Source organism: Euphorbia lathyris, chromosome 9 (assembly GCF_963576675.1).
Source record: "Euphorbia lathyris chromosome 9, ddEupLath1.1, whole genome shotgun sequence".
In the NCBI taxonomy this organism is placed as follows: Eukaryota; Viridiplantae; Streptophyta; class Magnoliopsida; order Malpighiales; family Euphorbiaceae; genus Euphorbia; species Euphorbia lathyris.
Genome location: NC_088918.1, coordinates 61,612,947 through 61,685,035, shown reverse-complemented (window position 1 = coordinate 61,685,035; position 72,089 = coordinate 61,612,947). Strand labels below are relative to the sequence as shown.

At 36.7% G+C, this 72,089-nt stretch overlaps 5 protein-coding genes and 1 non-coding gene across 9 annotated transcripts; 4 read left to right on the top strand and 2 right to left on the bottom strand.

Annotated features, from left to right (window-relative positions):
* Positions 1-2,871: 2,871 nt before the first annotated feature.
* On the bottom strand, positions 2,872-2,978 carry LOC136207656 (small nucleolar RNA R71). Its single transcript, XR_010676786.1, has one exon. It is a non-coding gene; the product is annotated as a small nucleolar RNA R71 (small nucleolar RNA).
* A 22,991-nt stretch (positions 2,979-25,969) lies between these two features.
* Positions 25,970-27,779, top strand: LOC136206053 (E3 ubiquitin-protein ligase RDUF2-like). The gene has a single exon (XM_065996964.1). The coding sequence runs from the start codon at positions 26,239-26,241 to the stop codon at positions 27,331-27,333; it is 1,095 nt and encodes a 364-aa protein (XP_065853036.1). The 5' UTR covers positions 25,970-26,238; the 3' UTR covers positions 27,334-27,779.
* Positions 27,780-36,127: 8,348 nt separating this feature from the next.
* LOC136205188 (uncharacterized) lies at positions 36,128-36,806 on the top strand. Its single transcript, XM_065995683.1, has 2 exons — positions 36,128-36,485; positions 36,567-36,806. The coding sequence occupies exons 1-2, from the start codon at positions 36,220-36,222 to the stop codon at positions 36,703-36,705; spliced, it is 405 nt and encodes a 134-aa protein (XP_065851755.1). The 5' UTR covers positions 36,128-36,219; the 3' UTR covers positions 36,706-36,806.
* A 4,438-nt stretch (positions 36,807-41,244) lies between these two features.
* LOC136205359 (amino acid transporter AVT1D-like) lies at positions 41,245-57,462 on the top strand. 3 transcript variants are annotated; one of them, XM_065995904.1, is made up of 12 exons: positions 41,245-41,478; positions 42,388-42,591; positions 43,513-43,787; positions 43,893-44,107; positions 44,198-44,221; positions 44,294-44,474; positions 44,550-44,769; positions 44,895-45,030; positions 45,123-45,288; positions 56,779-56,822; positions 56,908-56,970; positions 57,066-57,462. In XM_065995904.1, the coding sequence occupies exons 2-12, from the start codon at positions 42,410-42,412 to the stop codon at positions 57,159-57,161; spliced, it is 1,602 nt and encodes a 533-aa protein (XP_065851976.1). In that variant the 5' UTR covers positions 41,245-41,478; positions 42,388-42,409; the 3' UTR covers positions 57,162-57,462. The 3 variants fall into 3 exon arrangements, with proteins under 3 accessions (XP_065851976.1, XP_065851975.1, XP_065851977.1); XM_065995903.1 differs by lacking the exons at positions 56,779-56,822; positions 56,908-56,970; positions 57,066-57,462 and adding exons at positions 45,381-45,424; positions 45,510-45,572; positions 45,668-46,089; XM_065995905.1 differs by lacking the exons at positions 41,245-41,478; positions 42,388-42,591; positions 56,779-56,822; positions 56,908-56,970; positions 57,066-57,462 and adding exons at positions 42,912-43,086; positions 45,381-45,424; positions 45,510-45,572; positions 45,668-46,089.
* A 393-nt stretch (positions 57,463-57,855) lies between these two features.
* On the bottom strand, positions 57,856-66,019 carry LOC136206082 (uncharacterized). The gene is made up of 3 exons (XM_065997004.1): positions 65,723-66,019; positions 65,200-65,410; positions 57,856-59,162 (listed from the first exon to the last, which is right to left on the bottom strand). The coding sequence occupies exons 2-3, from the start codon at positions 65,404-65,406 to the stop codon at positions 58,998-59,000; spliced, it is 372 nt and encodes a 123-aa protein (XP_065853076.1). The 5' UTR covers positions 65,407-65,410; positions 65,723-66,019; the 3' UTR covers positions 57,856-58,997.
* A 118-nt stretch (positions 66,020-66,137) lies between these two features.
* On the top strand, positions 66,138-69,941 carry LOC136206081 (aspartic proteinase PCS1). Of its 2 annotated transcripts, XM_065997003.1 has the most exons (2): positions 66,138-66,418; positions 68,480-69,941. In XM_065997003.1, the coding sequence occupies exon 2, from the start codon at positions 68,588-68,590 to the stop codon at positions 69,674-69,676; it is 1,089 nt and encodes a 362-aa protein (XP_065853075.1). In that variant the 5' UTR covers positions 66,138-66,418; positions 68,480-68,587; the 3' UTR covers positions 69,677-69,941. The 2 variants fall into 2 exon arrangements, with proteins under 2 accessions (XP_065853075.1, XP_065853074.1); XM_065997002.1 differs by lacking the exon at positions 66,138-66,418 and having other exon boundaries at positions 68,151-69,941.
* The last annotated feature ends 2,148 nt before the right edge of the window (positions 69,942-72,089 follow it).

Sequence of the window (72,089 nt, the reverse complement as noted above, 5' to 3'; positions counted from 1 at the left end):
TATTTCCACAAAATGTCTTTCCTTATCAATGCCCACCAAAGTACTTCCCTTGGTACCTTATCATATGCTTTCTCCAAGTCAATGAAAACCATATGCAAGTCTTTCTTCTTATTTCGATAGTGCTCCATTAATTGTCTCATTAGATGGATGGCTTCCATAGTTGATCTTCCCGGCATAAAGCCAAATTGGTTTTCCGAGATCTTCACCGTCCTCCTTAGCCTTTGTTTGATCACTCGCTCCTAAAGTTTCATAGTGTGACTCATTAATTTGATTCCCCGATAGTTGGCACAATCTTGGACATCGCCTTTGTTCTTATATAAAGGGATTAAGATACTTTTCCTCCATTCTGATGGCATCTTATTGTTTCTCCAAATTTTGTTGAAGAACGTCGTCAACCATTCGATTCCTCTTTCTCCCAAACATCTCCAAATCTCAATAGGGATGCCATCAGGTCCTACTGCTTTCTTCAACTTCATCTTACTTAATGCCATTTTGACTTCACCCTTTTGAATTCTCCGCAGGCATTCATGATTTATCATATTGTGATGGATACTTATATCTCCAACATCTTGTCTGCGATCTCCATTAAATAAGTCATCAAAATAGGACCTCCATCGTTCCTTGATATCCTTATCTCCAACTGTTAAGCCCAAAATATACCTAAAATAGCATACATAAATACATTTAAATTTACATTGAATTCGTGCTAAATATATTCATTTGGAATACTTTTACGTCTTTATTTACTTCTTTGATGCAAGGTACTTAATTATTTGGTTAAATCCAAATAGAAGCAAAAACGGAGCTAAAATGGAGGAAAAACCTAAAAAACTTACCGAGAACGCATAACAGCCAGAAGAACGCTCAAGGAGGATGAGAAGCAGTCGAGAGACAGGGAGATAACTCTCTGTCGCGACTGAGATTTTCATAATCTCAGTCGCGACTTACGAAAGGCATCACGGAAGAAGAACAAAATCTTCAACTCGCCCCTGTACCCCCTGTTGCGACTGAGATTTTCAGAATCTCAGTCGCGACAGTGAAGTATTCTGCATATAATTCACATGTTTTAATCCGAGAAACGCGACTGTTCGTTTGGATAAAAGCGACCCTTCACCAACGGACACGGCCCATCATTTACAACCCTTCAACAACTATAAATAAGTGATCCATTTCAGAAATCAGAAGGTTGGAAAAGTTAGAGAAATTAGAGAAGAAAGTTATTATGTTGAGTTTCTGATTCAGAAAAGAATCAGAAAGTTAGATTTCATTTCTGTGTAAACAAACTTGCTATACACAAGTTGTTATTAGATTAGTTATAAACACAGTATTAGTTTAGTTTCTAAGGTTGATCAGAGACAAGTTTTCATTCTGGTAGTGGACTGACCAGTCTCTATTCCGAAGATCCAGCGAGAAGAATTGACGGCTGAAGCGCATGAGGTTTGACGCACCTACGAAGTTTGAGGGAAAGATTGACAACCCGGATCTCAAAGTTTTCGTTACAATGCTATCCAAGTTTCTACTTCTCTGTTAACTTGTGAAAATTCACATTTCATTAATGATATACTTATTTATTCAATACATTCTTACTGTTGTTATTTTGATATTGTTCTGACAAAATGATTTTCAAAATGATAAATTGGTGTTTTTATTAAACGTTCTATTCCATCTTATTCATATAAGAACTTTGTTGAACACTTGACAGATTTAGTTTTTATGGATGACATGATCGCTGATCGCGGCTTATCAGACATAAAGTACTAGTTTGATTAAGGTAGAAATCTGCTCCGATCCAGAGAGATTTCTACGGTTCGAAGCCATTTAATTGAATAAATCCTTATATTGTTACATGTCCATAATCTTTACAAAGTTAAAGTTGCTTTCTTTGCTTTATGAAAATAAGTTTTATACCTTCTATTTATTCCAATTACGGTATCTGTCTTGTAATCAAAATCTCAAAACGGAACTGTTCTCTAAACTCGATATAATACTTCTATCTAATCCTAATTTACCAAAACCAATTCCATGAACTAAACGTATTTCTTTTGTTAAACCTAAACACGTGAATAAAACTGAATTAAATAAAGTTTTAGTTAAAAAGCGTTCCCTGTGGGTTCGATATCTTTTATTACTACAAGCGTATACCGTGCACTTGTGGAAATCGCTCAACAAGTTTTTGCGCCGTTGCCGGGGAACGCCAAAATTTTTGACAAAATTTTAAATTTTTCGTGTTTTATTTCGAATCTAGGTTTAAACATAATTATTTTAACTTTTATAATTTAATAATTTTCATTTACTAATTTATTTATTTTTCAAATTCTGTTTTGTAAGTAGTTTCGGTTCGTGCAAGATTTCAGGTTCATGCGCAGTTCTCGAAGTTCAGGCATTGTACCAGACCCTATAGACCCAGAAATTGAGAAAACCATTAGGAAGAACAAGAAAAACAAGAAAAACAAAAATAAGACTCTAGTAAAAACATATACCGAGCTAGAAAAAATGGCAGACCCACCAACACTCATGGATTACGCTAGGCCAGGTGTGGCCGGTGTGACCAATAGTATCGTTAGACCCAGAATCACCGCAAACCAATTTGAAATTAAGCCAGCTTTGCTTAATATGTTGCAAAATAATGTAACATTTTACGGGTTACCTAACGAAAATCCTAACACCCATTTAACAAATTTCCTTGAAATTTGTGACACTTTTAAAATCCTAGATGTGACTGCAGAAGCAATCAAACTTCGCCTCTTTCCTTTCACTTTGAAGGATAGAGCCAAAGAATGGTTAACTTCTATGCCAGCCGCAACTTTTGCCACTTGGGAACAATTAGCCCAAGCATTTTTATCAAAATATTTTCCTTTAGCAAAACCCGCAAGAGTCATAAAAGAGTTAACATCTTTTTCTCAAAATGATAATGAGACTCTTTATGAAACTTGGGAACGTTTTAAAGAACTTCAACGTTTATGCCCACACCACCAATTACCCGCTGAACTTTTAATGCAAACATTTTACAATGGACTAAATCCTACAACTAGGGGTTCATTAGATGCTATGTCGGGAGGGCTATTTATGAAGAAAACATCAGCCCAAGCGAGAGAACTTTTGGAGGAAATGGCAATCAACAGTAGTATGTGGCCCGCGGAACGTGGACATATGCACGTAGCAAAACCATCATCCTCAACCACACCATCAGTTAAAGGTATAGTTGAACTTGATCCAGTCGCGATGCTACAAGCCCAATTTTCTGCTTTATCGCACAAAATTGACAAATTTATGGCACCACGCGATACCAATGGTAATCCAATCCAAACGGATGTGGATTACGAAAATATGAGTGAGATCGAACAGGTAAATTTTGTCCAAGGGCAAAACCAAACTAATAATCCTTATTCTAATACTTATAACTCTGGATGGAGGAATCATCCTAACTTTAACTGGAAAGATAACAATAACAATAATGCAAGTGCTAATCAAAATCGTACCACTAATTATCAAAATTAGTCAAGAGATACGATTAGCACTTTATCTTCTAAAATCGACAAGTTTATAGATGCTATCAGTGGAAAAATAAGTAATCACGACGATGGTTTTAAACGGATCGAAAATAAATTCGATCAGCTTATTAAAAACCATTCATCTAGCATCCATAATTTGGAGGTTCAAATTGGTCAACTTGCTAAATCAATTCCATCTCGAAAAGAGGGAAGTCTTCCCAGCCATACGGAAGAAAATCCGAAAGAGCAGGTAAAAGCTATCACTCTTCGTTCAGGGAAAATTATCAAGGGCCTGAAATGCCCAAAGATGCAACATTAGCAGGAACTGATTTACCAAAGTCCAAAGAAGATATCTTAAACACAAATAGTTCACCATTTGACACAAGTACCAAAACTTTTGTACCCAAGCCACCTTTTCCACACAAAGTTCGAAATAAGGACTATGATAAACAACTTTTAATGTTTTTGGATAAACTTAAAAATTTGCATATCAATTTAACATTCATGGATGCAATCACACAAATTCCTAACTATGGTAAGTTTTTAAAAGATTTAATTTCAAAGAAAATCAGTTGGGAAGGAATTTCATCCAGTTCGTTAACTGAAGACTGTAGTTCAATAGTGTCAAGTAATTTGCCCACTAAACTCAAAGATCCCGGATGTTTTACTATTCCGTGTAAGTTGGGAGATATTGAATTCCCAAGTTGTCTTTGTGATTTAGGAGCAAGTATAAACTTAATGGAGTAAATTACACCAATGGTACCTGAACTTTACCCTAATTCACACTTTGGTACCTAGATTACATTTTGTCTCAAAAATATACCCGAAGTAACAATGACCAGACAATTAAGTATATTTTACCGGTTAATGGCCGGTCAATGCGACTTTGACGAGTAAATTACACTGATGGTACCCGAACTTTACTTGAATTCACATTTTGGTACCTAGATTTCATTTTGTCCAAAAAATACACTTCAAGTAAAGATGACTCAATATTTTAGTATATTTGACTGATCGGTGATTGATCAACCCGAGTTTGACCATTTTAAATTAAAAATTGAGACCAATCATACACTCAATTAACATAAAATTATAATACTGTCATTCAGCTCATAAATGAGAATATTATAATTTTATGTTAATTGAGTGTATGGTGAGTCCCAATGTTTAGTTCATGTTACCCGGTCACTAACCAATCAAGTGAACTAAACCTTTCAGTCACCTTTACTTGTGTTATGTTTTTAGGATAAAATAAAATCCAGGTACCGAAGTGTGAATTATGGTAAAGTTCGGGTACCATTAATGTAATTAACTCATGAAACTCGCGTTGACCGGTCATAACCGGTAAAAATGTACTAAATTGTCCGGTCATCATTACTTCAGGTATATTTTTGGGACAAAATGTAATCTAGGTACCAAAGTGTAAACTATGTAAAGTTCAGGTACCATTGGTGTAGTTTACCCAAACTTAATGCCATTGTCTATTTTTAACAAGTTAGGTTTAGAAGAAGATATTAAACGTACCAATATGGTTTTGCAATTAGCGGATCAAACCACTAAGAGGCCATATAGTATAATTGAAGATGTTTTAGTCAAAGTCGATAAATTTATTTTTCCTACCGATTTTGTTATATTAGACTTTGCATATGATGTAAATTGCCCTTTAATTTTTGGTAGACCGTTTATGAACACGGGAAGCGCTCTAGTAGATGTGTCGGAAGGGAAGGTAGTTTTAAGGATAGGAGAAGATAGGATCGAGTTTAATATGAACAAAGCGATGAAATACCCTATGGAAGAATTCGCTTGTATGAAACTTGATTTAGTCGAGGAATGTGTCAATGATGTAATTCAGAGTGAAGAAATAATTGAACCTATAATAGGTGAGGAATTAGAAGATAAGGACCCAGAGCCTTTGATTCGAGAAGATGGACCAGTTCCGCCTTCAATTGTAACACCCCCTAAATTAGAACTTAAAGAATTACCCAGTCATTTGAGGTACGCTTTCTTAGGAGAAGGCGATTCTCTACCTATAATTATTTCTAACAAATTAACAAACGATCAAGAAGAAAAATTGAAAGATGTTGTTAGAAATAGGATAGGAAGCATGGGGTGGCAAATTTCAGACTTAAAAGGAATTAATCCTAGTATCGTAATGCATAGAATTCACTTAGAAGAGGATAAGCCACCTAAAGCGGATAGGCAAAGACGCTTAAATCCGAACATGAAAGAAGTAGTCAAAAATGAGATTACTAAACTTTTAGACAATGGAATCATTTATCCGATCTCGGATAGTGAATGGGTTAGTCCAATCCATTGTGTACCTAAAAAGGGATGCATAACTGTTGTAAGAAATGATGAAGGTGAACTGATACCTACACGAACCACCACCGGTTGGAGGGTTTGTATAGACTATAGGAACCTAAACAAAGCAACTAGGAAAGATCATTTTCCTCTACCTTTCATTGATCAAATGATCGAAAGGATAGCCGGTCATGCATTTTATTGTTTCCTAGACGGTTATTCCGGATTCTTTCAAATTTACATTTACCCGGATGACCAAGACAAAACAACCTTCACATGTCCTTACGGAACATTTGCATATAGGAGAATGCCTTTTTGGTCTATGTAATGCACCAGCAACGTTTCAACGATGTATGACAGCAATATTTAATGACTTCATTGAAGATATAATGGAAGTTTTCATGGATGATTTTTCAGTTTATGGAGATTCTTTCGATGCATGTTTAGAGAACTTAGATAAAGTATTGTCTAGATGTGAGGAAACGAATTTAGTATTGAATTGGGAAAAATGTCATTTCATGGTAGACGAAGGAATTGTCTTAGGTCATAAGATATCTGAAAAAGGTTTAGAAGTGGACAGAGCAAAGACTTCAGTTATAGAAAAATTATCCCCACCAACCACTGTTAAGGGAGTAAGCTCATTTTTAGGTCATGCAGGTTTTTACAGAAGGTTTATAAAGAAATTTTCTGTAATCTCCAAACCACTTACTAATTTTCTTATGAAAGATTCAACTTTTGATTTTAATAAGGATTGTTTACAAGCTTTCAATACTTTGAAAACGGCTTTAGTCAGTACACCTATAATATCGAAACCCGATTGGAATCTACCTTTCGAAATTATGTGCGATGCGAGTGACTTAGCTGTAGGATGTGTATTAGGTCAAAGGAAGGATAAGAAACTTCATGTTATATATTATGCGAGTCACACATTGTCCGGTGCACAGTTAAATTACACCACAACTGAAAAAGAAATGTTAGCAGTAGTTTTTGCATGTGATAAGTTCCGATCTTATTTGTTAGGATCTAAAGTCATCATTTATACAGATCATGCAGCTTTACGATATTTATTTGCTAAGAAAGATGCAAAACCGCATCTTATTAGATGGTTTTTACTATTGCAAGAATTTGACATTGAGATTAAAGACAAAAAGGGAGTTGAAAACCTGGTCGCCGATCATCTATCAAGACTTGAGGATGAAAACGGTCCCATCGGTGAAACATCAGGCATTCGAGATGATTTCCCCGATGAACATCTCATGCATGTACAAAGTGTCATAGCTCCATGGTATGCGGATATAGCCAATTACTTAGCTGCATATGTTGTGCCAGATGGATTGACTTCTCAGCAAAAGAAGAAATTCTTTTCAGAAGCTAAGAAATATTTTTGGGAAGATCCATTTTTGTTCAAAACATGCGGCGATGGAATACTTAGGAGATGTGTTAATGAGTTTGAATATGACTCTATAATGTTGGAATGTCATGCTAGCGCTTACGGAGGTCATAATAGCATAAGCAAAACAGCAGCTAGAATACTTGAATGCGGATTCTTTTGGCCTACTCTGTTTAAAGATGTCCGTTCATTTATAGTCCTCTGTGATAAATGTCAAAGAACAGGGAATATAGGAAGGAAAGATGAGATGCCTCTTACGAACATATTGGAAGTTGAAATCTTCGACGTATGGGGATCGATTTCATGGGTCCTTTTCCTACTTCTTTTGGCAAAAATTACATATTAGTAGCCGTAGATTATGTTTCAAAGTGGGTTGAAGCAATTGCAACCCCGACAAATGATTCTAAAGTTGTTGTTAAGTTTTTAAATTCAATATTCTGTCAATTTGGAGTTCCTAGAGTTATGGTAAGCGACGGTGGTACTCATTTCGTAAATAGAGGTTTTGAGTCGCTTATGAAAAAATACGGAGTACACCACCGTATCTCTACGCCGTACCATCCTCAAATGAATGGTCAAGCGGAAATTTCAAATAGAGAACTCAAATGGATACTTGAGAAAACAGTTTCGTCTTCTAGAAGAGATTGGGCACATAAACTTAACGATGCATTATGGGCATACCGTACTGCATTTAAAACACCTATCGGAATGACACCTTATAGATTAGTCTATGGTAAAGCTTGTCATTTGCCGGTTGAATTAGAACATAAAGCATATTGGGCTATAAGAACCCTTAATTATGATTTGCAAAGCGCAGGGAAAAAGCGTTTGTTCGACTTAAACGAGTTGGATGAATTACGCTATTTGTCCTACGAAAATGCAAGAATTTATAAGGAAAAAGTTAAAAAGTGGCATGATGCCAAAATCAAAATTAAAAACTTTAATGTTGGGGGATAAAGTCTTACTTTTTAATTCGAGATTAAAGTTATTTCCAGGTAAGCCAAAATCTAGATGGACTGGACCATTTTTGGTTGTTAAAACATTTGATTACGGAACTTTGGAGCTAGAAAAGTCTAATAGCGAACGATTTAAAGCCAATGGTAATCGTTGCAAGATTTATTTCGACGGAGCTCCAATTCAAGCAATTGAATCCGTGGATAAATTCTATGAAAATTAATTTATTTAGTTTTCATGTTTTTAATTTATAGTTTTTCTTATTTTATGTTCATCATTCTTATTCTTTTTCTTTTTAATTTATTTCTTTTTATTTTTATTTTTAATTTTATTTACTTTAATTTTTATTTTTATTTTTATTTTTATTTTTATTTTTGTGTACAAATGAGTTTTGTTAACATTAAAATTTTAATTTAGTCATGTTTTGAAAATGATTTCATTAAGTGTTAAGTGTTATTGAGAAATTAAATATGCAGAAATCTCAGTTGAGATTTTCTATGCTTCAGTATTTGAAAATCTCAGTTGAGATTCCGAAAATCTCAGTTGAGATTTTCTGTCTTTTTGCAATTGAAATAACTGTAAGTGATTACAGTCTTCTTTCTTTAAAATTTCTGTCAGTTGAATCAAAGAGGTATCACTTTGGCACCTTTTTCTTTTTAACAGACACAACCTTTCACTTATAGGTCTTATATATTCCTGTAGGATCAGACTTCTTCCATTTCATTTCATCTTTCTGAATTTCTTTCTCAAATTCTTAAATCCTACAGACTTCATTTTCTTCTCTCTCACAGACATGACTAAGTCTTTGAAAAATGTTCAAAACCACACTTCGGCTCAAAGCGGGAAAGTTGATATCTCCGATCGTTATGGTGCATGGTTTCCCATTTATAACCATGACGAGGGGAAACGCTTTCTGCAATTCAGATATGCTCAATTCTTTGGCATGATGTATATGGACGAGTTTCTGAACGAGGAACTCGGGATAAGCGAAGACATTGATCGCTATCTGACTAATTTGGGTTGGACCAAATTTGTTTCTATGAAATTTCTTATTATTGGAAATTGGGTTCTGGAATTTTTCTCCACAGTTCGATTCGTCAATAAGAGACGTGTTCGTCTCAGTTTTCATTGTGAGGGGCAGGTCTTCACTTTTGGATATCCAGAACTACATAATTGGTTTGGATTTCCACCCCGAGACACAACTCAACACCATCCTGGAAGGGATATGACTTTTAGAGATATATGGCGGATGTTAACAGGATTTTGGCGATTCAATTCACGTCTTGCCTTCAACAAATCCATCAATTCTAATTCCATGCTATATCTACACAAATTCCTCTGTCATAGCCTTTTTGGTCGAGTCAGTAGCAATGTTGTGAAAGATACTGATCTCTATGTGTTGGGCGACATTTTTCAAGGCAAATCAGTGAACTCCTCGAAGATTCTAATGGAGGGGTTAGTTGCTGCTTCCTGTTCGAAGAAACGGAAGATTGGATTCGCCAACATCATTTGTGGAATAATTTTAGGAGCCAAGGGAACCATTTCTGTCCCTTGGACTGATACAGAACCATTCCCTATTCTAGACTACGAGTTCTTGGAGAACGAGGGGCTTGTAAAACAAGTTTTTCGTTCTGGTCCAACATTCCTTTCTGCACCAGAGAGGCAAGTCTTCATTCAAACGAAGATTAATAGGGCCAATGCACGTCGTCTGTCATCTACTTAGGGATATAATATGAGTTTCTGTTTGGTTTTATTATATATATGCGTGATTATATTTTGTATTTTTAGGAGTAAGATGTTTTTATGTACTATATATTAGGTATTGTTTATATTTTTGATTATAATAAATAAAAGTGCATTAATTCCTTAGTTTATTTCTTTTATTTAAGGAACAACCTTTGGTTTTCCTTTAATTTAATGTTTCAGTTTTGTTTATCTCAGTTTCAGGGATTAATATTCACATTAATGTCACTTAATTATAAGAGGAATTGGTTTAGAAGTGTTAAAATCATCAAAAACAGTCACAATTTTACCCAGAATTTCCAAAATCTCAGTTGAGATTCTGAATTCTCAGTTGAGACAGCAAGAGGACAACTTTCAGCAAAATTTCGACCCCCCTACATACTTGCTGTCGCGACTGAGATTTTGAAAATCTCAGTCGCGACTTGCGACTTCCAGTCACGGGATTAGGGGCGAATTTTCCCTCTTTTCCTATTCCTACTCTAATTAATTACCCATTAATCTATCCTAATCAATACCTATTACTTACACCTATTTAAATCACCTCTTTTTACACCAATCAATCATCTTTTCTCTTCCCAATACCAAGATTCACTCATCTTCCCCATAAATCTTTACCCTATTCATCTTCTTCTTCCCTAATTCACCGCCATTATCTTTTACTCTTCCTTCCATCCTTTCATATTTTCATCTCTTTCACCCAAATTTCACTAAAAAAATGCCTAGACAAAAGACCGTTGCTAACAAAGCTAAGGCCACCGAAGTCAATAGATTACGGGTTCAATATGGAGCACCGTTCGATATTACGACGGAAGCCGAAGGACGCAAATATCGCCGATTTTCTAATAGCCAAATAGAGTTCGTCGACATGCTTTTTCTTGACACCGACACGGTAAATACACTTTCTTTTACCGAGCGTATTGATGAATTTCTTTTCATTCTTGGTTGGAAACGATTTTCTAGTATGCGTTTTCCAAGTCTTAAATCGCATATTATTGAGTTTTTGGTTACTCTAACCTATGACAAGAAGAAAGGAGTTATCTCTTTTCGGAATGATGGAGTTCGTTATGACGTTGGGTATGCGGCTATGAACCGTTGGTTTGGTTTTCCTACTCGGAATTTTTATTCCAAACCAAAGCCTTTTAATTCAAACTCAGTTTGGCAATCTTTAACCGGTTTAGATGTTTTTAATCCAAAGAATACATCTAGTAAGCTACTTAAGGACGATTGTATCTTTTTCTTTCACAAGTTTTTATCATTTTCCTTATTTGGTCCGGTTGAAAGTTCAAAAGTGCAAGTTCATGATTTGGTTGTGTTAGATGCTATTTTTAAGGGTTTGACCATTGATAGTATTGAGATGATATTTACTAATTTAGTTCGAGCTTCAAAGTCCCGCAATAAGCAAGTGCCAATGGGTAATTTAATTACCGGCATTGTTTTGGGTGCTCGGGGTGAATTAGCGGATTATCAAAATATGCCTCATGTTGGTTTACCTTTCTTGGATCTCACGGCACTTCAAAGGGCCAATTTATTGAAGAAAATGGGACCCCCCGCCTTTATATCTTATGCGGATCGCACAAGACGTGTTTTTGCTACCATGGGTAGTGAAGCCTCGGGTTCTCAAGGTTTAGGTGCCCAAGATGATGATGAGGAAGATGAAGAGGAATTTGATGAAGAAGAGGAGGAGGAGGAGAATGTTGATGTTCATGCCCACGAGCAAGCTAATGTGGAACCGAATGAAGAAGAACAGGTTGGATGGCAACGTGTTTTGCAACAAATGAACGAGCATAACCGTCACATGAATTTACGGTTAGATGACGTCATTGCCACCAATACCGAAATGAGTTCGAGGATAAACACGGTGGATGCAAATATCACTACGTTGAGACGTGAGCACAAATCTACTCGTCGCCGGTTGCTATCTTTCTTCCGACGCCAAGGAGTTGAGACTACGCCTTCTCCACCGAGTTCACCTTGATAGGTTTTATCCTTCCTCTCTTTAACTCATTTTCGTTATTATTATTATGTCTCGTTAAATTTGGTACAATATTTTTAAATTATGTTTGGTACAATTCTCTTTATTATTATGTTTGAATGTTATCGTACTATTATTTTTAATTCTAATTCGTATGGTTTATTTCGTACTATTTTTCGTGTTTTATCGCTTTTTGCACCAATGAGGACATGGTCCAAATTAAGTGTGGGAGGATATATTTCATATTCATTTTAATTTTAAGTACGAATGAATGCCACGAATGAGAATGAATGCTATTTATTTAAGTAAATGCATTTTGTTATTCAAGTTTAAGTAAAGTATATAATGCAACATTTTCAAAACAGAAATGCAACATTTTTTTGATATACTTATTTATTCAAGTTTAAGTAAAGTATATAATGCAACATTTTTTTTAAAAAGTGCAACACTTTTCAAAAATAATGGCAATCTTTCATAAACATATAATTTTTGTTAAGGTATATATTTCATATGTTTCAAATAAATTCTACTTTCAAATTAATGTTAAGCATATTTTAAGGTTATCATTATTGTTAGAAATAATATTTCTATACGGGCTATATTTTTACAAATATTTTTTACAAATCTCCGATACGATTTTATCAAAAACGTCTCGAGTAAATGTATATAAGTAAAATTTCTTTAGTTTCAAATCTCTACTTTATATCATGAATTCATGATAAATATAAATCTTATTTTCAATTTTCAATTAGGTTTATATGCATAAATCGAACTAACAACTTTAGCTTTTTAGCTCGATATTATTTTTCGTCTTACATTAAAAACCAATTGAAGTTTTGGCCATATAGGATGAATGTGCTATTTTTCTTTCCCAATTTTATTTTCATGTTAATTAAATCAAGTAGTCGTATTCTTAACTTTTGGCCACGATTGCGACCACCCTTATCACAATCGAGGTATGAAAGGGAAGAACATTAAGTACCGTTTACTTTTGGCCACGATTGCGACCACCCTTATCACGGTCGAGGTATGAAAGGAACGTTAAAAAATTAAAGCAAAATTAAACGTGTTTAAAGTTTTAAGTAACGATTGCGTCCACCCATGGCATGGTCGGTACCTCTTAAACGAACACAAAAGCAAATTAATTCATATAAAGTCACGGACGAGACCACCCTTATCACGGGCGTGACTAAGCAAATATATTAAACCTAAAGTCCTTAATAAATCTATATTTGTAATAGTTTAGGTTTGGGAAAGGAAATTTTGTGCTTAGAAATGCCTTGAGACGAAAGATTCAAAAACATGCGTGCTTACACCGTCCCGAATACTTCAATATAAAAATAGAGATACAAGACGAATAATATATTTCTTTTACACTAGCTAGTTTGATACTTTGCGTATAAATTTACCATGAAAAGTTTATCTTTCGGTTTAACTAATTCAAAGAGGAATGTATGGATATATGTTCTATTTATAAAGAGATTGATTAAAGAATAAATTCAGTGAAATTTTGCTCGGGACTAGCAAAAGCTTAAGTGTGGGAGTTTGTTAAGCCCAAAATATACCTAAAATATCATACATAAATACATTAAATTTACATTGAATTCGTGCTAAATATATTCATTTGGAATACTTTTACGTCTTTATTTACTTCTTTGATGCAAGGTACTTAATTATTTGGTTAAATCCAAATAGGAGCGAAAATGGAGCTAAAACGGAGCTAAAATGGAGGAAAAACCTAAAAAACGTACCGAGAACGCATAACAGCCAGAAGAACGCTCAAGGAGGATGAGAAGCAGTCGAGAGACAGGGAGATAACTCTCTGTCGCGACTGAGATTTTCATAATCTCAGTCGCGACTTACGAAAGGCATCACGGAAGAAGAACAAAATCTTCAACTCGCCCCTGTACCCCCTGTTGCGACTGAGATTTTCAGAATCTCAGTCGCGACAGTGAAGTATTCTGCATATAATTCACATGTTTTAATCCGAGAAACGCGACTGTTCGTTTGGATAAAAGCGACCCTTCACCAACGGACACGGCCCATCATTTACAACCCTTCAACAACTATAAATAAGTGATCCATTTCAGAAATCAGAAGGTTGGAAAAGTTAGAGAAATTAGAGAAGAAAGTTATTATGTTGAGTTTCTGATTCAGAAAAGAATCAGAAAGTTAGATTTCATTTCTGTGTAAACAAACTTGCTATACACAAGTTGTTATTAGATTAGTTATAAACACAGTATTAGTTTAGTTTCTAAGGTTGATCAGAGACAAGTTTTCATTCTGGTAGTGGACTGACCAGTCTCTATTCCGAAGATCCAGCGAGAAGAATTGACGGCTGAAGCGCATGAGGTTTGACGCACCTACGAAGTTTGAGGGAAAGATTGACAACCCGGATCTCAAAGTTTTCGTTACAATGCTATCCAAGTTTCTACTTCTCTGTTAACTTGTGAAAATTCACATTTCATTAATGATATACTTATTTATTCAATACATTCTTATTGTTGTTATTTTGATATTATTCTGACAAAATGATTTTCAAAATGATAAATTGGTGTTTTTATTAAAACGTTCTATTCCATCTTATTCATATAAGAACTTTGTTGAACACTTGACAGATTTAGTTTTTATGGATGACATGATCACTGATCGCGGCTTATCAGACATCAAGTACTAGTTTGATTAAGGTAGAAATCTGCTCCGATCCAGAGAGATTTCTACGGTTCGAAGCCATTTAATTGAATAAATCCTTATATTGTTACATGTCCATAATCTTTACAAAGTTAAAGTTGCTTTCTTTGCTTTATGAAAATAAGTTTTATACCTTCTATTTATTCCAATTACGGTAGTATCTGTCCTGTAATCAAAATCTCAATACGGAACTGTTATCTAAACTCGATATAATACTTCTATCTAATCCTAATTTACCAAAACCAATTCCATCAACTAAACGTATTTCTTTTGTTAAACCTAAACACGTGAATAAAACTGAATTAAATAAAGTTTTAGTTAAAAAGCGTTCCCTGTGGGTTCGATATCTTTTATTACTACAAGCGTATACCGTGCACTTGCGGAAATCGCTCAACACCAACTAGGACTTTCTGGTCCACATCCTTCACACATTTAACTTTTCCGAGATCTCGCATCTTCCTATCTCTCATCCGAGAAATTCTATATATGTCTCTTTCCCCTTCTTTCGTATCCAATCTTGTATACAGATCCCGATTCACCTTTGCTCTAGCATCTCGTATGACCTTCTTTACTTCCCTTTTAACCTCTTTGTATTTTTCGTAGTTCTCGTCACTCCTACATTTCCCCAATATTTTATAGGATTCTCGCTTACTCTTTACTGCTTGTTGTACTTCTTCTGTCCACCAAGATGTGTCCTTACCCGGTGGCATGCTACCTTTAGATTCCCCTAGAACTTCCTTCGCTACTTCCATTATACTATGCTCCATCTTAGTCCATATCGAATCTATATCTAAATCCATATTACAAGTCCAAATATCTTTTTTGGTCATCTCATCCACAAATTTTTGTTGATTCTCCCCTTGCAATTTCCACCACTTAATCTTAGTCTCTACTTGTGGTGTTTGTTTTCTTATACATTTCCTACTTCGAAAATCAAGCACCACTACTCTATGTTGGGTTGTCGTACGCTCACCAGGGATCACCTTACAATCAATATAACTCTTTCTCCAAGCACTCTTTACTAAGAAGAAGTCAATTTGGCTCGCATTACCGCCACTCCGATAAGTCACTAAGTGGGATGTTCTCTTCATAAACCATGTGTTCATGATACTCAAGTCATAGGCTGATGCGAATTCCAAAATATCATTTCCTGCTTCATTCTTATCTCCAAAACCATACCCTCCATGAACACTCTCAAACCCATATCGCCTAGAACCCACGTGTCCATTAAGATCACCCCCAGTACCATTTTTTCATCCATAGGAACCTGTTGCACCACTTCCTCTAAGTCCTCCAAAAAAAGCTTGTCTTATAGAGACATCTAATCCTATTTGTGACGCATATGCACTAATGGCATTCACAACCTCATCCCCTATCACTAGCTTAACACTCATAATTCTACCGCTCTTCCTAGACACCGCTATTACATCATCAATATACTCCCTATCAATAAGAATACCTACTCCATTTCTACCCTTATCCTTTCCTGAGTACCAAAGCTTATAACCCCAAGGAGCTATCTCTCTAGCCTTGGCTCCAACCCACTTGGTTTCTTGTAGGCACATTATATTTATTCTCCTCTTCTTCATAACATCTACAATTTCAGCTAATCTTCTTGTCAAAGAACTTATGTTCCATGTCCCAAAGCGTAACCTACTACCCTTACCCCTACCCCTACCCCTACCATTACCGTGGACTTGCTTATTTACCCGCAACCCTTGCATATTTGACACCACCCTCGGGTCCTGGGATGGCGCGCCGCTTCGGGGCGATGACCTAGCAACCCTTGCACATTTATCACTACACCCGGGTCTAGGAAGTGCAGCGCGTCGCTGAGTAGGGAACGCCCCAACGATATTTATATCATGGTTCATGTCATAAGATGTGGCTAAGTTTTATGCTGGCCGCCACAAACCTACCGCAACCCTCCTCCTTTGTCCGGGCTTGGGACCGGCTGTAAAGGCCACTAAGTAACCCTCACAGGCGGAGTTTTAATAAATAATTAATTATTATAAAAAAAATCTAATCACTTATCAATTTTATTCATCAATTATTTTGGTCAAAATAATCATTGAATAAATTAAAAATTAATCACATTATACCATTACAACCAATTATTATTTATGAAATAACTAGAACCAATTAATTCTTAAACTTTGGAAAAAACTCTTTTTGTATTTTATTTATCTTATGAAAATTTTGCTCATTTAACCCTAAAACACACACACATATATAATATATATATATAAAGCTTAAAATAAACTTACAAGAATAAAAAAAATAAACTTGACTAAAATTTAGGGATAAGTACAAAAAAAAAATGTCTGTGGTATACGCGTTTTGAAAACTCGAACATGTGGTATTTTTTTTTTTTGCAAACAGATGTCTGTGTTACAAACCGTTAGCAAACAGAGGTTAAATTGACTAACGGTGTTAAAATTCAAAGAAAAAAGAGTTAATTTGGTCCTTATATTTATTTATTTTATAAATTAACCCCCCTAATTATCTAATTATCACAAATAAACCCCAAAATCAAAAATAAAAATAAAAAATACCTTCTTCTTCTTCTTCCATTAATTTCTTCTTCTTCCATTAATAAGGAGAATAAAATATTTTTCTCTCTCTCCTTCTTCCATGGTTCTTCTTCTTCTTCTTCTTCCATTAATTTCTTCTTCTTTTCTTCTTCTTCTTCCATTAATAAGGAGAATAACATATTTCTCTCTCTCTCTCTCTCTTCCTTCTTCCATGGTTCTTCTTCTTCTTCTTCTTCTTCTTCTTCTTCCTCTATCTCTTCTATTTTTTCTTTTTTTTTTCGATTCCAGATTTCCGAAATCGGAAATCTGAAAATTTCAGATTTCCCAAATCGAAAATCTGGAATTTCCAGATTTCCGAAATCGGATATCTGAGATTTCCCAAATCGGAAATCTGGAAATTCCAAATTTCTGGAAATTTCTAGAAATCTGGAATTTCCAAATTTCGGAACTTAAAAAAATAGAAGAAAGAGAGGAAGGAGAAGAGAAGAGAAGAGAGAGAGGAGGAAGAAGAAGAAGAAATTAATGGAAGAAGAAGAAGAAGAAGAATGTATTTTTTATTTTTATTTTTGATTTTGGGGTTTATTTGTGATAATTAGATAATTAGGGGGGTTACTTTATAAAATAAATAAATATAAGGACCAAATTAACTCTTTTCTCTTTGAATTTTAACACCGTTAGTCAATTTAGCCTCTGTTTGCAAAAAAAAAAAAATACCACAGGTTCGAGTTCGCAAAACGCGTATACCACAGACATTTTTTTTTGTACTTATCCCTAAAATTTACATTAAAAAAAAAGAAAAAAAATCCATTCTACGTCTTAAGACCGATCAAACATTTTTCATCCCAGATAAGACTGATCGGCCATGAGTTCCGAATGTTCCAAAAAATGGATCTAAGTGTCTTTTTGCTACCAAACGTTATTTTTTTTGTTGCGACAAACTCAAAATCAAGACTTTATTTTTAAAGACTTGGACAGTTTTACAAATGAAATACACATACCTCTTTCACAAGAAACAGAATAAAAGACTTGATTTATAGACATTTTTAATACATTCTTAAAAGCGAAAATAAAAGCCTCATTTACCTTCTTTGCCCCATAAAAATTAAGAATACCAAATTTTGTTTAATGATAAATGACAAATACAAACTAAGACAAAATACATTTACATATGTAAGTCAACCAAAACGTCACTTTGAGGGAAAAACACATTAGATCCACAAGATTTAAAGTCTAAACTACCACAATAACACTAATCCACTCTTCATCCAAGGATTAAATTAGACCAATTTTATTTTAACCATTTAAAACAGAAAAATGAAAAAAGTAACAACATAGATCATTGCATTTAAGGGCGACTGACCTCAAAATGTACCCGACAAGGATGATAGGGCCCTAAATGAGGAGATTCGGGCATGTTTTTTCATAAAATTAAAGACGACTAGCTCTGTTCGTAGCCACAACAAGACCGATCGACCTCTATTCCTAGAAAACAAAAACGTTCACAAAATTGAGCACAACCTAAAAAAATCAGCAAAATAACGCAAAATAGGATACGATATTTAGGCTTTTGAGTTTGTTATATTTGTAGCGTGCCTCTAGAGCATTAGAGTTTGATTCTATGATCTTCACTCCTTAAATAAAGTTACTCCAATATACTAAAAGTTTGATTAGGTGATCTTTCTAAAATCAAGCTCCACCCACATGAGACGATACTAAAACAAAACAAGTCTATTTGTAAGTTGGAGTAACTTTATAACTTATTTATGGTGTACTTGTGACTAATGCAAGTTATAAAGCTATGGATTTATCACTTTCTTTCTCTAGAAAAGTCAAGAACATGTGAGAAAATCTCTCAATGATCTCTTGTAAACCTCAAAAGTTGTGTAATCAAAGGTTCACCCTGCTAAATCCGATGCGTCGAATGATTTATATAGGGAAATTAGAGACGTGACCTTACAATATTTGAAAGTATGGTCTAAGGAATGGTCATGTCTAACTATCAGAGTTGTTCGGCTCTAAAATCTTAAAATTTAAGGCCGATGAGGCTTGGCATACAAAAGTGTTTGATGATGTGTCACATGTCGTGCATGCGTCAGTGGTGTATATTTTGGATTTTAGTGAAAGTTCGCTTGACCTTAGTGTGTAAAAAACTAAGGTTGATTGTCTCTTAAAAGAAATTTCTTACTTTGACTTTTCTCATTTTCTTAAAAACTTTAACTTCAACATTTCGAGACAAAAAATTTCTAGATCAAACCTGCAACTCAAGATTAATAATACCACATCATTGAGGTTTGAAATATCTGTACTTACACTATCACAAAATCTACTTTCCTTATGTTCAAACATGTTTTGTTGAACTTTTCCACACAATCCCTTAAAGATTCACTTAGTTTCTAGTGGAGGTTATACAACGCCGGACAAGCGATGGCAAATGGGATGTATGCCATAAGTTTTGCACATAACTCGTTCTTCAGCTGCCCCAAGATGTGTATCAATCCTACATCTAAGGCTTGAAACCCGCATGATGTGGGTCCAATCAAAGTGGTTGAAAAGATTCAGCATAATAATGCATCATTAGATCCACGTCCAACCATTATGTCCTTATAATTCCTCACATGAATGGTGAGATCCATACCCCTTCTATACTTTGGCAAGCTCGATTGATTGAACTTCATGTCCCTTGGCCATTTGAGTATATATGGAGCGAAGTGAGAATCTTGATTCTTCAATAATTGTTAACCCATATCGACTTCGTATCTTTCTAAAGTCGATGCTACTGCCTTATCGAGCCCTTCACTCTGAGTGTTAGGATTTAAATTTACTACACTAGTTTGAGCGGTGGTTCTTTAAGATGTGGCCGATCCCTAAAATAGCCCTATTTGGTATCTTATATAGGAAAAAACAGTGAAAATTGAAGGTTATAACCAGGTGGAAAGTTACCTACTAGAGGACTCATCAAACACTATGCCATTCTCCCTTTCACATGACACAAGATACATGACCGACATTTGTTTTCATGTCGTCTGAATATTTTTCGTGATAGTATTTTAATTCTATGTCATCTGAAGGCGAAATAAAAAATGCGCTCGATTCTCATATGACGTTACGATTACAGTATGTTGTCATCCCAAAAGAATGCGGTTTTTATGGAAAAGTCACTCAACCATCAAACGACACTTCGAATAAATGATTGTCATTGTTATAGGAAAATAAAAAAAAGCGGCAACCAAATATTAGAAAAGCGGGGGAGCAAAAACTCTAACTTTTATTTTGCGCGCTTAAAAAAGAACGGGGTATATAAGGCCAATTTAGCCTAAACCCAGTCTTTCGAACTCATCTTCTCCTTTGATCTCCACCTTTGTAAAAGCCCTAAACACAATTCATCTTCTCCTGCTTGGTTTATCTCTCTCAATCGGGTGAATCGTCTTCTAACTCGTTAATTCTTCATCTCGGTAAGGTTCTTTTTAGGGTTTATTTAAGACATTACGCTATGTTCATGACGATTGTTCTTGAAATTATTATACTATCTGCATGTTAGTTTTGACTTAATCTACTGCATATTCTTTGAATAATTCAAAGTTTGTTTGCTTAAAATTAGGTATTTACATTCTGAAATAAGGGTTTTATGTGGTTTTAGTATATCTGTTTATTTTTTTATGTTTATCTGGTTTTTTGGCAATGCTGTTCTAATTGGATGATTCTTTCATGTGCTTTTGATGCTGGGTTTACTTTGGATGATTCTTTCATGTACTTTTGATTCTGGGTTTATAGTCTTGCAGATACATTTACATATACATATTGGGTTTCTTTGTTGTTTGTTGTTTGTCAATGTATGTGTTTATTGCTATTAGTTAGAATAAAACTGATTATAGATTATGTTTGTTCAAGATGGATAAATCATGGATGCTGGCTAATAGGAGATTACTACAGTTTAGAAGGCTTACAAGAGTTTCTGAAGTTTGCAACTGATAATGCTACAAACCCAAACTATATTTTCTGTCCTTGTGTCAAATGTTGTAACCTTAGAGGTGGTAGTATTGACTTTATTAAGGATCATTTAATCTGTAATGGAATTATGAAAACATATACAACTTGGGTATGGCACGATGAGTGTTCTTGTAATGACCCTAACCTAGATAATATATCTATTTTATTTTTACTTAATTAAAGTATTTTTTTATATAACAAAATTTGCGTTATTTAGAAGAATAAATTTATGTTATAAAGAATATCTTTTATTTATTTCAAGTTATTATTGTGTTCAAAGGCTTTCTCATTTTTCCTCCTAAATAGAGACCACCACCATCTTAAACCCTATTTACTGTTCTCATTTTTTTTATGGGTATCAAAGAAAATAGCCAATAAACTTCCGCCTCTTTTTTTTTTCTTTCACACTCTGAAGTTCTTCATGTGCCACTGACAACCTGGTTTTTCCTTGGGTTGATTGTTTGTAGATTGGACCTTAGTCTTTCAATTGATCAATAAGTTTGATTTTAGTTTCTTTTTTATATATATTATTTCATTTTTTTTGGCGCAGAGAATAAGTTCCATGTATAGAGAGTGAGTTCTTTTTCTATTTTATACAAATCTGAAATCTATAAATTCAACCCATTTGGTCCTGGTATTAAACATATTATTTTTTTTATTATGTAGGAGTAAGATTTGTAGTTTTTGTGTCAACCCTCTTTCAACCCATTATCCTTTTTTCTCTTTTGTTCTGTGTCAAAATTTATTTAAATTAAAGATCCTAATTAAAATGGTTTTATTGCACCATTATTTCCAAACTGCTCTTTTGGGTCGAATAAGTATGGTTTGAAATTTTAGTTTCGTTTAAAACATTAATATATTTCTTTAATTGGGTTGTTTGATGTGTTTAATATCTAACTATGCATATTAATGCTTTTGATGGAACATAAACTTTAAATTTATCAGGTTATCTTAATTGAGTTTTTTTTTTAACATAATTGAAAATTGTTAGGTTAAACTCTTGTTTATACCTTTTACATTTTGTTGATTTTCATTTTTCCCCAAAAGAATTCAGAACCTCCTACCGATTTAATTCTAATCCTAGCCTTAGATTAATTCGGTGATGTTTTTCCTGCTAGAATTTATAGGAGATACTATTCCTTCGGTCGATTGAGTGATGAGCTGCCAGGATTCTTAGGTTTATCATTCGGCTGGATATCAGGTGAGTGGTAATTATAGTACACGACACTGTTTGATTGAAATATCAGACTTTAAACTGTTTATCAAAAATTAACATTTGATTATATGTTTCTGTCTATAAAAGCGTAGATTTTGAACATTCTGTTTACTAAATATCCTTAGTATTGGAGCGTATATTCTGGGAACAGGCCCTTCATATTTTATTTGTTTTATTACCAGTTACAAAGAAGTTATTAAAATTTGATTTGATATGATCTGTACTTTCTGATACGCGATTTATCGCCGTTATTACTTTTATTTTAGAAATCTGATTCAATCAGTTATGATTTTCTGATTTATATATGTATATTATATGTTTTTCAAACTGGTACAAGTGCTCAGTATATCTGTATCTGTTATGTGGCCTCTCACCGATCTTCATAACATTAGGACTTTGCATTTGTCTTCGAGTCATGATGCCAGTTGTCAGTTTTATCGTTAGTTGTGTCAACATTAGAATCATGCATAAGATCGGTGAAGACAATTATCTGTTATCTGTATCTGTTATTGGTAGCGCGCTTACCATTTATCTGGCCCTGGTGGTGTGCAGTATAACCACTCTGTTACACTGTACCATGTGTTTTAAAGCTTTTGTCTTATTTTCTGATTATTCTAATATTTGATATTTTGAAAGGCTTCAGTATTTGTTTGACAATTGATTACCAGTATTTGAATTGATTATCTTATATCGACCCTTTAGTTTAACTGACTTTGAAATACTATATTTTGAATTATAATTATCATGTTTTAAGAGTATCAGCCTGCCTGCATGTTCCTTTTCTGTTGTGTGCTATAGCTACTGCTCACTGAGGTTTTCGCTCACATAGACGAAAATCTCATACCACGTTGAATCTTTCTTTTTTCAGATTAAGGTCCTTGTTCGTGAGGTAACCCTTGGATTGTTGTTGAAGGAGACTGCTTAAGAATTTAGCTTTATTTTGTCCGTTAGAGAATTTTGATTATTGAGGTTTAGACTTGCACATTTGATTCTTTTAAGGTTTATTGATGTAATAGAGACGAGTTTGATATTTTGCTAGTAAATTTTGGAATTTCTATTAGTTCAGAATTGAGGCTAGCATAGATTAAGGTTAATTTAATTTATGCGCCGGTCATGGCCTGGGTTGGGTCGTGACAGTTCTATCGCAGACTCAAATCATATAAGTGAGAGTTCTGAAATAGTTGAAATGAACCATGACTTAGGGAGAGATTTAGAAGAAGATGGGTGCTCAGTAGAGTCAGATGAATTTATGCATTTCGTTCATGATGGAGACAAGCCTTTGTATCCTAGTTGTACTAAATCCACCAAGATGAATGGTTTACTACAAACCTTTAATCTGAAAGCTAAACATGGTCTGACCGAGTCTTGTTATACTGACATTTTATTGTTGTTTCACACCATTCTTCCTGATGGGAATGAAATGCCAATGTATGCTAATGAGGCAAAAAAACTCTTCATGCTTTAGGGATGAAATATGAGAAGATTGATGTATGTCCTAATGACTGCATTTTGTATAGAGATGTTAATGAGGGTGCTACACGATGTCCATCATGTAATGTCTCTAGGTGGAAACTAGCTAGGGATAATACAGAGAAGGTAGGGGTAGCAGCTAAGAATTTATGGTATTTTCCACCAATCCCAAGGTTTAGAAGAATGTTTAAGTCCACAGTTACCCTAAGGAACTTACTTGGCACTCGACTGGTAGGAAAAAGGATGGATTGATGAGACATCCAGATGATTCCCCAACTTGGCAAATGATTGACACTAAGTGGCCAGATTTTGGTAGCGAACCTAGGAACCTTAGGATATGACTATCTTCAGATGGTTTTAACCCATTTGGAAATCTTAGCAGCACCTACTCGTGTTGGCCAGTCATAATGGTTGTTTATAACCTTCCGCCATGGCTATGCATGAAACGAAAGTACATGATGTTAACTTTGTTAATTTTCGGACCCAAGCAGCCTGGAAATGTCATGTGAAATCCACGCACAAGACAAAAAATTTAAAGACAACGTCATCTGAAACACCTTCAAACGACAGTAACAAAGAGGAAAACTATCGTCGTAACTTATCTACAATGACACAAACAATAATAAAAAATATCGTATGACAAGTAAAAGGTCTATGGTTTGACATACTACAATGACAGTATATATAAAAAATAGGTCATTAGAAATCAGCCAATACTACGGTTTCAACTAAGTCTAACGTCGTTGTAACATGGAAAATATGACAGGAAGCGCGTGTCGTCTGTCGCTGCGAAAGATGACAGAACTCGACCGTCATCTGATGCCTTATTAGATGGCAGCGAGCCATGTGACAGATTTATATCATGCGGGACGACGGTTTTTAATCGTCGTCTGAAGAGGGTTTTGGCGTAGTGAGATATGCGACATATATAGCATACATGTAGGAGCCCATGGGATGTAGACCTGGAAACTGACTCCTTATATGTTGTGGACATCCCAAAGATGTATGCTACTAGACTGTAGGTCTCGTGTTTGTAATGGTGGCTTCAGACATTGCACGAGTCGATGTATTCATTTGTCTTCTCAACACTAAATCAGAGTGAGGATCAATGTATTCATATCTCTTCTCAACACTAAATCAGAGTGAGGATCGATGAATCTATTGCTTACATAGTAATATGTTCTCCACCCATACATTTTGATACGCCTCCATATGTACCCATGAATAAATTTTTAAGTTTCAACCCAATTCCAATCATGCCACTCTCAAATGGGGTTTGGAACGGGTTACTAACGGTTAGTCCGACCATCATACTTATATGTATTTGGGGAGGTTTGTTGTTCTCCCTAACTTGGAGACTATTTTGGTGAGAACCATGGAGAAAGTGATCACATTTTTTGCACTCATGGCAAAAACAACCTTTTGTAGAAATTTTTCGATAGACTCTATGAGCGTGGCAACTGGTACTTCATTGTCGAGGGTCTCGTCGGTGACCTTTTTTTTTTGCCAAATCCACTACCGGTCATCACGATTTCAGGATTTGAGGAATCATGGGTATTTCTCAACTCCACTCTCACTACACTAATGATAATTATGGTAGATTTCTTATGGCTAGATGTATGATCCTTCGTCGAGATTCGATTGCTTATTGCAAAACAAAGGAGGCACCGACGACCGATGAGGGACTCTCTGATACCTAAATCAGTATCTTTCTTAAGAACAAATAAGTAAATAGGCTAGATAAAATATATAAAATGTACCTGAACGCTCTATGCGCCCTACCTTTTATAGTCCCAATTACAATCCTAATTAGGGTATGACTTCACTTCTATTCATGAACTAACATTCTATCAGAATAGTAAGCTTCACATACACCGCCTCTATAGGAATCTCTGTCCACACTAAACTTTCAGCCGTGTAAAATCCGGATCCTTTTACGTTCATCCCAAACTTCATTCAAAACCCAACAAATAACATTAACCTATTATCAAGTTTGAATTACAATAACCACTTACAAAGTGTTTGATCATCCATTAGATTAAAAACATAGATAATTTTATAAAAATATAAATTAACTATAATTTCAGTTTGTACTAGAACCTAATTGGATAAGAAAAATTAGGGATTCAACTTTGGTAGAAAAATTATAATGAATTAAGAAATTACAGGCGTAAGTAGCACGCTTAACCACAAATCAATGACGCGCTTTCCCTTGCAATTTTCATACCAACTTCACCTCTATTTTTCACCATTACACTTTTTCTTTCTTTCTTTCTCTCTTTCTCTCTCAATCACACACACGATTGCCCCCTTCACTTGTTACATCTTGCAAATTATAGAGCTTTTCTGTTCACTGATTTCATTTCCTTCATTCCTTGCTCTTTATCCATTTCAATTCGATCTCATAGCTGGCCTACTATTCTTTCCCTTTTTGATTGGTGAAGGGGTACTTCTAGGGTTTCTCCGAGTGTTTCAGTTTCACAATCTTTCACATGGCTGCTATTGGATCATCTTTTTGGTGCTACAGATGCAATCGTTTCATTACGGCTAGGATTCCTTCATCCCAAGATTCGATCCTCTGCCCTGATTGTGGTGGCGGTTTTGTCGAGGAAATTGGGACTCCTCCTCGCTCTCCTATCCAACATCGCTTCCCTGTCGACGAAACGTACCCGTCTCATACCGATTCAATCGCCGCCCCAAGATTACGCCGCAATCGACGGAGTGGAGATCGATCCCCTTTTAACCCCGTCATCGTTCTCCGTGGGCCTCCAGATGGCGGTGGGCCGAATGATGGAGCTTCCGGAAATTTTGAGCTATACTATGATGATGGTGCTGGGTCTGGCCTACGTCCTTTGCCGGCGAGTATGTCGGAGTTCTTGATGGGGTCGGGTTTCGATCGGCTTCTTGAACAGTTGACTCAATTGGAAATCAACGGCGTTGGTCGATTCGAGCAACCACCAGCTTCAAAAGCAGCAATTGAGTCTATGCCTGTTGTCAAAATCCTTTCTAATCATATTTGTATGGAATCCCACTGCGCAGTTTGTAAAGAGCCATTTGAGCTCGACTCAGAGGCGCGCGAGATGCCTTGTAAGCATATATATCATTCCGAATGTATCCTTCCGTGGTTAACTCTGCGCAATTCTTGTCCAGTATGTCGCCATGAACTACCAACAGATGTTCATGGAAATGGAAGCAATAGTGGTAGAAATTCACCCCAAGCAAGTGAAGAAACTGTAGGTTTAACTATATGGAGACTGCCTGGTGGTGGCTTTGCGGTAGGGAGATTTTCCGGTGGAATGAGAGCGGCAGAGAGGGAGCTTCCTGTTGTATTTACTGAGGTGGATGGTGGATTCAACACTCCCAGTGGGGCGCCTAGGAGGATTTCATGGGCACCCAGTGGAAGAAGATCAAGACGCGGAGGGGGTTTAAGTCGTGCATTTCGCAATTTCTTTTCATTTTTTGGAAGGATTCGCAGACGTGTTAATGATGAATCTAGTTTGACAAGAAGAAGTAGATCAACTTCTATCCTTGATAGGTCCTCAGGGAGGGATAGCTCTAATTGGGTCATGCATGACACTCGGTGGTGAAGACTTAGATTGTTTTTATTTTATGTCTTTAGATTGCTTATCTAATTGCTGCAGTTCGATTCTACGAAAACTAGAGAAGAGAATTTCTGTACACTGTACTCTACCATTTGGTTTACTGTAAATAACAACCATCAAGGAAGACAAGAGGTATTGCATAGGTTTTTATTCCGTCAAGGAGAGAAATTTTGAATTGATAGGATATTGGTTTTCAATTTTCATTCACGAGGAAGATGAAGAATAATGAAGAAGAAAGCCGTGCAAGATAGAATGGGCCGTTTTGAGTTACCGAGGTACAAATCTTTGTTGTAATTGGGTGTTTCACTAACATTTTTTTTTTTTGACAATGTATGTTACCTTATTTATTCGAATTTTTGTTGTTTGTAGTATTGATATGTTCATATGTACTTTTTCTTTATGGAATATACTAAACTATTATGTTTGTGCGATATTGCTATCGGTTGCTCTGCCATTCTGGTATGTAATTTGTATGAGACGTACTTTTCAGAATTACGTCTCTAAGTGTTTAATGGGTTCATTTGCTGGGCTGATGTCCCTCCACGTTCCTTTGTACCATGTGATAGGTTATAACAATTGTCTTTTCTATCCAATAATTCATTAGAGAACAGAAACTTATTGTGAAAATGGGACCAGAGTCGGCTATTTTGACATGTTGGATGTCATCTATTAAGTCAGACAAAATGTGTAATGTAATGTCATGAAGGATATGATTCAAATTATGGAAATAATGACAATATTGGTGTGGAATTCCCCAATTCTGCTGATCAGCTTTATAGAGATGAGTTCTAAGATTGTGTTGGATGGCATAATTACTCTTTGCCTTATAACAAGTCTCTTCAAGTAAACACGGTACCAAATTGGTTGGATTCAATCAATTGAGCTTTGATAGTTTGAATATGCATCTTCCAGAGCCTTCTCAATTGAGATAGTAATTCTGTTGCATACCCTGGTTTAGCGTTTTAGACTGTCATCATGATGCATGTCCTCTAGCTTGAAATAAGCAACTGACTATGAATATGCAGATGCCTCTAGAATATGAGTTTCTTTTGCTTCAGCTTTACAGTATTTCAATCTAGAAGAGCAATTGAGAAGAAAGCATATGTTTTCTGAGAAAAGTATGAGCTGAAAGTAGATGTTTTGGGTGTACATCTTTCAGAGCCTTATCTGATGGAGACAATAACTTAAAAGCAGAGCATTTTACGGCGTTATAATGATGCAGGTCCTCTAGCAGCTGAAAATAGGCAATTAAAGCTTGAAAGCTGATGTTTTCTTTGAAAAGTACTGAGTGTAAATTTATTAGGGCTGCATCCTAGTCATCCCTTGACGTGCTTTGTATAATTGATTCATAACTGATATATGATTCTTGATCCTGCAATGTGCAATGGGCTGGTATATCTTTTTTAACTCTGATTGTTTAGCAAAGCTGGTGATAAACGCCTTTCATGCTTGTTGTCCACTAGACGCAGAAACCCATCTGCCATGCTTGTAAAATTGATGGTTCTGTGTCTTACAAGCAATATTTCAGAAGCCCATATTTTCAATTGACAATTCTTCGTTTTCTAGAACCATGGTGTTAATTGTCAACATGATGGGTTGACTGCACTAGAAATTCCACCTTTAGCTGTAGACTTGACTTTTAGTGATGCATCGAGATATGAGAAGAATGAAGATCTCATGAAACTGTGAGGGTGCACATCTAAGTGGGTGAACAAATTATAATGGCGTGTATTCTGATTATGTCCGAACAAATTACTTCCCATCTTTGTTCACAATTTATTTTAGTTCTCTTCCGTTTTTGGTTACACTTCATAGTCTTAGCTTTTTGGCTTATGTGAAATATGGATGTGCTGTGAATGCTATTATTACAATTTACTCAGAAACTAGTAAGTTTGTCAGCTATATTTCTGGATATGATTCAGCACAGAGTATGGTTTTGTTGGACATGGCACAGAGTTGTAGATAAAATATGCAAGTTGCTATTTTTCATTATCTGATTCTTATTCTTTATAGCAGTTATGGGTTAGAAATGAATCAGGTACTGCTGCTAGGATTGCACTGACGATTTAGACTGTTACTTTTATGATTTGGACACTTGAGTCTTGACAGAATCAGTGTATCTGTACGTGTTACTATGGAGGTATGGAAGCCCTTGGTGTAAACAAAGGAATGAGCTTTCTTTTCAATTGAGAAAAAGACCCGTATCTGAATAAGAAAGAAGAGAGGAGACGATTGATCCTCTTGTGAGGTCCATCATGTCTTGGTATTTTGTGGCTGCAAATCAAGGCATTTAATTCAAATGGATGGTCTAGTCTCTATTACTGCCTTACTGGTTCACCATAAGCAAGTTTATTCATCATCTTACATGAATCCTTTGCTCTTACAGCTAAGGTTAATATGCTGAATGGGGTTCACAATTGCAATTACATTTGTCTTCATTATCTTTTGGGGTGGGCAAGAAGAAGAAGACATGACATTAATTAGCTGCATTACCAGAATTTTGTTGCGGTTGCTTCTCAAACACTGGCTAAAGTTAGCTGTGTATATATATGGCTAGAAATTAAGCTAAAGTTAGCTGTGTATATATATGGCTAGAAATTAAGACCTCCAGTTTACGATTCTAATGGAATTTTCCGAATCTTGCATAAAAGGGTTTGGAACAAGAATGAGTTTTAAAAAATATATATATAATGGATATGGGACAAGAATGAAAATACCTCCATGGATACTTACTATTTTTATTATGCTAATATTATTAAGTGCGGATAAAAAAGGAGAGAGGAATGAGGAGTATTAGGACGAGCTATTTATTTGTATGTGTTTTTTACTTTCTTGCTAATTTGAGTTATTTAGGAGTTTAAACGTTTGAATTTTAAATTTGTTAAATATTTATTTTATTTATATTTTATTGAATTTATAATTTATTTTATTTATTTGTTGAATCTAGTAAAAGAAGTCATCGAATCTAGCAAGCAAGCCAAGCAGAAGGGGATTGACAAACCTGGCACTTGAAGACACATGACAGATGATGGAAACTCAAAAAGTAATGCAGGAAGACAACATAAAGCTATAGGAACTCTTACGAACTAAAAACTCTCTCATGTAGGAGCTCGCTCATGCGGAACCGGACAGATCAACTGAAGGTGGCGACATCCCTCTTTTGAAGGGACCACTGTCAAACGAGCACGCCGTCACTGACACGCGGTTACTGGACAAAGAGCACTAGGCAGGTTTCAGAGGAAAGGTTACATCCAACATAACCCCTCTTAGTCCAACACATCATAGAAGCCAACTTTTCCAAGAATTGGAAAACCCCCAACTGCCAACCTATATGGGCGCTGCAGATCCAAATGACCATTGAGCTATTTTCATGAGCATGATCAACATCTACTCCAGGTGGGGATGACCCAAAAGTGGTACATGAGTCTGGAGTCTGAATTTGTGAGCTCGTTTGACTTGTTGAAAAGACTTATTCGTCGCTCGTTTTATAGTGGGAGTAAAGGCCAAGGGGATAAGTTAGACTTGAATGATGCATGCGCCCTATTAGGATATTTAACCCATTTTCACCACATGTCATTCTAGGTAAAGTCAATGAACTTAGAGGCAACCATAAGACGCCATAGCCAAAGGAACAACCTGTGAGCTTCTTAGATAGATGTGTTATCCAAACCCTCATCAACCCTTCTAAGAGCTAATGGCCATCGGTCAAAGTTTCGTCCTTTGTGATGATAGCATGAGACCCGCGAATTACAAAGAAAGAGACGCAAACAAGACCATGAAGAAACGTGGGAAGGAAAAGAACGACAAACCAATGGCTAACAAGAAAGAATTTCACGGTCAAAGAGATGATGGTCCCATCCCCCATCATCACCGCATAGAAGAATCAAGAATGGACGACCAGGACGACCAAGGGCCACGTCATAACTTGGACAGAGAAGTCCATTACTCGGACAACTCTCGTATTCCCTCAAAATAAGATAACCAGGTCGAACCATTGCGATCCTATCGCCCTCCGACCATGTTGGATCAAGCGCTAAGGACAACACAAGGAAGACACAAGTACTGTAAGATCCATAAGCGGAGCGGGCATAACATAAATTAGTGGAAGCGCTATTCCAAAGAGTGTGAGAAACTGTTGCTCCAAGGCATAGGCCCCAGAAGAGAGCAAAGGCAGGAAAGATCCTAACACTGGAGGGATGACGCAAATCGCCAGAGATATTAGAGAGAGATCCAAGTGATTAGAGAAGGAGCTCTGACTCATAGCGAAAGGTGAGTCGCTAGGAAAAAGTTGAAAGGCATGGCAGGGGAATCCTTCTCCGTTTATCCCCCCAATTATGAATGCCTCAAAACGAGGCCCTCATTGTGTCCCTCTCGATCAACAACTTTAATGTACACCGTATCCTGGTAGACACTGACAGCTTGATGAACCTCATATCATGGACGACCACCGCTATAGGGCCCAATAAGAAAAGGCTACGGGAAGGGACCTTCCCATTAGTAGGCCTATTGGATATTGAGTGCTAATACTGGGGATGATCTTGCTGTCAGTCGTCTTCGAAGAAGAGGAAAAGTTGGTGGAAACAAAGGCCGATTGGATCGTGGTAGGTATTCCCCTGACATACAACACCATTATAAGCTGACCGCTGATCTCGAGTATCAATGCTACTACCTTCACCATTCCTAGCGCCATGGGGCATCTAACCATATTAGGGAACATGCAACTGGTTAGAGCGGAGAACATTGGGCATCGACTGAGCTTGCCCAGACTTCGTTGGTCATCGATATATTTTGCAAACTGAATAACCTGAGGGGATACACCCTACAACCCTTAGAGCTTCTAGAAGACTTTAGTTTGGGAGTTGACTCACCATTAGCCAATGATATTAAGAACATTCTAACGGAGCATACTGATGTCTTCGCATGGATAATGTGACATGCTTGGAGTCTCACCTAACCATGTCGTTGATTACCTGAATAAAGACCCCATCTCCACTCTTGAGACAATCAAGAAGCCATCAATACCGAGATAAACAAGTTAAAGGCTGTAAATTTCATTAAGCTGGTCCACTACCCCTATGGCTTTCTAATGTAATGCTTGTAAAGAAAACCAATGGGAAGTACCATATGTGTAGATTTCACAAATCTTAATAAAGCGTGCTCCTGTTGTCCAACATTGACCAGTTAGTCGACCAAACAATTGGTCACAAAATCCCTATGAACTCGAAAGATGCCAAAAAACAAGCCTCGTCACTCACGAAACCACATTCTGTTACACTATCATGTCGTTCGAAAAGAACGTGGGAGCCATATATCAACGCTTAATCAACAAAATGTTCATTAGATACATCGGAAAGACCATGCAAGTTTATGTGGACGATATGATTCTTATCAGCAAGAGGGAAGAAGACCACCCTACAAACCTAGGAAAGGGTATGGAGCCAAATCTAGATAAAGTCAATGCAGTACTCGACATAGTACCACCCCAAAACCTGCAAGGAGGGAAGCTTATCACCCTAAGATGGTTCATGACTTTCTCTGCTCAACAATCCATACCTTTCTATAAGCTCCTCAAGAAGGACCACCCTTCAAATGGGACACAAAGTGCAAGGACGCTTTCGCAGTCATTAAGCCATTGACTTCCCTTCCCCCACTATCAACCCCAAGGAAGGGAAAAACCTCGACCTATATTTCACGATTGCGGAGGAAGTCACGGTGATAGTCTAACTGATATTCATAGATGATCATTTCATTCGGGCTCATTTGATCATCTGCTCTCTTTGTGAGCGATGGCGTCGACAACCTCAACGACCTCACTATTCGGTAACATATCGCAAACGCCCATAAATCCAGGTCTATAATAATGTTATAAGCATCCTCAATGGCCTTTAACTTTGGCACCAATGGACGTTTGAAACCATCAAACCTAACCCTAGAGGTACCCTTCTTCTTTAATAAACCTTGTGGCCACATCTTCTCGAAGAACCCCTAGTATATGGAACTATGTGTCTCGGTAAGCCTTTGGAAGACTAATCAACACCTGAGGACCAATTCTATTGAACGCCTTCTACTAGTCGAGGCACAAAAGGCTCCATTTTCACCATTGGCTCTATGGGACATTTAACCTGAGGGGCAGTTCTGGAAGTAGAGGGTAACTCTGAGTTTTCTTCAGCCATTTTCTTAACTTTCGATCGCTTCCTCTTTTGGGAAGATGAAAATTCCTTTATCATAGAATCTCGGATGGTACCACCCTTGAAGACAGATTGTGACTGACTAATCTCTTCAGACATACTTCAAGCAAATTCTCAAGACCAAATGCAAAACAACAAAACAATCCCCAAACAAAATAAGAGATGAAAGAAATAGGAGAATACTCAAAAGGTGGGGTAAGGACTGAAATAAAGCCACAAAGTAGGGGAAGCATTATCCTTTAGTCACTAAAAGAAGTTGACCACTAGCTCTTAGGCGAAAAAACCTAGATGGCGTAAGAGAACAAGGCAAAGTTCTAGATATTTTTTTTATGCAAAGTATTTCCAAAATAAGAAATGACCTGATATTTATGCAAAGTTCTAGTCACAACCATCATCACACTCATTCAAGGCACCGTCTTTTTGTCTACTATTTAAGAGGGAACTGGGATATGCCTTCACGAGTCCATAAATGCAACATGACCCTTTGACTCCCCACTAGGAACAAGACACGTCTACTATCAATTATCTTCCCAACTTCGGTTAGGATGCTTCGAACTCTTCTCACCAACGCTTCTCACCAAAATGGTTAGGGCACTTCAAACTCTTCTTACCAAACCGGTTGGGACGCTTCGAACTCTCATCATCAAAACGGCCAGGACGCTTCGAACTCTTCTCACCAAAACTAGAAGAGCAATCGAGACGAAAGTTGATGTTTTCTTTGAAAAGTGCTGAATGTAAATTTATTAGTGTTGCATCCTAGTCATTCCTTGACTTGTTTTGTATAATTGATATAAGGTAAGGATCAAATTTGACCCTAACATTTTTTAAGAAGTGTGGATTTCGCTACAACATATGAAATGTTGCAAATTTGATCATAACGTTTTCAAGCTAGCAAGATCAATTTTAGCCCTATGTACTGAAAATTTGAAAAAGTTGGTTTGACTGTTATTTAACTGTCATGTTACAGTTTTCAAACAAGTTTGTCGATAATCAGAAGCAGTTTCATATATTTTTTTATTGGTTATTTGCAATTATATTAGTAATACAATAAATATTTAAGAGACATTGACAAGAAAAATTGTGATTAACTTATATGTGACATACTTAGTTGTTAGCATTTTAGCAAGTTTTTTGTGACTGCGTAAGTGCCACATTAAATATCTTAGACGTAATTGTTGTTTGGAAGGTCCAATACGACAGTTAAATAACAGTCAAAATAGTATTTTTACATTTTTAGTAACGCAGAGCTAAAATTAATCTTACTTGGAAACGTTAGGGTTAAGTTTGTACAATTTCGTATGTTAGGGCTCTGCACTTCACAAATAAAGTTAAATTTGGATCTTATCCGTTGATCTATGATTCTTCATCCTGCATTATGAAAAGGGTTGGTGTATCTTATTTATCATTTTCTTGTAACTATGATTTTTAACATAGCTGGTGATGAATGCCTCTATGATTGTAAAATTGATGGTCCTGTATCTTAGGAGCATTATTTCAGAAACCCATATTTTGAATTGACAATTCTTGTATTCTAGAACCATGGTGTCAATTGTCAACATGATGGGTTGACTGCTCTAGAAATTCCACCTTTAGCCGCAGACTTTGACTTGTCATGATGTATTGCAGACTTTGACTTGTCATGATGTATTGATATATGAGAAGAATGAATATCTCATGAAACCGTGAAAGCATTCCATATGAGAAGAATGTATTGAGATATTTTTCTGGATATGATTCTGCAGAGTATGGTAGCGGTTTGACTTTTTGTTGAACATTGATGGCAGTTGAAGATAAAATATGCAAATTGCTATTTTTCATTCTCTGATTCTTATTTTTATAGCAGTTATGGGTTATAAATAAATGAGGTACTGCTGCTGCTGGGATCGCACCGTTACTTTTATGTGTGACTCACTAAATGGATTTAATCGATCACTGTTAGATATAGGATCCACTTGATCGGTCACTAATCAAGTGAACACGATATATTTTCAATTGAGAAAGGACCCCTATCTGAATAAGAAAGAAGAGAGGAGACGTTTGATCCTCTTGTAAGGTCCATCATGTCTTGGTATTTTGTGGCTGCAAATCAAGGCATTTAATTCAAATGAATAGTCTAGTCTCTATTACTGGTTCAGCATAAGCAAGTTTCACCAATGCAATTACACATTTACTTTTGGCGGGCAGATTCAACAGTATTTGGAGGGTTGGCCAAGAAGAAGACATGACATTAAGTGTCAGTTTGTTCGTTTTTCTCGGAACTGGTTTTTATCTTTTAATTCTGAATAGAAGACAAAAAAAAAAAAAAAACTGATTGTTAGAAATCCGAAACAACAGCCTTTAACCGCTAAAACCATCAGCAATAACAGGTGAAACAAACAAACGGGCCTAATTAGCTCAATTACCAGAAATTTGTTGTGGTTGATTCTCAAACTCTACCTTTAGCTCAGTAACATATGGCTTGAAATTAAAAGCTCGAGTTTATTTACTATGTTGAGCTGTCCTCTAAAATATGCAAGCTTTAAGCATTTTGCATAAGTGATTTCTTTATTTTTATGGACTCATGTGATGTGATGGGACCAACCTTATCCACTCACAGAAGGAATCTAGACGTCTGACGTTGCCTTATCCAAAGATCAAGATAAAGGCAGATGGCATCAAAATCTTGTTTTTGAGTCTCAAAAGGATGGAAACATTAGCTACTCTGCAGAATTCATGCGCTGGAAATTTACTCTTATCTAAGAGAAATGGTGTTCCAGTATCAGGCTCTAGAGTTTCTTCTGTTCCGACATGTTGGAACAACAACCAGAAGAAGAAGAAGAAGAGATCGTTGACAGTAGTGGGAGCTGTCGGAGATTTATCAGCTGATAGCAATAATTATCTAATTGCAGGTGCAGCTGCTGTGGCTCTCATCGGAACTGCCTTTCCAATCCTTTTCTCTCGCAAAGACACGTAATGATTTCTACTCTTTCTCTCTTTGTAATTTGGGAATTAAATTGTTGAAATTTGTTGAATTGGGGATGGAAATGGCAGATGTCCAGAGTGTGATGGAGCTGGTTTCGTGAGGAAGGCAGGAAAAGCATTGAGGGCTAATGCTGCTAGAAAAGATGCACCTCAGATCGTTTGTGCTAATTGTAATGGTCTTGGCAAGCTCAACCAAATTGACAAATAAAGTTATTTCTAATTATGCTACTTCTCAAGTTTCTCCCAATATATGTTATAAACATTTTGTATATTCAAAATTCTTATCTTATTTTTGTTTTCTAAGTCTCATTATACAGGCAAATGTAAATCCTGATTGATTTTTTTTTATTGTTATATAAACCAAATTGAGTTACATGTGATTTAATGGTTGGTTTACCAATTTGAGTTAAATCACATCCATCATTAGACATGCTTTTAGGATGTGTATCCCCCAAATAATAGCCTCAGACCTGATATCAGCTCCTTCTAAGGATGCTATGAACATCTCTCAACCTCCTGCATTAGGCTTTTCAGAAATCTTTCTTGCAAACATGACTTCTGATCGATGTACAATATTCATACCTTATATCAAAATTTCCCAGTTTGACTAGCTATTCCGCTGGACTATCAAATGTCTGGCCTCATCAATACCTTTTGCAATGAAAAAGTAGTTCTGACGACTACGGTGTGTGCTTAGAAGTATGGATGCAACCAAATAGAGGTTGTTAATCCAAAGTCAAACAGAGCTCTACATCCCTTAGTACCATGCTGGTGTAATAGATTAGGTATTTCTAACCTTCCACTCCCTGTTGGGAATTTTCTGGATTAAGACAATTTAGCGGAAGCAATAAATCTCAATTTTATTGCATTTATGAGGTGTACAATAAGGTGTTCTCTAAAAACTTTTTAGAGTTACAATGAGATAAAACAAAAATAGTAGCACTTAGATGTTTCCCGAAAATACCCAAAGTAATTATCTTACTATTTTTGTCTCTCCCAAAATAATTAAACTACCCTCTCCAAATTAAGATATCCTAACCGAAGACTTAATTCTCGCAAAACTCTCTTAATTCATTTTGCCTTGCTCCCTAATCTCTCAATGCTCTCAACTCCTCACATTTTCCTTTTTATTCTCTTTCTCACACTTTCTCCCCCTCAATCTATGTGTGTATTCTTTTATAGGCCAAAGGATGGGTTCATCTGCCAACTAACAAGTTGACAGATTATTAATTGGGTGTGCACCAATTCGGTGCACACTCAATTAATGCAGTCAACTTTTTTTTTTAAATAATTACAAATTATAAAAACAATCCATCAATAATACAAATTATAAAAATAGGCCATAATTAATTGAAACTTCACGACAATATTTATTTTATTTAATTGTTTTAAATTAATAGTTAATTTTCTCAATACTCCCCTCTATATAACTGAACATATGGTCTTAGTAGTAGTTTCTAGGTGAAAGTATAAGATCTCCTCTTTTCATGGGAAGCTACATAGAGGCGGTGATGATATGAAATCTTTAATCTCCTCGAAGTCTTCCTATAACTTTTCAGTCCAATAGAAATCCTTATCTTTTTATGGATTTTTAGAAAGAAAAACATCTTCTAGTTGAGCAAGAGAAAAATCTACTTAGGGGATTGATTATACCATTAAGATTTTGCATTTTTCTGAGGCATGTTGGTGCAGTCATGTTTAATACTCTTTGAACTTTCATTAGGTTCACTTGGATTCCTTTTAGGATATCATGAATTAGAGAAATTTCTTCGAGTCTACGTCGAATGTACAATTTCATTTTATTAATCTTGAGCCGATGTTGCTGGAGGGTGTCAAAATATTTATAGATATCCCATAGATGGCTGACTCAATTCTTGTTCTTGATAATCATGTTATCCACATAGACCTCTATATGTTCTCCAAGTTTCCCTTCAAAGATAACTAGCTTGAAGTATTTATAGATATCCTATAGATGAATGGCTCAATTCCTGCATTTTTTATACTAAAAGGAAAAATATTATAACATTAAATAGCCTTATAGTGCTGAAACTGGTATTTTCCCGATCCTTTGGTTATATAAAAAATATAATGGTATCCAGATCTAGAATTTAAATAAAAGAACACCTCACCCCTTGTAGTAGCATCCACGAGCTAGTCTATGTTTATCAGAAGGTAGTTATATTTTAGGAAGGCCCTACTCAAGTCTGTGAAGTCTATGCACATCCGGTATGATCAATTGGGATTTTTCACCAGGATTATGTTGGCCAACCAGTCTAGGTAGTACACCTCCCGGATAAAGCCAACATTCAACAATTGCTCTATCTCCTTGCCAACTGCTTCTTACATATCTAGTGCTTGATTCCTCTTTTTTTGGACAACCGGTTTAACTTTTGGATTGATATTAAGCTTGTGCATGATTGTTATCGGATATAAGCCCTCCATATCATCCATACTCCAGGAAAATACATTATGCTCTTCCTTCAAGAGCTCCATAGCCTCTTTCTTCACACCTTCTATCAAGTTACAACAATCTAAAGAATCCGACTTCTCTAATGTCAAAGGTCTCGATATACCCCCTAGATATCACTATTCCTTCCTCCATTGTAATGTGTATGGATTTCTATCTAATCGATGTGATGGCCTCTAATTCAGATATAAAAGCATGCCTATAATGACATTATATGAAAAATCAAGGTAGGCGATAAAAAACTCACAATCAGCCTTTCACTTGTGTTCTTCACCCAAACACACAACTGAAAGTGACATGATCAATTACCAAAATATTGCACCCGCTCAAATATATCATTGATATATGTATAAGTATAACCCTAATTCGGGCTATTTACACCGTCTCTAGTGATCACATTAATATAACTTTCGGTGTTTATTATCACTCTTTTCACGAGGGTACCCTTCTATCAATGATGTTATGGCTAGGGCATTGACATGAAAACTAGGTATTTTGTTGACACAATAAGAGGAAAGTGTAGGCGGATCTGGGCTATTCAAGACAATATTTTTACCTTTTTAAGGAATTAGATTTCTTACCATATGAGGTGGAATCCAATTCCTTGATGACCACATGGACATAGTTATTCTTTTGTTTTCCAAACATCTTGGTTGTGTCAGGCGAGTTATCTGCCATCCTCAAATAAACTATGTTTGTTTCTACCAAGATAGACATGTCAAACTTTGATGAAAGCTCTCAAGTTAACACTCATTGCACCAATAATAACATGGGGGTAAATTTTATCGTCGAGTCTAGATACGAGGATGGAAGGATCCAAATAATATTTTCAAGGATGGGGATCAATCATGCTTGCTGAAATTGTAAAAAAATCTTGGTCGAGTCTTTAGCAATGGGTACTCCAACACTTAAGTCAGTTTGATCTAAGGATGTGAAAAGAGAATTAAACAAAAGTATGCTATGATGAGTGAAGACCCTTTGTCTAAATAGGATAAAATTGACTCTGAATTTCATAAGGAAAGGACCAAAAAAAGATAAAGATTTCTTATCAGAGTGATGCTATATATGTGCGACGGACACTCCCGAATAAGAGAGAAGTCTTCGTTTTGACAGAATAACAGAGGAAGCTTTTAGAAGCCTATATATGACATCCAAATGGAAGAAGGTGAGGATATATATGGCTTGATCTATGACCAAATATTCAATATTCACATATGTTATCGCCATCAATAACCATAAACATTTTTTATACCTAAAAACAAACACTTATGTTTCGATACACTTACCTTACTTTATAATACCTCAGCTAAAATAACTCAAAGGATATTAATATTGTAAGGAATGTTAATTTTCTGAAATTATGCAACAAGTTATTGAAAGATAATTGCATCTCCATCATGCAATTGTAGAGTGTTGGATCCATAGTGTCACATCGGTAGAATTTCAATCTCACTTTCAAATGCATTTCATTATGCAATTTCCATCACTTTCAATTTATGGGGTCAAAATTATATTTTAATATAAAATATATAGTGTTTATATTATTAGATGTAATTTATAATATTAAACATGATATTTTATTATTTAGCAATTTCACTCTCCTCTTCCAAAACAAGTAATTTCTCTCTGCAATTGCAAATTTGATAAAGTTGTCACATATGAATTTGAAGGCGATATAAGCATTAACAATTCCCATGCAATACGTTGAGTAATTACTATATACACAAATGCAAAATATTATTAAGGGAAAGCCTATCTACCTCCCTATCCTATAGAGCCAAAATCAATTAGCTGTCCATTCTCCTCAAATCAACAAAGGGGGTCCCTATACTTTTTTAGATGGTTAATCAATTTCATTCTCTTTTAACTTTCGATAAGAGCACTTCCAATTATGGGACCCAAAGAATTTTCCATCCTCTCATTTTCCATCGACTCATTCTCTCCCTTCTTCCCCCTTAGCTTATTCGTCTTCCAACGAAATCAATGAGTAATTGGAAATGAGTTTAGTTGCAGTTGAAAACTTTTGGAAAAATTGAAAGATAACACTTGTAGGAAAAACTACAGCTGATGGCAATAAGAACAAGAATAACATATCAATTCAGTTAAGCATATGCATGTTTAAGTTGTTTTAATTGTTTCAACTTGTAAGTCTGTTAGGAAGTTGAAACCGTTTTTGCTTATGTGATAGATATATCCATTATGGTTTTGTACTCTATTAACAATGTATATATAGACTATTGTCACTATAATCATAACACATTAATTCATAATGAAAGTTTCTTGATCCTTATTCATTCATAAGAAACTAATTAAGAAAAGATAAATACAATGTAAAAAAGAAGTCTGAAAAAAGGACTCGACAAATATGAGAGAATATAAACATGGAGGAACATAGAGAGAAGGAGCACATGTGTTACAAAAACGCTTTGTATATCTATAGGTTATGCTAATATCAGATTTCGCTTTAGAGTGATATGCAAAAGCCACTACAATAAAAGAAAGTTTGAGGCAGAGGTACTTCCGGATAAATTATAATTTATGTCATTGATCATTGGTTTAAAAAATAATAGAGGACTATTTTTTTTTTTTTTGTCTCCATTTGTTTTTTTTAATTGAGAAAAGGAGACAAATTTTATTAATTGAAAATATAATTGGATATATATTTAATTTTTTAATAAAGTGGACAAAAACACGATAGCTTTTTATAGGTTGGTATAGCTACAAGTTGTCTATCTTTTTATTTCTTCATTTTTCTTCTCTTCTATTTATTTTTCTTTTCTTCTTCACCAAAACCTAATTTTCCACATTTAACTTGTTTTTTTTACAATCGAATTATCAATTGATTATATTTTGCGCAAGTTCAGAGGCTAACTGAACATTTTAGGTAAGTTGAGGGGACTATCGAGACACTTTGAAAATTAGGGGAACAATCAAATTTTTTGGACAAGTTCAGAAAACAAATGATGTATTAAACTTTTTTTTAAACGTTAAGTATATATTGGTACTATTTTATACGTGAAACTAAATTGATATTTTCTTTATCTCTATTATTAAATTGGTGATAATATCCTGATATATATATAAGGTCAATAATCCAAATATTAGAAGATGCAAGTCATTGAATGTTACAGAAATACTTCCAATTACGAAATTCATTTTGATAATTTCTTATTCAAATTTTATTATTTTTTCTTTGTTTCCCCTTAAAGCATTTTCTATAAATAGTCACACGAAAAAAACCTTTAGAAACAACTGATCATATGAATTAACAAGTGTAGGAATTGCAAAATTAACATAACCTTGAATTCGTATCTATATCTCTTGCATCTTAATTAGTTTTTTTCTTTTTGATTCTTCTAATCAAATAGGATTATTTTCGGTTTCTTTTCATGGAAAGTTTATTTGCATTTTGAATTTATATAGTGACTCAGATTAAGAGAGAAAGATGAAGGGAGATGAGGATTTCGGTCGAGATCGTTGGGATGAATTGCAAACCGACGATGAAGAAAACCAAGCAGAAAGGACTTGTGAACATGATTCCGAAACTGATTCTGATAACTCCATTTCTTCACCCCATAGGACCTACAGCAACGAAGATAATCATACAACATGGCCTCAGAGTTATAGGTATTCTTTTCTTTTTCTACTTTCATCTAATTTCAATTTTGTCTTCTTGTATTTTCGAATTCGATTTTTGTTTTGTTCGACAAATTCAACATTGGTTCTCATTACATTAGATTACATTATTATGATTTTGATGGAAAATAAATGAAATTCAGTAGGGTTCAGACAAATTAAAAGGTTTGACAATGGCAAAGAAAAAATAGGAAGCTGCCATTATTGCACCGAAATATAGTTGGGAGTTGTTGCCATTTTTGGCCTTTGAAAGGCTATAAATACCAACTATTATAATGTGGTTTATTCATTCCAGAAAAAAAAGAGTTTGATCCTCTTTATTTGCAGAGTCTGTTCCTTTTTTTTTTGTTGGTTGCAAAAGAGAGAGTTGAGAGAAAATTAGTGAGAGAGTTGAGAGTGATTTGGGAAATATTACATTGTTTAGGTGTAAGGTTCAAATTTGAGGGTTCCAACTGTCTCCTAAATTATTGTATACCTCAAGTTTGGGTGAGCTTGAGAGAGTCTTATTATGTATTCCCATTATTATTATTAGTGGAGTTATTTTTCGATGCCCCATGGTTTTTCTCTTACAAAAGGGTTTCCAAGTCAAATTTGTGTCTCTCCTTATTACTTTATTTTATTGTTCTAATTTTATATTATTACTCTGTTTTATTTATACACATCACCTAGTTACCAGTTTAATTTATACGAGATCCTAACAAATTCATGATTGATTATCATTACATTTTCGACATTGATTCAATCTTAATGTTGATTAGAGTGTGTTACTATCTCGCATTAGCGATGAGATACTAAATTTCTTAACAAAATGCAAAGTAAATTGCTTATAAGAACTTGAACATATGCTGATATATATTGCCTTTTCACTACTAGGATAAAGATAAACATTTTCTTTATGAATGTTATATGCAGGAACTCAATAGATTTGCTGAGTGTGACACCTCCTTCAATCCCTTTTACTATCGTAGCAGGCTTAACTTCAATGTGCAAGAGACGTCGTAGCTCAGAAAACTCTAATTCCCTAAGTAAATCTCTTCTTTCTCAAGAAAGTTTAGACAAAGAGGAAGTTCCAACCTCAACATTACCATTGAAATTATCTACTACATCTTCTCGATTTCGGATATCGTCCTTCCTTCAACCGCCACCTCAGGATAGCGAAAGTTCAATTACTCAAGCAGTACTTAATGGTAAGAATGTCACGAATATAATAAAAACTATTCTTGCGAAAGTTTAATGATGGAACTTGAAATGTGTGTTTAATATGCTTTTGTATATGGTTGCTCAATGTGTAGGAATAAATGTTCTGTGTGGCATAGGACTCCTTACAACTCCATATGCAATTAAAGAGGGAGGATGGTTAAGCCTCTTTATCTTACTACTCTTTGGCATCCTTTCCTGCTATACAGGGATTTTATTACAGAAGTGCTTAGAAAGCTCAGACGAACTCCGAACTTACCCTGATATAGGACAAGCTGCTTTTGGAACCGGTGGCCGCCTTACAATATCTGTGAGATAGTTAACAATTTGTTTTAAAACAAGTCTATTTTCATTCAAATTTAACTGCTTACAAAAATTTGGGTTTTGATGATATATGCAGATATTACTCTACTTGGAGTTATATGTAAGTTGAAATGATTTTAGTCCTTTCTAAATTCTTTACTTGTTTATTGTGATCTGAAGATTTGGCTTGTAGGCAGCTTGTGTGGAGTACATAATTATGATGAGTGATAACTTAACATCATTGTTTCCAAACACATTCATGAGTTTGGGTGGAATAAATCTTGATGCTCATCAAATCTTTGCTATTATGGTAACAACAATTGTTCTTCCGACTGTATGGCTTCGAGACCTTAGTTTGTTGTCGTACCTTTCAGGTTCGATCATCGTCTTCCTATAGTTTTTTGAAATACTGATTAACGAGTTGCTGATGTCGAAGTTTTAATTTGCAGTTGGGGGAGTTGGTGCATCTATTTTGGTAGCAATATGCTTATTATGGGTAGGAGTGGTGGATAAAGTAGGATTTCACCAATATGGAATACCAATAAACTTTTCAGGATTGCCTTTTGCAATTGGTATCTATGGTTATAGCTATTCAGGCCATGCTGTTTTTCCAAACATTTACTGCTCCATGAAACATCCATCAAACTTTGCAACAGTTATGATTATTAGGTATGAAAAGGAGAACCAAACGGGCTCGAATTATGAGATAGAGATTCCTACAATTTGATCCTCTTGCAACTTTGATATTCTTGCACAAGTTATTTTGTTTTCAAAATTTTCCATATTTGCTGCAGCTTCACTTTTTGTTGGTTGATTTACACTGGTGTAGCAGTATGCGGCTTTCTTATGTTTGGTGACGCGATCAAATCTCAATACACATTAAACATGCCTACAGAACTTCGTGCATCCGAGATTGCACTCTGGACATCGGTATGATCTTCTACAATCTTTCTCTTTTTTTTAGAACTTTTGATATTTTTCTAGTACAAAACTTAAGATATATATTATACTCTGATTCTCAGGTTGTGAGTCCAATGACAAAGTATGCATTGACAATAACACCTGTGGCATTAAGTTTAGAAGAACTTGTGCCTTCATGTCGGCTTGGATCATACAGTTTATTGTTTATCATTAGAACAGTTTTAGTAATTTCAACTTTAATTGTAGCCCTTACATTTCCATTCTTCGGTATGATATTTTTTCAACCTTTATCAAATTGATTTCTAAGTAATATATTTGTTTATATCCTCCTAATTAAACTGAAAAAATGACTTATGTAGGTTTTTTCATGGCATTTGCTGGATCTTCATTAGCAATGCTTGTGGTAAGTTGTCTATTTCAGAAATAATCCTTAGCTTAAATATAATTAAAATTCTATAATCATAGTTGTTTATGTATATATATGGCAGGCAATTATCTTCCCATGTGCATGTTATCTCAGCATACACCGTGAAAGATTAAGCAAGTTGCAAGTAAAACTCCTTCACTTAATTTTCAATATTAGCATAAAATTAATGGTTATTTTAAAACTTTGGTTAAATTGTTTATTTTCTTTTATAATTATCAGATTGGAGCTTGCACTTTCACCATCAGTGTGGGAGTGATGACTGCTTGCGTAGGTACATATTCATCAGTGGCAAAAATGGCTGACAAATTTGTTTGAAGGAAGGCAGAACAAGGTGTTGAATGTTTGCTCACCTTTGATTCTATTGTTACATTCGGTTTAATTATGAAAACGAAGAAGAAAAAAGGTTTTGTAATACAATTTTTTTCTTCTTCTGAATTTTGTATTTAGCATTGAGAGAGGAAGAAATTAAAGATAGGGAATGATACAAATAGAGAAAGAACAATTCCAATGTGAATTGAAGTGGCAATTCAAAATTATAATGTAATGTTCTATTTGAAGTTTGCAATGTAATATTATATTCGAAGAAAAGTTGAGAGTTAGAAAACCCAACTTTGTATTATTTCCCAAATGAATAGAATGTTGGTCTCTTATAATGTTACAAATATAGTTACAGGGGGGGTTAGGAACTATTTAAACTTTTTAAAGATTAGGGCAGATTTCTTTTCTCAAGAGAAAAGGTTTTAACAGCGGCGCTGAGTAATCAGTAAGATACTGGCTTAGTCAACTGGTGACTAGGTCAGTTTCTTGACTTGAGTCAGGAGATAGCACTTAAAGTCTATTCCTGAGCTCAGATGTTCGATGCGCACAACTCAGCTTGACCTCTTTACTTGGTCAGTTTTTGGTTATTTAAGCAAGCAATATATATAAGGAGTTTAAGGTAAGAAATACGTTACTCAGCAGATTTATCCAGGTTCGGCTTCTTCTAAGCCTACGTCCTGTCCCCGGAACACGTTCCGAGATTTCAAATCCTCTACTGAGCTCTTTAAAGGTAGAGCCTCAAACCTTTTACAATCTTAGCAACTGAGTATAACAAGAGTACCTTCCTCTATACCTCTACTCAATCCTAATCTCTCGCTGAGTACTATAACCGAGTACTCAGCATCTCCTTTCTAATCTCTAGAAATGATAAGTGTTTGTCCTAAACAATGATTGCTAAGACACCTTAGATGATTGAATAATCACTCTAGACTTTTACACAAAAATATGAAATGTAGTGTAAGATTTGCTTTGCTTTTTGCTTGCAGAACTTGTGTAGAAATTTGGTCAGCGTAATGGCTTGATCAAGTTCTGTGTGAATGAAGCTTCTGATGGCACTATTTATAGAGACGTCTTGAGGCATCGGTCATTTCGAATTTCGAAATAACCGTTGGAGGGAAACGACTTCCTGTCGTTGTCATCCTGACTTGCTCAGAGCTCTCGGCCAATCAGATTTGTGTATCTTCTGTCCTTGGTCAGCTTTTGGTCAGCTCGGCAAAATGTCTCTCCTTTTATGGTAAAGTCAACTGGACAGCATACTGTGTCGTCTGAACTTTACCCAAAGTAGAAATACTTTGTCTGGAAGTTTTCCTAAGCTAGCTGCTGTCTTGTACGCTTTGTCGAACCAACTCAGCAGCTTCGTTCCGAAGTTGTTCCCTGAAGGTCTTCTAGATCCTTCTCTTGCTGAGTTGCGTTTTGGTACACAGCGACATCGTTTTGATAAACGCGGGCCGAGTTGTATTGAACTGTTTGACTTGAGCTTTGATTGTTGTATTAGGCTTGGGCCTTTTAATCCTTATGTCTTATAAACAATTTAACTCAACATTGAACAAACACATTAGTAGAATAAATCAAAGCATTTAAACTTAGTGTGTTTAGAATATGTTTTTAATTATACTTAAACAATTTTGTCAAATTAAAATTATGTGGAAAGGTGTTTCAACAAACTCCCCCATTTTGATGTTGGTAAAACTATTCAGCGAGGAACTCAGTATTGAGCTCCCCCATGATAGTTGACCTAATATAACTTAGCAAAACTCCCCCGTAAGGGTTGAGCTACTGACTTAGTTTTACTCTAAACATTTAAAGGTTTAATCGAGTAAGTCTAAGGTCAGTTTTCAGATATAGGTCAGCTCACGGAACATATTCTCTTTTACTCAGTGTTTAAGCGGAAGGTTTTATCATTCAGAGGGCGCAGAGTAATTTGTTGTTCAATGAGTTTTATAAGACTATATATAAGTCAATGTCAAACATGTTATCAGCATTTGGTTCAATCAATGAATTTTATAAGCATTTAAACAAGGCTGATTCAATTGAAGATACATAATGACATAATACACAGCATCGTATAAAAATAATTCATAACTCAGAGTTTGAACATAAGATGCAAGTATGATATTTAATGTAGGTAGTCAGTGTTTACAAACAAGACAAAAATTTGAGACAGGCATAGAGACTACATACATACTTAGCCTATACTGAGCTAGCCTATGTCTATTTCTTTTTCTTCTGTTTGGACTGACTAGACTCATGCTGTGTTCTCGCTTGTGCTTTCTCCCCCGTTTTGTCAGCATCGGGAGGAGGAATCCTAAAGGCGTCGGTTAAGACGACTCTGGTCAGTTCGGTGGACAGCGCTTTAAGTCGTTCGACGCTTTCATTGACACCATCAAAAATAGCCACACCACTGTCTGAAACTTCGGTGGGTATTTTAAGCTCAGCAGCGCTGATCATGCTAACAGTGAAGGCTTCAGCTTTGCCTATCCATGTAAGTGCATCGGTCAGGCCAGCAATGACTTGATGGAATGTTTTGAGTAAGTAGGTGTCATAGTATTGACGCTGAACATTGTTGCGACGAATGTGATTGAAGGTTTTTCTGGTGATGGACAGTATTTCATTCTGTTTCATAGCGTCAGTATCCATCTCTTGCTTGTTCAGATTCAGCAATCGAACAGCTTCACCAATTTTCTCCACTGAGCACTGAGAATAAGAAGCCATTTGCTCGTTGGTTTTGATTTGCTCGGTGTGAAGCTGAGCAAAGAGCATATTGACTTCATCAGAGGTAGCGTAGTGTGTGTTCACAGCTAACAAGGTCTGAACTTGTTGTTGTAGAGCGTGTAAGTGTTGAACAGTTGTCAGCTGGATCTCAGCCAGCTTTGCAATGGAATCCTGCTTAGCTTGCTGTGTTTGATAGGAGATGATGATACTTAGCAAGTCCTTAAATCCCTTAACTTCGTTCAGAAGCTGAGTTACTTGGGAAAGCTGAGTAGTCTTTACATTAGGAGACTCAGCAGCAGGAGAAGACGATTGTTGAAGGTCTTTGATCAAGGTTTGTACTGAGTCGATGATGCGTTTGCCAGACTCAGTGACATTCATGTAGCTTAAAGAACCTTCATTCAGTTGTCCAGTTGCATCAGTATGATCGACGGGAAGAGGAGTTAGAGGAATGACGTGGTCAGTGACTGGTAGTGTTGTTCCAATCTGCACTTGAGATTCTGGTAGGGTTGATTGATCGACAGAATTGTTGAGTGGAGAAGTAGAAATTCGAATACTGTCGGTGCTGACAGGGGCAGATACATTTGGAGTCAGCACAATGCTTGGATGGACAGTATTGACAGCAATCACCTCAACCTGACTTGTTGAGGTGGCGGAAGCACTTAAGTCGGCATGTTCCTGTTGGGAAGAAACAGAGGCTTGCTTTTCGATGGATGCCGATGCAGTAGGAGGTTGTTGTCGTTTGAAAAATTTTAGCTTAACTGCAGAAGGGTCCTGGGTTGGCTTTTGAATAACGAAGTCAGGAAGAGTTGGTGGTTGTACAGGAGGCTCACTGACTGTCTTTTCACTTGCTTTAACCAATCTTCTTTTGCGAGGAGGATTGTCAGCCAGAATAGATTCGCCTGAGTGAGATGGAGAAGTTTCTTCTTGCTCAATATTTAGCTGGTCAGCTTGCTCTTGGACTTGATCAACATTGTGTTGGTCAAGTTCTTGTTCTTCTCCAGCAGCCAACACAGTATTGGCTTGCTCAGCTTTAACCTCACTGGTTGTCTCCTCATTATCCTCAGCGTCATCCTGACCGCTGGCCTCTTCTTCTTCGTCATCTTCTGAACTATCACCATCTAGTTCTTCTTCAACTTGTGCAATAAACTGGTCGTCCAGATGCACCTCTTCTTCTTGTTCCTCAGACACAGTTCCTAAACACTGTGTGTAGTGAGAGTCACCAGGCACAACAATGTCAGTAGGGATAGCATCGAGGGGAGTCAGTGTAGAAGACTTGTGCTTCTTCTGAGGTTGCACATCAGCATCAGTTTCAGGCTCATCTTGCCTGCTTCGTTTATCAGCTGACTTAGGTCTCTCTTGTCCCTTAGTACCAGCTGACTTTTGCCTCTTAGCTGGAGACTCAGTATCATGTGAAGGAGTCTCAACAGCTTTCCTTTTACGAGAAGCGGGGGCCTTAGTTCTTTTCCCTTTCTGCGGAACAACTGTTTCCTCAGCTTGTCCAGTAGAAGCAGCTTTTCCTTTCTTCAGAGGCTGACCGAACTTCAACGCTCTCAGTGAAGCTGCTGTGATCTCAGATCCTTTAGCTTTTACTTCACCAGTTAGGTCTATCTGATGATCAATGAGGATCCTGGTGATGAGTGATCCTAGCCTTAGAGTTCCGGTACTCCTTAGGAAGCCAGCAATGAGGAATACTGGCATGTTGATCGGCTTGTACGTCAGCATATGCCAGATGAAGCATTGCTCGAAGTTTGTTACTGAGGTGGTGCAGTTAATCTTAGGATAGATAAAATAACTCAGCAGATAATGAGCCATCTTCTGGTGCTGACCCATGGAGGAACTGGATACTTCTCCTGAGTGGCCTTCAGGTTTACAGAAGTTGACCTCGTACCCAGTACCATCCTGATCTCCAGATCTCCTTAGCCTTGCTCCCTCAGTTTTTAACTTGAGCAGATTCCCTAGGTAGAGAGGGTTGATGAAGATGGTTTTCTTTTTCACCACGGTTACCAAGTAGTCCTGGTTATCATCGGCAATGCGAAGGTTGTGGTAAAACTCCTTTACAAGGTCAGGATAGGTGGGATCCCTAATTGAAAACAGCTCAGTCCATCCATTCTGTGAAATCCACTCACAGAAGGGTTGTTCGGATTGTACGAATGCTTCAGATACCCATCTTGAGGGCTCAACCTTCCATTCTCGGACGTTTTCGAAGACCTTTGAATAGGTCCTGACTTTGTCAGGCTTTCCCTTACCAGAGGAGGTTTGGCCAGTTTTTCCTTTGCTCGGAGTAGTGACCTTGGTAGATTCGGGCACAGAGGTTTGCCTGGAGGTTTCATAGGAGCTGGGCTTAGGGTGGCCGGCACCGGAAATGTTGAATGTAACTTTTGTCATAATTGAAGAATGCGTTTGGGAAGCTTTGAGAATTTTTTTAGAGAGAAAGCTCTTTGCCTTAAAATTCGGTAGACGTAAAGAAGATAACAATGGGGATTTACCCATTATTTATAGTGGTGAAGTGTGGATCTTAACGAATCCATGTGTCTGTTTTGCCTTGGGATTGTCAACCGACAAAAATCCTGGCTTTTATGACACATTCGGCGTATACGTCATCCTAGGTGGCTATTCGCGTGCTTAAGCATTAAGTGCAACAGATCTAACACTCAACGTTTAGAATACTAAGCGTTTAGAATTCTGAGTGGTCAGTAGTATGAAAGAATGATATCTCAGTTTAAGATTACTACTCGGTGTGCATATTGACTCAGTATTGATGTGTATTTTGTGTTAAGTGCTCAGCATAACAATCACTCAGCATGCATTTGCATAAATCATTCAGCATAGTAACTCACTCAGCATAAATTCACATTATAGAACAAGTATTTACTGAAGAGGATTAAACATACCAATGGCTTCTCTCAGTATGCTGAACTGTTCACGAGCCAGTGGCTTTGTGAAGATATCCGCAAGCTGCTCATCCGTTGGGACGTAGGTCAGCTTTATCTCACCTTTGAGTACATGGTCTCTAATGAAGTGATGCCTTATGCTGACATGCTTCATTCTGCTGTGTTGAATTGGGTTCTTTGATAGATCAATTGCACTTTTGTTGTCGTATTTGACCTCGATTGTCTTTGTTTGTACACCATAGTCTTCAAGCTGTTGCTTAATCCATAGGACTTGAGCAACACAGTGACCAACAACAATGTACTCAGCTTCAGTGGTAGACAAGGCTACTGACGCCTGCTTCTTGCTGAACCAAGATACAAGACAGCTTCCTAAGAAATGACATCCTCCAGAGGTGCTTTTCCGTTCTAGCTTGCCTCGACCATAGTCAGCGTCAGTGTATCCAACGAGTGTAAAGCTATGTGTGTTGGGATACCATAAAGCTGCGTTCACTGAGCTTTGCAAGTATCTAAGGATTCTTTTTACAGCTATGTAATGAGATTCCTTAGGGTTAGATTGATATCTAGCACAGTAGCATACTGAGAACTGAATGTCCGGTCTACTGGCTGTTAAGTAAAGTAGAGAGCCTATCATACCTCGATATAATTTACTGTCTACTGACTTACCATTCTCGTCAGCGCAGAGGACAGTGTCAGTGCCCATAGGAGTGGATATTGGCTTGCAATTTTCCAAGTCATATTTCTTTAATATCTCCTTGGCATATTTAGCTTGACTGATGAAGATGCCATTCTTTCCTTGTTTTATTTGAAGTCCGAGGAAGAAGTTGAGTTCTCCCATCATCGACATTTCAAACTCAGTCTGCATTTGTTTGCTAAATTCCTTGCACATTGATTCGTTAGTTGCACCAAATATTATATCATCAACATAAATTTGAGCCAGCAGGGTATCTTTACCCTTTCTCTTAATGAATAAGGTTGTATCAGCTTTGCCCTTGACATAATTTCTAGTCAGCAGGAAACTGGTCAGCCTCTCATACCAAGCACGTGGTGCTTGCTTGAGGCCGTACAGAGCCTTTTTGAGTTTATAAACGTGGTTTGGGAATTTTGGATCCTCAAACCCTAGAGGTTGATTAACATAAACTTCCTCGTTTATAACTCCATTAAGAAATGCACTTTTAACATCCATTTGGAATAATTTAAAGTTCATGTAAGATGCATATGCACATAAGATCCTAATAGCTTCTAGCCTTGCCACTGGGGCAAAGGTCTCACCGTAGTCAATACCTTCTTGCTGACTGTAGCCCTGAGCTACAAGCCTTGCTTTGTTCCTGACTACATTTCCTTGCTCATCCATTTTGTTGCGGAAGACCCATCTTGTTCCAATGGTCTTCTGACTCCTTGGATGTGGCACTAGCTCCCATACATCGTTTCTTCTGAATTGGTCAAGTTCTTCTTGCATTGCGCTCATCCAGAATTCATCTTCCTCACCATCAGCGAAGTTCTTAGGTTCTTGTACTGAGACGAAGGCTACATTGCTGAGGTACTTCCTGAGTTGATTCCTTGTCATCAGGATATTCCCAGTAGAATCAAGGATTGCACTCTCTGAGTGCCCTCTTGGAATCCTTATCTCTTTAGGTAGATTTATGTCTTGTGCTGTCTGTGTTTCAACAATCTCTGCAGAAGTAGATGGGTCAGTGAAAGTAATCTTAGGTTCACTCTTACTCTTGGTCAGCCTTTTAGTGAATGACTCAGCAGCTGGTTCTTGGTCAGCGGTTACTGAGTGTGGATCATCCTCGGTCAGTGGCTGGTATCTACCTGCAGGGTTAGTTTCGTCGAACTCAACATGTACTGACTCTTCTAAAACTTGAGTTCGTTTATTAAAAACTCTGTATGCTTTGCTGTTTGTTGAGTAGCCTAGAAAGATAGCCTCATCAGCTTTTGAATCAAACTTTGCTAAGCTATCTTTGGTATTTAAAATAAAACATTTACAGCCAAAGGCACGAAAGTATCCAATATTGGGCTTTCGTCCTTTCCAAAGTTCATAGGGGGTTTTCTTGAGTATAGGTCTAACTAGAGCCCTATTAAGAGTATAGCACGCTGTGTTAACAGCCTCTCCCTAAAAATACTTTGGAAGCCTATGCTCATCCAGCATTGTCCTGGCTATTTCAACCAGAGTTCTGTTCTTCCTTTCTACAACCCCATTTTGTTGAGGTGTTCTAGGAGCAGAAAAATTATGGTCAATGCCGCTGGCTTCACAGAATTCAACAAACTTTTGGTTTTTGAATTCTCCACCATTATCACTTCGGATATGAGCCAATTTTAGGTCTTTATCATTTTCAATTTTTCTAACCAAATTTGAAAATGTCTCAAAGGTCTCATCATTGCTACTCAGCAAGATGACCCAAGTGTACCGAGAGAAGTCATCTATAGTGACCAAGGAAAATCTTCTTCCACCCAGACTCAGCGGCTGGACTGGACCGAAGAGATCCAAGTGTAGTAGCTCTAACGGACGCTTAGTTGAGACAATGTTTTTGCTGTGAAAAGATTGTTTGGTTTGTTTTCCAGCTTGGCAAGCGTGGCATAATTGATCTTTTTCAAATTTAAGTTCAGGCAGTCCCTCAACCAATTGCTTTCTTGCTAATTTGGCCAGGAGGTCCATGCTTACATGACCAAGTCTCCTGTGCCATAGCCAGGAATTTTCTTCCTTTGATACTAAGCATACAGTTTTTGAAAACTTTTTCTCTAAGTCTAGCATAAAGACATTATCTATGCGAGGGGCAGTTAAAATTAACTCATTTGTTTTACCCTCGTATATTTTACATCCAGTAGCATCAAATATAACTTTTCTCCCATTGTCATAGAGCTGAGCTACGCTGAGTAAGTTATATTTGAGTCCGCTGACTAGGGAGACTGACTCAATAGTAGGGTTACCTCCGATAGTTACTGATCCTACTATCTTACCCTTTTTGTTGTCTCCAAAACTTACACTTCCTCCTCGTTTACGCTCAAACATGATGAACTGAGTTTCATCACCGGTCATATGCCTTGAGCATGCACTGTCAATATACCACATCTTTGACTTCTCAACACATCTCAGGCTTACCTGCATTGTAACTAGTTACTTTTAGGTACCCAATTCTTTTTGGATCCTTGCTTGTTAGGTGCAACAGGTAAAGCATCATATTTTATTTTATAGCGACATACATGGACAGTATGGCCATTCTTTCCATAGAAGTCACAGCTGACCTTCTGTTTAGGTTGTCTCACTGGCTGATCAGCACCCTAGTGCTGAGCATGCCAGCACACCTTCGTGGTGTGACCTTTCTTCCCACAGAAGTCACACTGAACATTCCGCTGGGGATTCCATCTCTGCTGAGTACCTTGGTACTGAGTTCTCAGAGGACTGTTTCTTTTATTTGGAACCTTTAATTGGTTTTGGATAGTTGTGACGTCCTTTCTCAGTTTCTTTGAAACTGATTGGACTTCAGAGACAGACTCATGTATGATTTTCATGTTATCATGCAACGTTGAGTTGTCCTGAAGAAGGTATCTGAGGTCACTCAGCTTGACCTCTTCAACCTCGTCACAGCGCCTGCTGAGTGCTCTAATTTTCTTATTACACTTTTTGATAAGTGTATAAAGATCACTCAGGGCATTACCCATTTCGTTTCTGAGCTGGGAAAGTGGTATTACCTCATTTGATTGCTCCTCATCTTCAGATGCATCGGAGGGGTCAGTATGCTCAGAAACGCACGACTCAGCAAGTTCGTCAGCCATGAAGCATATCTTCGCTGACTCAGTGGCCTCTGCTTCTATTGATGAAGACTCATCACTGTCGCTCCATGTAGCCACCATTGCCTTTTTGCCGTTCTTCTTATCTTTCCTCAGCATGGGGCAGCTTGACTTTATGTGGCCAGTTTGATGACATTCAAAGCATGTAATAGTCTTTGAGTTGTCTTTCTTGTATTTGCTGTCGTTGGAGTCAGCTTTATACTTATCAAACTTTCTATAAGGCTTCTTAGAATATTTGTCATTTTTCCTGAATAGCCTTTTCATCTTCCTTGTGAACATAGCCATCTCCTCATCATCTGTTGAGCTCCCTTCAGTGGAGTCAGCTTTCATGACAAGAGATTTCTGCTTCTTGTCTTCAGACTTTTCCTTCACCTCGAAGTTTTTCATTGATATCTCATGGGTCAGCAACGAGCGGATGAGTTCGTCATATTTGTAGGTGGTTAAGTCCTGAGCTTCCTCAACAGCAGTCTTCTTTGCTTGCCAGTCTTTAGGAAGACTCCTGAGTATCTTTTTGACTTGTTCTTCCTCAGTGAAGATCTTCCCAAGTCTCTTGAGCTCATTTATGATGTTGGTAAATCTTGCATTCATGTCAGAAATGCCCTCATCATTGTTCATCTCGAAAAGCTCGTACAGTCTCATCTGCTGGTTCACCTTGGACTCCTTTACTTTATTGGTTCCTTCGTAGGTGACCTCCAGCTTCTTCCAGATCTCTTGCGCCGACTCACAACCTGAGATTTTATTATATTCTGCAGCATCGAGCGCACAGTGAAGCATATTAATAGCCGAAGCGTGATTTTGAAGCTTCTTGAGATCATCCTCTGTCCATTTGGCCTCAGCTTTTACAATTGTTTGGCCAGCCACAACTTCGACATGTACAAATGGGCCTTGCACTATAGATAGCCTTTTGCAATTGGTATCTATGGTTATAGCTATTCAGGCCATGCTGTTTTTCCAAACATTTACTGCTCCATGAAACATCCATCAAACTTTGCAACAGTTATGATTATTAGGTATGAAAAGGAGAACCAAACGGGCTCGAATTATGAGATAGAGATTCCTACAATTTGATCCTCTTGCAACTTTGATATTCTTGCACAAGTTATTTTGTTTTCAACATTTTCCATATTTGCTGCAGCTTCACTTTTTGTTGGTTGATTTACACTGGTGTAGCAGTATGCGGCTTTCTTATGTTTGGTGACGCGATCAAATCTCAATACACATTAAACATGCCTACAGAACTTCGTGCATCCGAGATTGCACTCTGGACATCGGTATGATCTTCTACAATCTTTCTCTTTTTTTTAGAACTTTTGATATTTTTCTAGTACAAAACTTAAGATATATATTATACTCTGATTCTCAGGTTGTGAGTCCAATGACAAAGTATGCATTGACAATAACACCTGTGGCATTAAGTTTAGAAGAACTTGTGCCTTCATGTCGGCTTGGATCATACAGTTTATCGTTTATCATTAGAACAGTTTTAGTAATTTCAACTTTAATTGTAGCCTTACATTTCCATTCTTCGGTATGATATTTTTTCAACCTTTATCAAATTGATTTCTAAGTAATAAATTTGTTTATATCCTCCTAATTAAACTGAAAAAATGACTTATGCAGGTTTTGTCATGGCATTTGCTGGATCTTCATTAGCAATGCTTGTGGTAAGTTGTCTATTTCAGAAATAATCCTTAGCTTAAATATAATTAAAATTCTATAATCATAGTTGTTTATGTATATATATGGCAGGCAATTATCTTCCCATGTGCATGTTATCTCAGCATACACCGTGAAAGATTAAGCAAGTTGCAAGTAAAACTCCTTCACTTAATTTTCAATATTAGCATAAAATTAATGGTTATTTTAAAACTTTGGTTAAATTGTTTATTTTCTTTTATAATTATCAGATTGGAGCTTGCACTTTCACCATCAGTGTGGGAGTGATGACTGCTTGCGTAGGTACATATTCATCAGTGGCAAAAATGGCTGACAAATTTGTTTGAAGGAAGGCAGAACAAGGTGTTGAATGTTTGCTCACCTTTGATTCTATTGTTACATTCGGTTTAATTATGAAAACGAAGAAGAAAAAAGGTTTTGTAATACAATTTTTTTCTTCTTCTGAATTTTGTATTTAGCATTGAGAGAGGAAGAAATTAAAGATAGGGAATGATACAAATAGAGAAAGAACAATTCCAATGTGAATTGAAGTGGCAATTCAAAATTGTAATGTAATGTTCTATTTGAAGTTTGCAATGTAATATTATATTCGAAGAAAAGTTGAGAGTTAGAAAACCCAACTTTGTATTATTTCCCAAATGAATAGAATGTTGGTCTCTTATAATGTTACAAATATAGTTACAGGGGGGATTAGGAACTATTTAAACTTTTTAAAGATTAGGGCAGACTTCTTTTCTCAAGAGAAAAGGTTTTAACAGCGGCGCTGAGTAATCAGTAAGATACTGGCTTAGTCAACTGGTGACTAGGTCAGTTTCTTGACTTGAGTCAGGAGATAACACTTAAAGTCTATTCCTGAGCTCAAATGTTCGACGCGCACAACTCAGCTTGACATCTTTACTTGGTCAGTTTTTGGTTATTTAAGCAAGCAATATATATAAGGAGTTTAAGGTAAGAAATACGTTACTCAGCAGATTTATCCAGGTTCGGCTTCTTCTAAGCTTACGTCCTGTCCCCGGAACACGTTCCGAGATTTCAAATCCTCTACTGAGCTCTTTAAAGGTAGAGCCTCAAACCTTTTACAATTTTAGCAACTGAGTATAACAAGAGTACCTTCCTCTATACCTCTACTCAATCCTAATCTCTCGCTGAGTACTATAACCGAGTACTCAGCCTCTCCTTTCTAATCTCTAGAAATGATAAATATTTGTCCTAAACAATGATTGCTAAGACACCTTAGATGATTGAATAATCACTCTAGACTTTTACACAAAAATATGAAATGTAGTGTAAGATTTGCTTTGCTTTTTGCTTGCAGAACTTGTGTAGAAATTTGGTCAGCGTAATGGCTTGATCAAGTTCTGTGTGAATGAAGCTTCTGATGGCACTATTTATAGAGACGTCTTGAGGCATCGGTCATTTCGAATTTCGAAATAACCGTTGGAGGGAAACGGCTTCCTGTCGTTGTCATCCTGACTTGCTCAGAGCTCTCGGCCAATCAGATTTGTGTATCTTCTGTCCTTGGTCAGCTTTTGGTCAGCTCGGCAGAATGTCTCTCCTTTTATGGTAAAGTCAACTGGACAGCATACTGTGTCGTCTGAACTTTACCCAAAGTAGAAATACTTTGTTTGGAAGTTTTCCTTAGCCAGCTGCTGTCTTGTACGCTTTGTCGAACCAACTCAGCAGCTTCGTTCCGAAGTTGTTCCCTGAAGGTCTTCTAGATCCTTCTCTTGCTGAGTTGCGTTTTGGTACACAGCGACATCGTTTTGATAAACGCGGACCGAGTTGTATTGAACTGTTTGACTTGGGCTTTGACTGTTGTATTAGGCTTGGGCCTTTTAATCCTTATGTCTTATAAACAATTTAACTCAACATTGAACAAACACATTAGTAGAATAAATCAAAGCATTTAAACTTAGTGTGTTTAGAATATGTTTTTAATTATACTTAAACAATTTTGTCAAATCAAAATTATGTGGAAAGATGTTTTAACATAGAAAACAATGCTCGCTATTTAAGCGAAACAAACTAAAACTAGTTAATAATAGGTGATAATGAGAACCGAACATGATAAAGGGATTAATAAAAGGACCAATTCCAATTTGATTAATGTTGGCTTCATTTGAGGACCGAACATGATAAAACCAACTCGATCAATGTTGGCTTCATTTGAGGACTCTAGCCATTTCAGGATTGGCCAGAATGTTTGTCAATAAATCTGCAAGTTGAATATGTGATGGAACATAAGGTTTGGATATGATAAAAATGACTACTCCCAACTTACCAATGTTGGCTTCATTTAAGGATTGGACAGACTCTTTGTCATAAATCTGCAAATTGAATATGTATGGAACATAAGGTGTGATGATGAAACCAATTGTTATTTGCTCACGAATCACACCGCAATCAATATCTATATTTGATCTTCTCATGTAATACAAGATTGATGCTATTGCAATTGCTGTCTGCCTGGTTGTCACATTTCAAAGCTTCAGACAGAGAAATTGACAGTTGAAAATCGAGCAAATTATTACTAAGAAATATATAGTGGAGATTGCTCTATACCCAACTTCAGCAGAGGATTTACTAACCCTGACATGCTTCTTTGACTTCTAGGATATCAAACTATTATTAAAAAAAATATTAGTCTAAAAAGACAAACGAAACAGGAATAACAACAATATCAGTATACAAAATATTATTAAATAGCAGTAATACAAATGAAATTACAAAAAATCTCAATTGACGAAATGAAAGTCAAACAAAGTATTCGAAAGTCGGAAGAATAGGATGTAACAATGACTAACCAGGTGAAAACCACCACTATTCTAAATTATAATAAATTGGTAGTAGACATTATTGATTTAGCGGTAATAGTGCAATGACACTACTAATTTTAAACGTGATATACTTATATTATAAATGTATTATTATATTGATAATTAAATTGATTATGTTGTTGGTGCGTTGTAGTTGGAAAAAAAACTCACATTTTCTTCATTTAGGTTTTGAGATTTTCTTCCACCTTTTACTCATAGAAGATACTTTTCTTTTATGATGTAAGCGCATTGTGCGCAATTTTTTTTTCTTTTTTAAAAAAATAATAAATTATAAATACATAAAATAATTATTGATAATACATAAAATTTTAAAATTCATAATTCCATAATTATAATTAAAATAGTCTAAAATAAATTTTTTTGAACCTGAAAATGGATCTCATATATTAAAAAGATTGGCCTCCTCAACAATAACGTTTGACAGCCAATCAGGCACTACAGTTGATAAAAAATCGCTAGCATTGGAACAGGCCTGCCTAGCTACCAGATGAGCAGCCATATTCGCTAAACGAGGAATAAAAGATAATTTAAAAGAAGGGTTGGATCGCAAAATAGTTTGACAATCTTGGACGAGCGATCCAAACTCTGAGATATCCTGTTTACATGAATGAATTGCCTCAACAACTAGTTTAGCATCAGATTCAAATTCCACATTCATGTACCTCAAGGAGGCAAGCCAAATGAGGCTTGTACGTAATGCAAGCACCTCAATAACTCGTGGCTCCTTCATAACTGGAATGAAACTGCTGCTGCAGAAAAGGAACTCCCCCGCATCTCCCCTAATGACTGCTCCCATCCCGCTACTTTTGATCTCCTTGAATAAGGCACCATCGATGTTGCATTTAACTGAACCCGGTTCCGGCGGCCTCCAAATCTGACCACCACGGGCGGTGTTACTGATTGAGAATTGCATTGATGTTGTGCCCTGATCTGCATTATGTAGATGATGTTGCTTCAGTTGTCGTGTGAAACATTACTGGTTTGTTGGTCCGTATGCTGGTCTGCTCTTGGTAGTGGCCCTTGTTGATAGGCCCTCCACTCTTGTACCTCGTCCACCGATAACCGCCAGCTAGTATCAACTGGCCACCAAGTCATGTGCCACAGTACCCTATTCCTGTGATCCCAAATAGTCTTTAGTGCACAGCAAATCCGGGTTATGATCTCCTGGTTAGGACCACACAGTGCATGTAATAGCCAATCCGGAAAGTTTGAACCAGCAACTTGTGGCACTGGTAATCCAGCAACTTGCCAAATATCACCTGCAAAGCAACAATCAACAAATAAATGGTTATCTGTTTCATCCTGTTCGACACACACTGGGCATTCAATAGAGATGGGAACTCTTCTCTGGGCCAGCCGAGCTCGAGTTGGAAGGCATCCCGAGCAGATACGCCATATAAAGTGTATTAATTTTGGGGGGATTGCCAACTTCCATAGTCTTCTCCATCCTTCCTGACTCATACTCTCCTCTTCAGCTCCCATACCCGCAATGTAACCCGATCGGACATTATAATAACCATTTTTTGACCAGTGCCAGATTCTCCTATCCTCCCCTACATTAAAAGGTAATATAATATCACTAATGGCACACACCTCTTCTTCGCTAAAGCACCCATGTAACCTGTCCATATCCCATCCTCTACCATTCTCAAGCAACAAATTAGCAACTTTCAAATTCTCCATTCTAGGGACCATAAAGGAATTTATACCAAAATCAACCAGATTGGGAACCCACAGATCTTCCCATACTCTAATAGATCTACCATTTCCCACTCTCCATCTAATCCCTTTTCTCAATATGCTAAGACCTTCCCATATACTTCTCCAAACCATACTAGGATTATTGCCTAATTTAGAGAAAAGTAAGTCCTCTCTCGGAAAATATTTTGCTTTAAACATTCTGCTTACTATAGTATTTGGGAAATTCACTAGCTTCCATCCCTGCTTACCCAGCATTGCCAAATTAAACATGTGTAAATCTTTAAACCCCATCCCCCCTACCTCTTTTGACATGCATAACTTTCCCCAGTCAAACCAATGTATTTTTCTTTTTCCCTCGGGTTTCATACCCCACCAAAATGAATTCATTAATTTCTGCAGGTCATCACAAATAGATAAGGGTAAAAGAAACGTACTCATACAGAATGTAGGTAGAGCCTGAGCCACTGACTTAAGAAGTACCTCCTTCCCAGCCTGGGATAAGAACTTGAGACCCCACGCCCCAAATCTCTTCCTCAGCCTATCAACCAGGAACGTGAAAATTCGACGCTTAGACCGCCCAATTAGTGAAGGTAAACCTAAATAGCGCCCTGTGTCTAAAGGTAGTCTGACTCCCAAAATTCCTTGAAGCTCAATTTTCACTTCAACTGTCACGTTTCAACTATAAAATATGCCAGATTTGTTCATATTCACAGCCTGTCCCGAAGCAACCTCATATGCCGCTAGAATACTCATCACCTTTCTGGCTTCAGTTACCGTTGCTCCGAAAAACAAAAAGCTATCATCAGCAAAGAATAAGTGTGTAACTGCCGGTGCCCTGCGACAAATACGACAACCTGAAATCAGACCCTCTCCTTCGGCCTTCCTTAAAAGTTTGGATAACACTTCAGCACAAAGGATAAACAAGTATGGAGATAATGGGTCTCCTTGTCTAAGCCCTCTACCAGGAACAATCTGCTCAGTGCATTCCCCATTTACTGCCACCCTATACTTCACTGTTGTGATGCACATCATCATCCAGTTAATCCAGGTCGCATGAAATCCCATGCGAATCATTACTTGTTTCAAAAAAGCCCAATCCACCCTGTCATAAGCTTTACTAATGTCAATCTTGAGAGCCACCTGACCATTCTTTCCTCTATTTAACCTTTTCATAAAGTGTATGCTTTCAAAGGCGACTTGCACATTGTCAATTATAGATCTTCTAGGGACAAACGCAGATTGAGTTTCACCAATTATATGAGGGAGGACTTCCTTCAACCGATTGGCAAGGGCTTTGGCAATTATTTTGTATAGCACATTGCAAAGAGAAATTGGGCGAAAATCCTTCAACATTCTGGGATTGTCAATCTTTGGGATGAGAACAATTGTAGTATCATTGATCCCTGTTGGAAATTCCCCTTCTTTGAGCCATTTTGCACAAGCCGCACCCACCTCTGAGCCAATTGTATCCCAAAAAGCTTGAAAAAATCCCGGATTAAGCCCATCAGGACCAGGAGATTTATTCGGGCTCATAGAAAATAGGGCTTGTTTAAACTCCTCCACTTCAAAAGGAGCCGTGAGAAACTCATTTGTTGCAGGATCAATTAGAGCGTCAATAATCTGAACCGTTTCAGACTCAATTGTACCTGATGCTGAAAAGACAGACTGGAAATATTGCTGCACTAACCCCACCATTTCTCCTTGATTATCAATCTCACCCCCTCCCTCCTCAACAAGTGATACAATAGAATTCTGTTGCCTCCTTGCTTTAACACTAGCATGGAAAAACTGAGTATTTCTGTCACCCTCTTTCAACCAGAAAGCCTTAGCCCTCTGCTTCCAATAAGTCTCTTCTGCCTCCAGGGTATTATTAAGTTTTCTCTTGGCAAAGAAAAAATGCGCAATTGAATTCCTGTCTCTTTTACCATGCATTCTCTCCATTTGGTTTCTCCATTTTCTGATCTGGCTCTTGAAACGCACATTGAAACCCTTCCCCCACTCATCCATACTCTGTGCACAATCCTTCAATTTTTCAGAAACAGGTCTGGACCCTTGCCCCTTCCATTTTCTGATCACTAGGTTCTTAAAATCCTGCTCCTTTAGCCAGTTTTGTTCAAATAAAAATCTTTTAACTCTGCTTCTTACCTTCACCCTCTCAAAGTAAAGTGCAATGGGAAGATGATCTGAGTATCCAGACATACAGGAATGAAAGTGATAATTAACAAAACGGTTCAACCACTCAGCTAAAGCGAAACCCCTATCCAGCTTTTCACTCACCCACATTTCAGACCCCCTGCCTCTTTCCCATGTAAAAGGGTTTCCTTTCAGCTCCAATTCACACAAACCACACTCCTCAATAGTTTCAGCAAACTCCTGCATTAAATAGGCGGGGTAAACAGCTCCCCCAGCCTTTTCATTGGAATTCAGGATACAATTAAAGTCCCCAATCACTACCCAAGGAAATTGGGAATCTCTGGCAAGTCTCCTCAATAAATCCCAAGATTCTCCATGTCTACTGCGCTCAACGAAACCATAGAAACCTATTAACTTCCAATCACCTCGAACGTTGTCAGAAATGATCACTTCAATGTGATGATCAGAGAAGCTTTTAACCGAAACCTGAATATCTTCTTTCCACATTAATGCCAACCCACCACTACGCCCTCTTCTATTCACACAAAAAGCCCCCTCATACCCCAATTGATGTTTTATTGAAACCACTCGCTTTTCTTCCACTAAAGTTTCCATTAAAAATAACATAACCGGTTTTTGGGATGTAACCAATTCTTTTAAAGACCGAACTGCCCCGTGGTTTCCCAAGCCACGACAGTTCCAGCTTAAGCAACTCATTCTCCCTGGCGGCCCTGAACATTAGGGCTCGCCAAATCAAATTTTGTAGAAATCCCCTTATCCTTTCCAAGAACAGAGACCTCTTCCCCCTGCACACTTTCCCCTCCCTTCTCCCTCCCATATCCCTCCCTTCTCCTCTTTCTTGCTTCAGTTAACTCCATCTCAGTGTCCTCTTGGGCCCCCTTACCTCCTCCCTCCTCACCCCCTTTCCCCTGTCCCTCACTTACTACTAGTGGTCTGATGAAAGGCCCTGTGTAAGGGCATATCATCACCTCACTCTCCTCTCCCCCTGCCTGTTTAGAAACCCCTCTCTCTCCTCTGCCCCTCCCCAAATTATTAGATACCCTCAGAATTCCAGATCGTCCCCCTCTCACGCTCCCCCTACCTCTCTGATCCCCTCCTACCATACCACTTGTATTGCTCTCCCTCAACCACTTAGCCCCACTTTGATCACCTCCCCTTCTAATTGGGGCCTTAAGCCATTCCCCCCATTCCCTCTGAATCTCTAACCCCTGCAATTCAAACACTTTTTCGCAGAAACGTTCCGTATGCCCCAACAAACCACAAACATAACAAAAGACTCCCAGACGTTCATATTTAAATGTAGCCAATGACCAAACATTTCCGGAACTCTTAAGTTTCTTAAATCTCTTCAAGGGCAGGCTATTGTTCAAGATGACTCTAACTCGCATAAATTTCCTATGTATCCCAATGTTATTACTTACATCATATTCTTCAAAAGATCCTAAGAAGTTACCTAGTTGTTTACCAACTATTTCAGACATAGTCCCAATTGGCAACCCATAAATTTGAACCCAGATTGAATAATTTAGCAATGGCATATCATCTAGATTAACCCCTAAGTTCCATTTGTTCATAATTAGCACATAGTTATCAAAGACCAATGTCCCCCACCAATCACTCTATCTCTATCAATTGGGTGGAAAAACTCAAAAGAATAAAGATTTGGGCTAACCTCCTGGATTTCAACTCCCTTAACCGGTCTCCACAACACTGCCAATCGGTTGCGCATACTTAAGAAATTTATTGGTGTATCGGCTGCAAATCGACCCAAGAATCGTAAACCCCGGTCCTCCAGTACTTCCATCGTAGGCGGCACCTCCAGTTCAAGGTGACCAGATTCCTCTTCTCCAATATTTAGGTTCGACATGTCCCTCTCCATTTCACTAAAATCAGAAAATCCAGCAATACAAAATACTACAGTAGATCACACCAAACAGCCAGAGAAACTAATACCAAAACAGAGCCTAAAACAAAAGATAATCCAATAACAACTCACCACCAATACTGAACCACAAAAGCCAATAATCCCAACAAACAGAATATTATAAACCAAAATGAAGAGAAACAATTACCAAGCCAAAGCCTGAAAATAATAGTTAATCCAGCACCACCAATACCAATTCACCTCCAAAAACTAAACCACATAAACCCATAATCCCAACAAAGCAGAAATTATTTTAAATCCAAGATGAAACCTGATTGATGAATTTCCGGCACCACAAAGACAGTCCCAGCCGGACTCGCAGACGTCGGCGACGGTAGCAGCACTGGCGACGCACGGGATCAGAAAGCCTTTGACGGAGACACAGAAACCTTCACGGGAACAAGTCGATACCTTCACAGACAGAAACCGACAAAGCAAAACATACCACCTAAAACACGGACTCTCAACGGAACCTTGAGACACCTTCACGGCCGGCGGAAGGACTTCCTCATCGGCAGAGACCAGTCGGCAGCCACACGCGAATGGGATTTCCAGGCGGCGCAGAAAGGAACCCTAAACGAGAGAGACTTGACTTTTTTTTTATTTTGCTTTTTTTTTAGTCTAAAATAATTTAAAATGTGTAAAATTAAATTTTTATGTTAAAAAAATAAAAAAATGAATAAAGATTATAATTACATTCATAAATATTATCTAAAAAGATTTTATATTCATAAACAATATAAAAATCCCAACCAAACATTCCCAAAAGCCTCCACTACAACATTCGAGAGACGAAAAAAAAAAACAGAGAAAAAGAAGAAATCGCTATTCGAAGAAGAAGAGATCACTATTAGAGTTTGCAACCCAAACTATACTCAAAGAAAACGACCAAGACCAGATTCATAGAAGAAGAAATTGCTAGACTCGAAGGAAGAAGAAGAAATCAGAGTTTGTTTAAACACAATAGGTATGAACCAATTTCAGTTTTTCTTTTCCTCATAATCGCAATAGATATGAACTGTTTGAGTTTAGACAGTGAAAGACTTTCACATTTTGGAAACGCGTTATTTTCTATAATTACAGAAACGTACCTGGAAACATTTCGTTTCCATTTTCGGACATTTCCGTTTCCTACATCTTGTGAAACGTTGAAACGCTGGTTGAAGAATGTTTCCGTGCTTCATAGCTTTTCTTTATTGAATAATTTTTTTGATTGGTCTACTACGATAGATTTAATAGTTTCTTTTGTATTTGTAGTTTTTTAAGGTAAATTACACACATGACCACTGAACTTTACCTATTTAACACTGTGGTCACTAAACTTCAATTCTTAACAGTATGGTCATTGAACATTACAGTTTTTAACATCAGTGGCCACTCAACGTGTCAAAATGACCGTTGATGGCCTCAAAATAAAAAATTCGAAGAGTTAATGATATTCTAAGTAACATTAATTCTTGAAAACTTTCGTTTTGAGGTCATTTAGGTGTTTTTTGATTAGGAGGAAGCGAGGGTGAATTTTTAGAGAGAGAAAGCTAAAAAAATGTGATTTTGGAAAATAAAAATATATGGTTTCATTGTAAATATCGTTCCGAACAACTTTAATTATTGAATATTTTCATTTTGAGGTCGTTACCGGTCATTTTGAGGAATTAGTTAAAGTTCAATAGCCACCGGTGTTAAAAGAAATCAAGTTCTGTGACCATACCGTTAAAAATGAAATTTCAGTGACCACAATGTTAAAATGAGTAAAGTTCAATTGCCATTAGTGTAATTTACCCATTGTTTTTTTTTTCACTTTTATGGAAAGTATAATTGTGATATGCCTCATTATATTAGTGATTTTCGTCAGGACGGATCCTAGATATAGGTTTGGAGTGCAGCCGCCCAGAGCCAAGAGATTTAGCTAAACTGATGCATGCTTATCGTAAATTGATAGTATTTTTTTAAATAGTAATTTAAAATTCAAACTTGAATATTGTCGTAGAATAGTAAAACTAGGAAAAAAAAGGAAGTCTCTCTCTTCATTCAAAGTGAAGTTCAAAAAACGATACGTTTTAACTTACTCAACATCTGTAGATCTAACTCTTTTTCCGACACAACCACAGAAGTTTCTATGCCATTGATCATCACCAACTTCCAAAGTTTCCTATAAAAAAACCCGGGTAAATTACATAAAGAACCACTAAACTTTAATATTATAATTATTGAGCTTCAACTTTTAAATGCATGATTACTGAACGTTACACTTTTTTAATATTGATGACAATATTTTAGCTAGCTCCCCAAAATAACCGTTGACTATCTCAAAATGAAAATATTTAAGAATTAAAATTGTCCAGAATTACATTTATCATAAAACCATATTTTTTGGAGTTTTCTCTCTCAAATTAACTATCTCTCCTAACCAAACGACACATAAATCATAAATGACCTCAAAGCGAAAATCTTTAAGAATTAAAATTACTTCAAATATCATTAACTCTTCAAATTATATCGCTGACACGATTTGATTTCACGATTTTATATGATGGTTCATATTAGCCGTCCCGAATCATTTCGGAACCAAGACTTTGTTGTTGTTGTTGTATGATTAACTCTTCAAATTGTTTATTTTGAGACCGTGAATGGTTGTTTTGAGACGTTGAATGATTACTAATGTTAAAAAAAAATGTAAAATTCAACAACCGTACCATTAAAAATTGAAGTCCAATGGCCATAATGCTAAAATGAGTAAAGTTCAAAGTACATATGTGTAATTTACCCACAAAAAACCCCATCTCTTTTCTTTTTATTCCTTTCTCAAATTCTTTCCTACTTTCTCACTAAACCGTTAACACTTTCATAATAAAAGAAGCTTCACTTTCTCTCACTTAATTAACTCACCATGAATGAAACAACCTACATTAACCCATTATTCAAATATCTTTTCTGCATTTCCTTAATGCTTCTCTTTTTAGAATCACATCTCTGGTTTTCTTCTTCTTCTTCTACTTCAACAATGCTGATTTTCCCTCTCAAAACTCAGGTCATCCCTTCCGGTTCAATTCCGAGATCTCCGAGTAAACTTCCTTTTCACCACAATGTCAGTCTCACTGTTTCTCTCTCCGTCGGAACTCCGCCGCAGAATGTATCTATGGTCATTGACACCGGCAGCGAACTCAGCTGGCTTCATTGCAACAAAACCACCGGTTTTCCATACGTATTTGACCCGACCCGATCCCTTTCTTATAAACCCATTCCATGTTCTTCCTCAACATGTACTAACCAGACCCAAGACTTCACCATACCCGTTTCGTGTGACTCCAACAACCTCTGCCACGCCATTCTTTCTTACGCTGATTCTTCTTCTTCCGAGGGAAATCTCGCTTCCGATACTTTCCACATGGGAAGCTCCGATTCTGATATATCGGACACGGTTTTCGGCTGCATGGATTCGGGTTTCAGTTCTAACTCCGATGAAGACTCTAAGAACACCGGTTTAATGGGTATGAATCGTGGGTCACTCTCTTTTGTTTCTCAAATGGGATTCACGAAATTCTCTTATTGCATTTCCGGTTCGGATTTCTCCGGCCTATTACTTCTCGGTGAATCAAATTTTACCTTTGTGTTGCCGTTAAATTACACCCCGTTGATCCAAATCTCAACTCCATTGCCGTATTTTGATCGGGTTGCTTACACAGTTCAGCTTGAAGGAGTTAAAGTATCCGATAAATTGCTCCCGATACCGAAATCAGTATTCGAACCGGACCATACTGGAGCGGGTCAAACCATGGTTGACTCGGGCACCCAGTTCACATTCTTACTCGGACCGGTTTACACAGCTTTAAGAACAGAGTTTTTGAATCAAACAACCGGAGTATTAACGGTTTTAGAGGATCCGAATTTCGTATTCCAGGGAGCAATGGATTTATGTTACCGGGTCCCGATAAACCAACGGGTATTGCCCCGGTTACCAACGGTGAGTTTAATGTTTGAGGGAGCCGAAATGAAAGTATCGGATGAGAAGGTGTTGTATCGTGTACCGGGCGAAATAAGAGGGAATGATTCAGTGCATTGCTTGTCGTTTGGGAACTCAGATTTGTTGGGTGTAGAGGCGTATGTGATTGGACATCATCAGCAGCAGAATATGTGGATGGAATTTGATCTTGAAAAATCAAGGATCGGATTGGCAAATGTACGGTGTGATTTAGCTAGTAGGAGATTTGGTGTGGGCCTCCTTTAATATAATGGTCTACATATTTAAGAGACAATGCCCATATAATTAAGAATTCAGATGTATAATATAACATTTGCACGTGTTACTGATCTTTGAGATTTGATGGGCTTTGGTTGCTGTTCTAGATGAAGGTGCACGCTATTACCATGGACCTTAATTTTAGTCCGTTTGTTCCTTATATTAGATATGGAGTATCCATTCACTTTTTTTTCTTCTTTTTTTTAAGTATTTTACTTTGGAAGTTAAATGTAGGTATCTATGTGTTTACTTATTATACTGTTTCTTTTAAGGAAAAAAAAAATCTTAAACCAATTTACTTATTATACTGTTAGTTGTTTCAATTTTCCGAAACTGTTCTTTTTCCTTCTAATTCTAAACAAAAGACAAAAAATAATTGTTAAAAATTCCAAATATTTGCTTTTAACAAAAAAAAAAAAAAAAAAAATCAACTAGCATAAACAACAAACATAAACATGTGATTGTTAAATCATTATTTAACAACAAACATAAACCTGTGATTGTGAACGGAATAAGCCTAATCAACTCTTTATTTCTGCGTCTATTTGTTATATGAAGTAGTATATATACACCAATATTTTAAATCTATATAAAAAATTTATTATTTATTCTTTTAAATTTTTATTTTTTATTTTAGTATAAAAATATTATATCTTGAAATTAATATTAAATATTATTATGAATTTTAATAAATTTTTTAAAAATTATAGCTGTAAAGTTTATTGAAAATAAAAAAGTTCACATTAATAATTTAAATAGGTTTCTATATGTCTCGTAATTTTATAAGTTTTAATATATTTTTCATTTTTTTTTTTAATAAATCAAATTCTATCATTCTAAATGAAAGTTTTATAATTATATAAAAATTATTTATCAAAAAAAATAATTATATAAAAATTAATAAATAAATTACTATATATTTTTTTTTGGTAACAAAGGAGTGCCGAGCCCAGAGCAAACAGAAAGAAAACTAAAATGTGATACTCCGACGTGTGGAACGACCAAGTCGATCTGCACTCAGAATGTCCTGGAGGCCTACAGGAGGCATCTCACACTCATGACGACCCAAAGAAAGAGATCCTGCGAGGTTCGTCATCCAGTCAGCGGCTTTATTACCTTCTCTAAACACATGAACCAACCTAACCTCCCAACATCTCGAAAAAAGCTCTTGACATTTCTTAATTAACCAAGCATGCGGATGATGCGCTCCGCTCTTCCCCAAAATGATATAAAGGAGGGCTTTTGAGTCCATTTCCATAATAACTTTCCTATACCCTTTATTCCAAGCAAGCTCCATGCCTAAGTAAATCCCACAAGTTCAGCAAGAGCGGCCGTACAGATACCAAGATTAACCAGGAAACCACCTTTCCAGTCTCCCTGATGATCACGGATCAGACCTCCTGCTGAGGCATACCCGGTATTCCCTTTGCTAGCGCCGTCCGAATTAATCTTCACCCAACCAGATTCGGGGGGAAGCCAATTAATCCAGATCAGACTCCTATCTGACCCGCCCTTTACAGTGAGCAAGGCTGAACTCCACAGCTCGGTCGACAACGAATTGAGCTTTATCATCAGGGGATCTCTTGCTCGAAAAGATTCTCTCATTCCTCCATTTCCAGATCCACCAAACCACTTGAGTAAAGATACTCGACCACGATGCTCCCCTGATAATCGTCTCCTGAAATAGGTTGGTCTGTAGCCAATCCGCCTCACTAAGATGGAAGAACAAGTAAATGCAACGATTTGGGACCAGCTCGTGCCAGACAACCTTAGCTTCTCTACAATCTCGTAACACATGGATCTGAGTCTCAACCTCCCCGCAAACCATACACGTCGGAGAGGCAGCCAAATGACGATTCCAACGGAGTTCGTTACAGAGGATTCGCCGAGTAGAATAAAAGGAATAAATAAATATAAAATAGATAAAATAAATATTTAATACTTATAATTTGAAAATGGCATTTTTATCATTTTTAACTTTATTTAAGTTTAATTTGAACATTAAGTAAAGTAAAGAAATTAACATAAAAAAAAACTTGATAAAAAAAACCATAAATAAAACTTTATATAATTAATTCTAAAAATATAGAAAAACTTTTAAAAACTAATAAGAATATAGTTAACCAACCATTGCTTCCTCATCGAGTACAAATAAGGTAATTTAGGAATCAGAATATTCTAGCTCATATAACAAACTAACCGGTTTCAATTTGTGATATTATACTTCAATTTTTTTTGAAAGTTGTGCGCAATGCTTAAAAGATAAAAGGAAAACCCTCAACTCACTTCATCCATGTGATTCAAACTCATAACCTTTAGGATTATAGGTAAATTTTCAACCAAGAGGCTAAGAGCTTGACCACTAGAATATTATACTTTAATTTATTGATTAAAATATATT

Coding starts and splice junctions, on each gene's coding strand:
- LOC136205188 (XM_065995683.1), top strand. CDS start 36,220: ATGGAAACATTAGCTACTCTGCAGAATTCATGCGCTGGAAATTTACTC. Junction 36,486..36,566: donor CTTTTCTCTCGCAAAGACAC/GTAATGATTTCT, acceptor TGGAAATGGCAG/ATGTCCAGAGTGTGATGGAG.
- LOC136205359 (XM_065995904.1), top strand. CDS start 42,410: ATGAAGGGAGATGAGGATTTCGGTCGAGATCGTTGGGATGAATTGCAA. Junction 42,592..43,512: donor ACATGGCCTCAGAGTTATAG/GTATTCTTTTCT, acceptor TGTTATATGCAG/GAACTCAATAGATTTGCTGA. Junction 43,788..43,892: donor TACTCAAGCAGTACTTAATG/GTAAGAATGTCA, acceptor CTCAATGTGTAG/GAATAAATGTTCTGTGTGGC.
- LOC136206081 (XM_065997002.1), top strand. CDS start 68,339: ATGAATGAAACAACCTACATTAACCCATTATTCAAATATCTTTTCTGC.
- LOC136206082 (XM_065997004.1), bottom strand. CDS start 65,406: ATGGAGAGGGACATGTCGAACCTAAATATTGGAGAAGAGGAATCTGGT. Junction 59,163..65,199: donor AGGGAGTTGAAATCCAGGAG/GTTAGCCCAAAT, acceptor TTCAATTTGCAG/ATTTATGACAAAGAGTCTGT.
- LOC136206053 (XM_065996964.1), top strand. CDS start 26,239: ATGGCTGCTATTGGATCATCTTTTTGGTGCTACAGATGCAATCGTTTC.